Source organism: Budorcas taxicolor, chromosome 14, assembly GCF_023091745.1.
Source record: "Budorcas taxicolor isolate Tak-1 chromosome 14, Takin1.1, whole genome shotgun sequence".
NCBI lineage: Eukaryota > Metazoa > Chordata > Mammalia > Artiodactyla > Bovidae > Budorcas > Budorcas taxicolor.
In genome coordinates, this window is record NC_068923.1 from 47578342 (window position 1) to 47639289 (window position 60948).

The following is a 60948-nucleotide window of genomic DNA, read 5'->3' on the forward strand; positions in this document are numbered from 1 at the left end:
TGAAGTAAGTGAGGCAGAGAAAAACAAAGAATATGATCTCACTTACATGTGAAATCTAAAAAAAAATAAAAACATCTTGAACTCGTAGACACAGAAACAGATAGGTAGTTGCCAGAGACAGGGGGTGGTGAGTGGGCAAAATGGGTGAAGGTAGTTGAAAGCTACAAAGTTCCAGTTATAAAATAAATGTCACTGGGATAAAACATACAACCTAATGATCATGGTTAATAATACTGTGCTGTATATTTGAAAGTTGCTGAAAGAATAGATCTTAAAAATTCTCATCACAAGAAAAAAATGTGTGTCTATATATAGTGATGGATATTAACTAGATTTACTGTGATCATTTTGCAACATTTACGAATACTGAATCATTATGTTGTACCTCTGCCAGTAATACAGTGTTACATGTCAGTCTCACCTCAATTAAAGCTTTGATTTGTAAGAGCTCCTAACTCATGGTATGATCCTTTTATCTTTCAATTAAAAAAAAATCCTTTCCTAAAAACCTTCCCCAACTTGGACTATTTTTTAAAACTTAGGTTCTCGTTTTACCTTCACATCTTTGATCCAGCTGAAATTTGGTCCACTCAGTGTAAGGAATCTGGTAGTAACGCCACTGTATTTCCCATCCTGCCTTGCAGCTTTTTGCCCTCAAGGCTGGGAGCCAGGAGCCAGGCTCCACAGGTGAACCTGGAGCAGAGATGGGCTTCATCTCAAGTGATAGGAGTCTAAGAAAGCTGGGGTCATACGTATGGGCCGCAGCTGGGAGGAGGGTAGTCGTTCACTCTGGCAGGATGGAGATGAAAGCAACTCAGACCAAGGAGCTGAGAGCAACTCCAGAACCAAGTCTAAGCTGCCTGGTGCCTCTTCACCACATGCCCCCAGCCCCCCGACTCCATTTCTGTTGAATAAGAAAACCTGGTCTTTGATGCAGACAGCAATAAACCTGCTACAGGAGAGTGAGCTCACAGAGAGCCAACCACACACACACACACACACACACACACACACACACACACACGCACACATCCCTCAACAAAAGAAAATAAACAAAACAAAAATTCCAAAGCACAAGACGAAAATTAGCACTAAGGAAACCGACACAGGGAAAGGGGGAGAGATAAATTGGGAGACTGAGATTGACATATATGCACTGCTATATATAAAATAGATTACTATTAAAAACCTACTGTATAGCCCAGGGAACTCTACTCAACACCCTGTAATAATCTGCATAGGTAAAGAATCTTAAAAAAGAGTGAATCTCTGTATATGTATGATGGGTTCACTTTGCTATGCACCTGAAACCAACACAACATTGCAAATCAACTATACTCCAGTAAAAATTAATTAAAAATAAGAATTCAATAGGGTTTAGACAGGGAAATCAAAATACATTTTGAAAATCAGTAAGTCTATATTTCCAAAGCAAATGACATTTAAAATTTGTAAAACAGAAAAAAAAACCCCAAAAAACCCAGAAAGCTGACACACTAAACAAGGTAATTTAACTACTACTGAAAAAAAAAACAAAAAAAAAACAAAACACTGGCAGCCTTTCCACCAAAATCTCTTTTCAGTCTATGAGGACTTGTCTCATTGTAACTTCAGCTGTGCTCACTCACACCCCAGATAACTAAGCCACTTCTCTGCTCCTACCCTCCTCATCTCTGTATGGCTTTACCCTTCCAATATCCTGAGCATGTCTCCCACCCCTCCTCAACCCATCAAACCCTTGGCCATTTGAAAACCCCTACACCCTCTACCTCATTTGTGAATGCTCCCTTTGGCTTCTTGTTCTAAGCTTAACATGGACATCCACTCCCGCAGGTCACTGCTACCCAGTCATTCTCTTCCCAAGCCCCGCCTCTTGCACCCTGGCACTTCTGAGCCTGAAGCTGTCCTCCTCTTCCCTCATTGATGCTTCCAGGCCATTCCCCACATCCTGCCTAGATTCATTCAGCTTTAACCTCATATTGTATTATCACTTGGTTCAGTAATTGGAGCTCCCAGCTCACTGTCAGTCTCTTCAAGTTCATTCTTGTCTTGGTTCTCGGTGATTTTTAACATACACACTGATGGGCACGTCCATACCCAGGCCTCTCAGAATCTTGAGCCCCCCATATCATCTTTCCCTCCCCATCTGCACTCACCTCTGTGGTCATTCTCTAGACTTTCTCGATACCAGTCACCACGACCCCTCCAGGCCCTGCACTCTCTGAGACCTCCTGTCTCTCCAGCTTGCTTTTTAAAACACCGAAGTATGTGACATATAACATCATATTAGTCACAAGCGTACAACACAATGATTTGTACATTTGTACAATGATTTGTATAGCATGATAATATATACATAATCATTTGTATATATTACAAAATATCACCCCAATAAATCGAGTTAACATCTATTACCACACAGTTACAATTTTTCACCCTGTGATGAGAACTTTTAAGACTCATTCTTTTAGCAGCTTTCAAATATACAACACATTATTGTTAACTGTAGCCACGATGTGACACGTGACATCCCCAGGATGTATTTATTTTATAACTGGAAGTTTGTACCTTTTGACCCTTTTCATCTATTTCACCGATACCCCATTCCCCACCTCTGTCTGCTCTCTGTATCTAATGAACTTGTTTTTTTTCCCCCAAGATTCCACATGTAAGTGAGACATGTAAGTCTTTGTCTCTCTCTCTCTGACTTATTTCACTTAGTGTAATGCCTTCAAGTTCCGTCCATATTGTCCCAAATGGCAACATTTCTTCCTGTCTTATGACTGAATAATATTCCATTCATTATTTCTTTATCCATTCATCCACTGATGGTCACTTAGGTTTTTTCTATATCTTGGCTATTTTAAATAATACAGCTATACACGGAGGTTCCAGCTCACTTTTCCTAGAAACTCAATCCCCATCTTTTCACTGCCCCATTCTCCCCCATACCCTCTCTTCTTATGCAAGTTAAATTCCATAATCAAATAGTAAAATTACTCCTTTGCATGTACTGTAAATTACCAAGGCCCTTTCTCACTTATACTAGAAATTTAATCATATATTATATATACTTTTGTGTCTGGCTTCTTTGCTCAATATTGTATTTATGAAATACTTCTTTTTGTTTGAGCAGTTTATTTTCATTTTGTATAGCATCCTATAATACGAATACCCCATGACTTATTTCTTCATTATGCACTTGCTTTTGGCTAGTGCTCCTGTGAACATCCTACCACCTTCTGTGCATATGTTTCTATTTGGAGTGGAATTGCTGAGTCACTAGGAATGCACTTCTTCAGCTTTAATAGGTGATGCTAAACTGCTTCATGGTGGTGGTACTAATTAATTTATAATCCCATTTGCAGTGTATGAAAGTTCCAGTGGCAAACATTTTTTCTTACATTTGTATTGTCAATCCTTTTAACGTTAGCCATCCTGGTGAGATTGTAATTGTGTAACATTGGGATTTTAAATTTGCATTTCTTTGATTAAGGAGGTAAAGCACTGTCATACATATTTATTGGCCATTTGGAGAACACTCTTGTGAAGTATCTTGTGCATTTTACCAATGGGTTGTCTGTGTTTTCATGTTGATTTCTATGAGTTCTTCATAGGACTGTGAGTTAAATGTGTTGCAAATAACCTCTCCCACTCTGTTGCTTACCCTTTCATTCTCCTGCTTTTTTGATGAATAAGAAGTCTTAATTTTAGGGAACTCTCATTTATCAATCTTTTCCTCTGTGGTTAAGAGTCTGTGGTTTTAAGAACTATTTAAGAAATCTTTTTCTACCCTGAGGTTATGAAGTTAATCTATATTCTCTTCTAGATTTATTTTGTTGCCTTTCACATTTGAATCTACAAATATTCTGGAAATTTGGTGTGAGGTAGTATTCAGCGTTATTTAATTTTTTTCTATTTGGAAATTGTCTCAGAACTACTTGTTGAACTGTTACTCTCTGTGACGTATCATACCTTCGTTGGGCTTCCCAAGTGGTGCAGTTGTTAAGGAATCCACCTGCCAATGGAGGAGACCATTTGATCCCTGGGTCAGGAAGATCCCCTGAAGAAGGAAATGGCGATTCACTTCAATTATTGCCTGGGAAATCCCATGGACTGAGGAGCCTGGTGGGCTGCAGTCCATGGGGTGGCAAAGACTTGGACATGACTGAGTGGCTGAGCATGAACACACACACATAACTTTGCTGTGAATGGCAAGTATATAGATGTGAGGGTCTGTTTCTCTTTCATTTAATAAGGTTTGTTTTTAGAAGAATGTATCCATTTCATTCAAATTTTCAATTGTGCTGCTGTAAAATTGTTCATAACATACTTCTGTCTTTTCAGTGTCTGAAAGATCAATAATGATATTTCCCTTTTCAATTTTGACATTGATAATTTGCCTTTTTTCCTTTTAAAGTCAGTCTCACTAGAGATTTATCAATTTTGTAAGTATTTTCAAAGACCAATTTTTGGCTTTTCTATTCTTTTATTTTAAACTTTCTGTATCCTTATGTTATAAACAAAGTTGAGCATATATGTGTCTATCTACCCATATCTAATAGTCTAGGATCAAATTATATGAAGAAAAAAGTATGCTCATATATACAGTTTATAATATATTCATACAAATTAAATGCCTCAGTGGGGTAAAAAATTACAGTACTATACAATCTGTGGTTGATTGAAACTTGTGCTGTTTAAGGGTCAACTGTAAAGTAATATAAGAAAGGCACTTAGAATGGGACACCGACATGTAATAAGTGCTCAGGAAATGATAGCTGATCTTTTAAAATTCTCTTATTTTTAGTTTTTTGCTTATATTTTGTGCTAGGTGTTGTCTTATAAATAGCAAGTCAGTGAGTGTTGTTTTTAAAATGTGGTTTGGGAATTCCCTGGCAGTCCAGTGGTTAGAACTCAGCATTCCACTGCCAAGGGCCTGGGGTTTAATTCCTGGTAAGGGAACTAAGATCCCAAAAACTGAGTCACAGCCAAAAAGAAAAAACTGTTTTTATTAAAAATAAACATCCAGAAAGCACACAAACTGTAAATCGATGGATATTCATAAAGTGAACAGAGCTGTGGAAACAGTCTTTAGATCAAGCACACCCAGAAACTCTCAACTTGCCTCCTTCCAGGCACTGGCCTCACCAAGGACACCATTTCTAACAGCACAGATGGCTTCACATTGTTTTGAATTTTATCTGAATGGATTTATATAATGTGTGCAACTTCATGTCTCGGCTCTTTTGCTCAACATTACGTTTGTGAGATTTGTCCACATTTGTAGGTGCAGCTGCCCTTACTCACTCTTATTGCTGCATAATACTTTATCATGTGATGTATCACAGTATAGGTTTGCAAGACTCTGGAGAGTCCCCTGGACAGCAAGGCAATCAAGCTAGTCAATCATAAAGGAAATCAATCCTGAATACTCATTAGAAGGACTTATGCTGAGGCTGAAGCTCCAATATTTTGGTTGCCTGATATGAACAGCTGACTCTTGGAAAAGACCCTGATGCTGGGAAAGATTGAGGGCAGAAGGAGAAGAGGGCATCAGAGGATGAGATGGCTGGATGGCATCACCAATACAATGGACATGAACTTGGGCAAACTCCGGGAGATGGTGAGGGACAGGGAGACTTGACGTGCTGCCGTCCACAGGGTCATGAAGAGTCAGACATGACTGGGCAACTGAAGAACAACAAATATGGTTGATGGTCTTTTGGTCTTTCTTGGTTAGGATTATCTCAAATGTGCTGCTGTGAACACTCTTATGCACGTATTTTAGTGAACCTCATATGCATGGTGGTTGGGAATATGCCTTGAGATGGAATCACTGGCTCACAGGATATGCATTTTTTCAATTTTACAATGCACTGTTAAATTGTTCTACAGAGGGACTGTACCAGTTTACACTCCCACAAACCTTGCCTTTTAATAGGAGTTTGTAATTGTCATAACTGTTATGACCAATGTCATGTTATTTTGTGGTTTTGTTTTTGGTTTCCTTGCTGTTCTTATATATTTAGTTCTCCTTTCAGTATAAACAGAACTTTGTTTTGCTTGCCTTTTGAAATAACTTGGAGGATAAAGAATCTGTTTTTAATTTTACTAATGGTTGCTATACGGCAATTCACAATCATTGTCACAAGTCTAATTATCAAAATTACAATAAAAACAATTATGTTGACTCGCTTTTCACGAAAGGCAAAGATTGCAGTGCTTTTGCTCCCTTCCCTGAGTCCTGTCTTCAAGACATTAATGTTGTGTCATAAATTCTATCATCTAAAACTTAGCCCATCAGACAGGTGCTAATTTGTAGGGCTTGATATTGGCCCATATTAAATTGATCCAATGGCACAATGCCATTGACCTTGAATACTGTTGTAAGAAAAGCTATGAAACTCCTGATTGTAATTATGAGGATCTTGTTCATTGCATTACTGTGTTTTCCCAGCAAGGCATTGTTCCCAGATCTCAGAATCAGAAATTGTGCTTTTCATGAGCATGTGGCTTATTTTTACCTTACAAACCCAGATATTTTCCTTTTTATAACACTGACTTGTAGGAAATTCAGAATATATTGGGTTAGCCAAAAGTTTCTTTCAAGTTTTCCCGTAAGCCAGGAAAAACCCAAATGAACTTTTGCCCACCCAATATTTTATTTCTCTATCTTTATATTTTTGAAAACAATATTATACTCTTTTGGAAATGAGACAAAATATGAATCAGTGTGGCAGGGCAAAGATGGCTTCCATGTCAATGGTGGTTATCTCCAGGGAGAGAAGTGAGAATGAGAAAAATAAAAAGTGAAAATAGCTTATTCATTTGCATTATTTAAGTATAAATTTGTATGTCATTGGTATAACTTTAAAAAGAAGTATGTGTACATTGAAAAGAAAGAAACTAAAGGCAAATACATGTAGGAGCTGGGATAGAACTCCCTAAGACTTGAAACCATATAGAAATGATATAGTGATCTGACCCAATATTTCAAAACTTTTTCTCCAGAAGAAACACTAAAAACAAAGTCCCCAAATCAGTAGACTACTGACAGATGAGATTAAAAACAAATGTTATAGACAAAGATGAATAACCTCAAAATATAATGAGCTTCTATTAATCAAGAAGAAAATGAGAAAGAGCTAATAAAAATGAGCTAATAAAATAGGATATAAACAAGCAAATCAATAAGAAGAATGATAAAGGACCTATTAACATATATTAGTTAAACTAATAAGAAATGAAGAAACGCAAATCAAAAATAAATTTTCTATTTCAATTTAAGTTTTTCACTTATCAGATGGGGAAATATTCAAAAAATGCATATAACTGATGTAGGTGAGGGGGAAAAGAGCATGCTATGGATGGTTATAAAAATAGCACAGCCTATGGGAAGGATAATTGTGTACTATATGAACTAACAATCCCATTTTTTAGACTATTGTACAAATACACGAAGATGCATAAATATATATACATATATACATGCATATATGCAGGCCTTCACAGACTTGCACTGCAGTATTATTTGTAGGAATACAGATAGTAGAAATTATTTAAATGATCATTTTGGGATAAATTTATTAATGGAACACTAAGCATCTAATGTGGAAAATTCTGAAAGAGATGGGAATACCAGACCACCTGACCTGCCTGTTGAGAAACCTGTATGCAGGTCAGGAAGCAACAATTAGAACTGGACATGAAACAACAGACTGGTTCCAAATAGGAAAAGGAGTTTGGCAAGGTGTATATTGTCACCCTGCTTATTTAACTTCTATGCAGAGTACATCATAAGAAACGCTGGGCTGGAAGAAGCACAAGCTGGAATCAAGATTGCTGGGAGAAATATCAGTAACTTCAGATGTGCAGATGACACCACCCTTATGGCAGAAAGTGAAGAGGAACTAAAAAGCCTCTTGACGAAAGTGAAAGAGGAGAGTGAAAAAGTTGGCTTAAAGCTCAGCATTCAGAAAACTAAGATCATGGCATCTCATCCTATCACTTCATGGCAAATAGATGGGTAAACAGTGGAAACAATGACAGACTTTATTTTGGGGGGCTCCAACATCACTGCAGATGGTGACTGCAGCCCTGAAATTAAAAGACGCTAGCTCCTTGGAAGAAAAGCTATGACCAACCTGCTGCTGCTGCTAAGTCGCTTCAATCGTGTTCAACTCTGTGCAGCCCCATAGACGGCAGCCCACCAGGCTCCCCTGTCCCTGGGATTCTCCAGGCAAGAACACTGGAGTGGGTTGCCATTTCCTTCTCCAATGCATGAAAGTGAAAAGTGAAAGGGAAGTCACTCAGTCATGTCTGACTCTTAGCAATCCCATGGACTGCAGCCTACCAGGCTCCTCCATCCATAGGATTTTCCAAGCAAGAGTACTGGAGTGGGGTGCCATTGAACAGGGACATTACTTTGCCAATAAAGGTCCATCTAGTCAAAGCTATGGTTTTTCTAGTAGTCATGTATGGATGTGAGAGTTTGACTATAAATAAAGCTGAGCACCGAAGAATTGATGCTTTTGAACTGTGGTGTTGGAGAAGACTCTTGTGAGTCCCTTAGACAGCAAGGAGATCAAACCAGTCCATCTTAAAGGAAATCAGTCCTGAATATTCCTTGGAATAACTGATTCTGAAGTTGAAACTTCAATACTTTGGCCACCTGATGCAAAGAACTGACTCATTTGAAAAGACCCTGATGCTGGGAAAAATTGAAGGCGGGAGGAGAAGGGGACGACAGAGGACGAGATGGTTGAATAGCATCACTAACTTGACAGACATGAGTTTGAGTAAGCTCTGGGAGTTGGTGATGGACAGGGAAGCCTGGTGTGCTTTAGTCCATGGGTCACAAAGAGTCAGACACAATTGAACAACTGCTGAACTGAACTGAAGTATCTAATAACAAAAATACGGTAGTTTTATCTATCAGTTCAGTTCAGTCGCTCAGTCGTGTCCAACTCTTTGCAACCCCATGAATCACAGCACACCAAGCCTCCCTGTCCATCACCAACTCCCGGAGTTCACTCAAACTCACGTCCATCGAGTTGGTGATGTGATCCAGCCATTTCATCCTCTCTTGTCCCCTTCTCAATCCTGCCCCCAATCCCTCCCAGCATCAGAGTCTTTTCCAATGAGTCAACTCTTTGCATGAAGTGGCCAAAGTTTTGGAGTTTCAGCTTTAGCATCATTCCTTCCAAAGAACACTCAAGACTGATCTCCTTTAGAATGGACTGGTTGGATCTCCTTGCAGTCCAAGGGACTCTCAAGAGTCTTCTCCAACACCACAGTTCAAAAGCGTCAGTTCTTCGGCCCTCAGCTTTCTTCATAATCCAACTCTTACATCCATACATGACTACTGGAAAAACCGTAGCCTTGACTAGATGGACCTTTGTTGGCAAAGTAACGTCTCTGCTTTTGAATACTCTATCTAGGTTGGTCATAACTTTCCTTCCAAGGAGTAAGCGTCTTTTAATTTCATGGCTGCAGTCACCATCTGCAGTGATTTTGGAGCCCCCCCAAATAAAGTCTGACAGTGTTTAACATATTATGGCACGATTAACATATTGTGGGCTTTTTTAGGTCAGTATAGATAAAACTTTTCATACTGTAGAAGGGAATGAACAGTATGAAAAGTTTTGTCTATACTGACCTGAAAAAGCCCACGATATGTTAATCATGGTTGAATGAAAGAATGAGAAGATGGAAATACATAACCTGAATGAAAGCTCAAGTGGATCAAAACTAGATATTAAATAACCTCTGGGCTCAGAGGGCACCAGAGAGGGTTCTGGCTTCCTCCACCTTCCTTAGGGTTTGACAAGTAGGCAGTGTAGTCTTAAGTTTCCCAGGTGTTGCAGTGGTAAAGAACCCTTGTGTCAGTGCAGAAGATGCAAAAGGTGTGGGTTTGATCCCTGGGTGGGGAAGATCCTCTGGAGTGGGAATTGGCATTCTTCCACTCTGCTTCTTACCTGGAAAATTCCATGGACAGAGGAGCCTGGCAGATTACAGTCAGTTGGGTCTCAAAGAGTCGAACTACAGGACTATGCCTTTGTAGTCTTAAGGGGGCACTGGCCCTTCAAGATTAGCATGGGGCTAGTTTGCCTGAGAGGATTATAGTGTCCTAGGGGTGTTCGTGTGTGTGTGTGTGTGTGTGCACATGCACATGTGTAAGAGCTTTGTTGCCTGTACCTTTGTTTGAGATCGGGTTGTGAATTGGGTTCTGTTTTTACTCGCCCGCTCTTCCCCCTCTCTGCAACCACCCGTAAGGACCTAGCACCTAGCCAGGGAAGCCAAACAGGATCTTGAAGAAAAGCCAGAACTCCCCCAAACCAGTAAGGCTCCCTCTCCGCACAAAGACTGCCTCCACCTTTCCAAAACGTGTTCTCAAATTTTGCACCGTCCCTTCCATTCTGGATCTGCTTCCAAACCCTCACCTCTGATGAGAGGGGAGCCTGAGTTCTCAAGGTGCAAGGGCACCAAGAAAGGAGTCAGGTATCTGTTTCTATGCTTGGGCCTGATCTAAACTTCTCCTGGTCTGTGTGGTAGGACTGCTTTTCTCCACTTCTCATTGCCAATGATCCCATAGCTCATGAGGAGCCTGGCAGGCTACAGTCTGTGGGGTCACAAAGAGTCAGACACTGCTGAGCCATTAAGCACAGGACAGCACAGCACAGGAAGGTCCTAGGAAGTGAGTGGATGCGGTTGACAAAAGATGTAGGGCAGCACTACCTGTGTCTCCTGGCCCCTCTGCACCCTGCCCCCGACACACACCCTTTAACAAGATACACAAGTAACTGGGCCTCACGTTGGCAGGAAAAATAGTTTGTTCCCCTTCAGATTTGACTTACCATTTCTCTAGCTCCTTTTTTTCCTCTGTTCCTTCTACCCTTCCTGTTTCTTATTTTTTAAAAAGTCTTTTTTTTTTCCCCCCTGATATCCTAGAAAATAACCAAAATAGTCTCTGTAATTTCACCACAGGTAATGAAGTTCTGACCTCAAAATATATTGTTGAATGAAGTCCTGCACATGAAATAGCCTAAAGCTTTTGCCAACAGCATACATACCAAAATGAGGCTACAGAATGTATTTCTTGGAAAACCAAACAAAGGAAATAGGAAGAAATAGGCAAAGTCCATTTCTTTTCTCTGCCCGCCTCCTGTTGCCTAATTCTCAGTTTTCATGAGGTCTTTGGAAAAGGGCAAGATTCCAGAGTCGTGGGCCTGTGCTTATTTGATCCTGTTTTTCATGGCTCCCTTTCTTCTCTTTAGTTTCTGTCTCATGGATGGTGCTCACTTACTACATGAACCGTATTATTACCAAATGACATTCAGTGGACACACCACATGTGCCTTTTCTGGAACAAGCTGTAACAAGAGTCTAAAACATGACTTGTGGTTCTCAAAGCGTTTGGTCAGTGTCCATGCACTCTTCCTTGGGGAAGTTGAGACTTGCTGTGTTTGAAGAGTGTGGGGTCTTTCTCGAAAAAACTGTGGTTCCACTTGCTAGGTTTGCAGGATGATTACAGAGCAATGGGGTGACAAGTGAAAATGAAACCCTTTATTGAAAACACAATGCGGGCCACTCCCCACAACCCAGCCAAACAAGTTCCCTTGTCTGTCTATCAGAATGGAAGTGTGTTTGGCTAAGCAAAGATGGAGTGTGGTGGGCAAATGCAGGGGAGAAGGAGACAAGGGGATGGTGAGGGAAAATGGAACGAAGTTTCTGCGCCCTCGGGGCTCCTGATTGTCCGCAGCTTGGAGCTCTTGTCTACCACCGTGGCCTGTGGTTCCCCACTCCCCCGCCTCCTTCGACTGGGCTTGCCTCTCTAGACACTGCCACCCTGACTCCCTCCAGGACCCCTCATAGCTGGGCCCCTTCTCACTGATGTTGTGGCCAAGAAAGAACACACGGGGCCTTTCTGGATAATTTTCAGGAAATTCAAGAAGAGATGAGAAAATGGAATGTGAAAAATCAGTGTTTTAGTTTTTAATTTCCCTTCAAGAAATCTGATTGGTGGAGGCCTCCTCCAGTGGTTGGATGGCTTAGATATTCTCTGAGCTAATTAGGTCTTGACATATATTTGCCAAGTATTCTGTTATTCTGTACTATTTTTTTCTTTCATTTCCAAAATTTTAAATCTAATTCATGGAGCCGTGAATACAACAATATACCAGCATGGAAAATAAATGCACTTTGAAAGAGGAAAAAGGGAGCCTGCTGTTTGATGTACATCATTTTGTTAACGGGTTAGTCAACATTTACTCAGAACCCTCTGGATACAGAATGTAATAGGCGTGTGGGAAAATTACCAAAGATATTTTTTTCTGCCTGCAAAGATCCAACTAATTCACTTTAGTGGAAGACACCAACTAAAGACATATGAGAACAGCTAAGAATGCAAATAAAGGGAACTGGTTGTATCCACTAAGGACATGTTAATTTCAATTGCCCATGAGTGCTGAAGGCTCGCTCAGACTCACTGGCAATGAAATAGTATCCCAGCTGGGGACATTGTGGTATTTCCCTGGCAAAATCCATCCAATAGCAGGTTTCACCTTTCTTAGCAATCGAGGAGGAACCACACAGGTAAATGTGGCGAACTTGAAGAGCTGATTTCCTAACCATAATATTGTTTAACCATAATGATATTACAGTGGCCATCTTTGGATTTTATGTGAGAGGCTTTGTAACTATATCAGCTCAGGACTCTTCTATTTTCCTTAGATTCAGGAAAAGCAGACATGATACTTGGTTCTGAAGACATCAGTTGTTCGTTGTTGTTCAATTGCTAAGTTGTGTACGACTCTTTGCAACCCCATGAATTGCAACATGCCAGTCTTTCCTGTCCTTCATTATCTCCCGAAGTTTGCACAAACTCATGTCCATTGAGTCAGTGATGCTATCCAAACATCTCATCTCTGCTGCCCCATTTGTCCTCTTGACCTCAATCTTTCCCAGCATCAGGGTCTTTTCCAATGAGTCAGCTCTTCAAAACAGGTGGCCAAAGTATTGGAGCTTCAGCTTCAGCAGCAGTCCTTCCAATAAGTATTCAGGGTTGATTTTCTTTAGGATGGATTGGCTTGATCTCCTTGCTGTCCAAGGGCATCGGTGATACCACCCGATCTTTCTGTGCCTCCTTCTGGCCAGCTCTCTTTTTGTGGACTTCTTGTAAAGTGTCTGCTTTGGATAAATAAGACTTTCAAGAGGAGTGTGCTCTGCTTTTTCAAAGCTTCCTTATCTGTGTTTACTGCTGGCAGAAATCTGAAAAGTTGCCAAGAACCTGGCCAAAGCCTCTATTTTGAATCAGAAAGTCTACAGGGTAGGTCCAAGCTCCCTTCTGATTCGTCAAGATTGTTTCTGGGTCCTTTTGAGAACTATCAGGTTTAACTGCCTGTGCTTTTCAGTGAAGTGCCTTTGAGGCCCACTTATTTTCTTGGGCTACAAAATCACTGCAGATGGTGACCACAGCCATGAAATTAAAAAACGCTTGCTGCTTGGAGGAAAAGCTATGACAAAGCTAGACAGTATATAAAAGCAAAGACACTACTTTGCTGACAAAGGTCCACCTAGTCAAAGCTATGGTTTTTCTAGTAGTCATGTATGGATGTGAGAGTTGGACCATAAAGAAAGCTGAGCACCAAAGAACTGATGCTTTTGAACTGTGGTGTTGGAGAAGACTCTTGAGAGTCCTTTGGACTATAAGGAGATCCAACCAGGCAATCCTAAAGGAAATCAGTCCTGAATATTCATTGGAAGTACTGACGCTGAAGCTGAAGCTCCAACGCTTGGCCACCTAATGTGAAGAACTGACTCACTGGAAAAGACCCTGATGCTGGGAAAGATTGAAGGCGGGAGGAGAAGGGGACAACAGAGGATGAGATGGTTAGATGGCATCACCAACTCGATGGATATGAGTTTGAGCAAGGTCTGTGAGTTGAATGGACAGGGAAGCCTGGAGTGCCACAGTCCATGGATCGCAAAGAGTCGGACACAACTGAGCAACTGAACTGAACCAGTGGCTCAAAACAAAGCATGTCAGAGCACCTGTGTGGAAAGGCAGACTTTTTTTTTTAATCCATCACAGAACAATGTTTTGGAGAATAATAATAAACTACTAGGAAAATTCAACTTTAAAAAAAGCCCAAAGACTATTAAACACAAGTTTAGATCTCTCTCTCTTTTTAGATTCAATACACAAAAACTATTCTGTCAAACTTCCATAAAAGTTCTAAATGTTTACTCTGTTTCTAAACTTATCTCACTGAAGATTTGTTACCAACAATTTGCAGGATGGACTTGGGTTCAATCTCTGGTTCAGGAAGGTTCCCTGGAGAAGCGAATGTCAGTATTCTGTATCAGTATTCAGTATCCCACTGCAGTATTCTTGCCTGGAGAAGTCCATGGACAGAGGAGCCTGGCGGGCCACAGTCCATGGGGTTGCAAAGAGTTGGACACGACTGAGCAACTGAGCACAAGGTCCAATCTAACAGTGCTTGATAAATGCAGGCAGGAGGAATGAAATAAATAAAATAATACCAATTATACGTGCTAGAAAATGAGCACATGTCAGCAGGAACCTTACCAGTAAGATTGAACAATATTGCTGAGAATGTCCCAAGAAATATCACTTTCACCGGCATCTTCAAAGGAGAAAGACTTGCTGACAAAACAAGAGGGAAATGGATGAAGCTTCCTTCCCTAGAACCTGCCCACTATACACTTGCAGGCCACAGTTCTCCATGAAGATGGCAGGAACAGAAGTACCTTGGAGATACGTTGGTGCCAAGGAAAATGAGTGGACCTGGCAGCCCAAAGCCTGGCATCAACGTCCTAAAGACCCCACCATGCTGACTTCCCCATCCAACGGCACATTTATCCTGGGTGGGCTGCTCTAACGAATGCCCCCTTTGCTCTTGGCCCTAGTGGTACTCAGCCTGGTAAATACAATACTTCTCAGCTTACAGGTAATTTTCTCAAGAAATGCCTTTCCATCCTTTTCTCTCCCTCTCTCTCACATTTGGTGGACCCCTTTATAGTACTTAACTGGTGGCTCAGTGATAAAGTATCTGCCTGCCAATGAAGGAGACACAAGAGATGCAAGTTTGATCTATGGGTCAGGAAGATCCCCTGAAGTAGGAAATGACAACCCATGCCAGTGTTCTTGCCTGGAGAATCCCATGGACAGAGGAGCCACGGGGGTTATAGTCCATAGGGTTGCACAGAGTCAGATATGACTGAGCCCACACCTCTACCTTTCTAGCACTTACAGTGTATCATTGTATTTTTGTACATGGTTACTTTCTTCACCCTTTTAGGTCAGTGAGGGTTGGGAATCATACCTGTGATGTCTGTTCCTGTGGATTCTGAGCCTTGTCATGTTGTTTGGAACCAGGGCACTCATATCTGTGCGAGCGACTGCTGGGCCTCAGCAACCATGCTGCTTGTACAGGCTCACCTTGTTTTATTGAGATTTGCAGATACTATGCTTTTTACGACTTGAAAGTTTGGCACAACCCTGTGTTGAGCAAGTCTGTTGGGGCCATTTTCCCAACAGCATTTGCTTACTGCCTGTCTCTGTGTCACATTTTGTCAATTCTGGCAATATTTCAAGCTTTTAACAAAATTATTCTATTTGTTTAGGTGATCTACATTCAGCGATCTCTAATATTACTACTATGACTCACAGAAGGTTCAGGTGATGCTTAGCACTTTTTAGCAAAACAGTATTTTCTACCTAAAGTATGTACATTTTTTAGACATAATGCTATTGCACACATAGTAGGCTACAGTATGGTGAAAACATAACCTTTATACGCACTGGGAAAGCAAAAAATTCATGGGACTCTTTTAATTACCATGTTCTGTGTATTGCTGTGGTCTGGAGCCTAACCCTGCAATCTCTCTGAGGTCTGCCTGTAATGGATTTTTTCTCCATTTTCACTTGTAAACTTTTAATTCAATGAACTGACTTTGATAATGTGGAATCATGAAGTAACTTAATTTTGTGTCACTGTCCCTTCAAACCCACTCTGTGGACTCCTTCTCTTTCTGCTAGTGGGGATGCATTTGGAGAGGTCCTATAGCTTGTAATGTCTGTCATGGGTCATAAAAAGTCACTTGCATCTCAAGAAATGACTTATGTTACTAGACAGCCACTGCGAGGCCATGATGGAAGCTGTGAACCTTTGACCACCCCACCCCCAACCTGGGGTCTCTGGGCTTCGGGCCTCACCTGGGTCCTAGCAACTGGGGATCTGATCACTCCCATCAATCCCTGGGGTCAGGGTCTTTAGTGAGGATGGTGGCCTTGCTCTGGGAGCCCCGCACACAGCAGACTCAGGAAGGCCCTAGCAGGCTTCCAATGACAGGGGCTGAGGGGCAGTGTCCCTGGGCCCCCACCCTTTCCTGCACTTTTCCACTGTGGGTGTTCTGCATGCTGGCCTCGGGGTTGCGGGGCGTTGTGGTGGGGTTGTGGGGGTGGTCAATGTCTCTTCCCTCATGCTGGGAGGGGTCCAGCACCTGCCGTCCTGTGGGCTCCCACCAGATCCTTCAAGGCCCTAGATCCATAAATGAAGGGAGGCAATGTAATGGTACCTAGCCCAAGCTCATTCTGCTAACTGCAGGACAGGCAAATACATCGGGAGGCCCAGTTGCTGGGGGAAAGGAACACGACTTGAATCGGAAAGGGAGCAGATGGAGCAGATGGCAGACTAGTATCTAAAAAACCCATCTCCCCTCAGCCTAACTCAGGCTCCTTTTATACCGAGGAAGGGCAGGGGGAAGGACCTACTGAGATGTTGACCAATGGCTGAGCAGGACTGCTAACGGTCGCTTCTAAGGTTACTAACTTGGGGGAGGGGCCCACTGCTGATGCCGACCAATGACTGAGCCGGACGGCTAACAGCTGTGCACTACCCCGCCCCCATTACAGTCACATCTTTTGCTCTTAGGAGGACACGAAAGACTTCCTCAGAGATACATTTGAGGAAATTTTTTTTCAGTCTTTGCTTTTTCTCGCCACTTCTGACACCATTGACCGCTTCCCCCTTGAAGCCCTTTTGCTTGGTTTCCATGACCTCTAGCGTCTCTTCACCTCTTTCCCTTCCCTCTCAGGCTCTCTCAAAGGTTTGTGTTTTCCTTATTGCTCCTTACCTTCAGTGTCTCCAAGTTACCCGCCCAGTCTCTCTCCAGCCTTGTGTGCTAAGTCGCTTCAGTCGTGTCCGACCCTTTGTGACCCTATGGATTATAACCCTCCAGGCTTCTCTGTCCGTGGGATTCTCCAGACAAGAATACTGGAGGGGGTTGCCATGCCCTCCTTCAGAGGATCTTCCTGACCCAGGGATCGAACCCGCATCTCTTCCATCTCCTGCAGTGGCAGATGGGCTCTTCACCTGGGAAACCCACTCTAGCCTTAGCTGATTCCTTCTTTCACTGGTGGCTTGATTCATTCACTCCTTCATCACTGGGCCGTGGGCACCAAGCCCTGGAGCACATTCTTCAGATTCAAAACTCAGCTTCAGGACTTCCCTGGTGGTCCAGTGGTTAAGACTCCACACTGCTAATGCAGGGGATACTGGTTCAATCCCTGGTGGGTGAACTAATATTACACATGTGGCGCAGTGCAGCCAAAAAAGCAAAAATGAAACAAAACTCAGTTTCAGGTCATTCCTCCAGAAAGCCTCTCCTCAGCTTCCAGACAGAATTCAGCCTCATACCTGAGGCATCTTCTGCTTAAGGTGCCAGGTACTGATCCCCGCTCTAAGACTTTGCTCATTGTAATTATTGTCTGGGATGTCTGCCTCCCCCTTTAGACTGTGAGCCCTTAAAGGCAGGGACTCTGTTTAGTAAATTTTGTACCCCTGTCATATTCAGAAAAAGTCTATTAGTGATTATTGAATAAATTAAAATGCTGTGTCTGATTAATGCTGTGTCTACAATTACAAATAATTTTATCTTTGCAATATTCCCTGGAAGCAAGAACAGTGAACGCCAGATCTAAGGCTCCTCTTCTAAGGGCAGGCTGGGTGGAGGAGGGGGTGGGTGGAGGAGGGGTGGGTGGAGGAACAGATCAAACACACCTGTGTCCAAAGCCTGGCTTTGCATGCCTGTATGCTAAGTTGCTTCACTGGTGTCTGACTCTTTGCAACCCTCTGAACTGTAGCCCGCCAGGCTCCTCTGTCCATGGGATTTCCCTGGCAAGAATACTGGAGTGGGTTGCCATTTCTTCCTCCAGGGGACCTTCCTGACCTATGGATCGAACTGGGCTAAGAATGGTCCCTTTCTATTCATATGGCTCTTATGAAGAGTAAAAATGAGGGTTGGGGAAGCACTTACTATAATTACAACTTAGTAAGCCTTCAACAAATGCTAGCAGTTTTTTTTTTTTTTACTGCATTTCATAGAACCTAGAAATCACCGTAAAAAAAAGTCCTTATTTTATGTGCATTGAGAAAAAATGCTGCCAGTCATGACATGCCATTGATTGAAAAACCCCTTCTTATTTCAGAGAGGCTGAAGTATGGGGGTAGGAGAGTTCAGCCTAGAATCAATAGAGTATTATTTTGTCTTTTGGGGAAAAAAGAGTGTGGAGGATAAAGAATGGGCTGTGGGAAGGTATTTTGGGGATTGATGTGGGAGAGGCTAGTGCTTTTCTCTACCAGAATGTAAAAATGCAAATATCTTGTCCCCATTTCTTTCATTTCAAATGCAAGATGCTAGATATTGGGACCCTACTGCATGCAGGGAAAGATAAAGATGCTGTGGAATTAATGGAAACAAGATCATACATTGGCAAGGAGGAGGGATCGAGGGAAGGGATTGTTAGGGAGTTTGGGATGGACACTTACACGCTGCTATATTTAAAGTGGATAACCAACAAGGACCACTTGTATAGCACATTGTATCTGCTCAATGTATGTGGTAGCCTGCATGGCAGGGGAGTTTGGAGGAGAATGGATACATGTATATGTATGGCCAAGTTCAATTGCTGTCCACCTGAAACTATCACAACATTGTTTATTGGCTATACTCCAATATAAAATTTAAAAGTTAAACAACAACAACAAAAGACATTTGCAGAGCTCAAGGGAAGGCAGAGCCGAGTATGAATCCATTAAAACTCAGCATCTCTGAAATGAAAATCACCAAATATAAAAATACCCTACATAACTGGTAACTTCAGTTTTTTTTTTTTAATTTAGGCGATTAGAAATATCAGAAAGAAACTTCTACTTCTAAAGCCAGATTTCCAGATCAAAGAGTGGAGCTGTGGATCTGCATTCAGCTTGGTCCCTCCCATTGGCCATTCTATCACACCGGATCGTAATAATGTGTAGGGCTTCTATTTGGGATTTTGAAGCCCAGTGTGTGAAATGGAAGAGGATTCTTTCAGCTGGAAGTGTAGCTCCTATATAAAGAAACAGCTGAAGTAATCAATACCAAAAAAAAAAAAAAAAAAAAATCACAAGCCAAAAGTGTTTCCTTTAGAAGAGAATTTGTGACATTAGTTTTTTAAAATGGGAAAAAATGTCAAGGGCAGCTGGGTTAATGGGTACAGAAAGTACAGCTGCTCTTGCCGATAGAGACTGGAGCGCTGACGTGGATCGAGTGGGAGCGGAAAATGACGGTGGTGGCTGCAGCAGCCCTAACGGGGCACTTACTCCACGTCCATTCATAATGGAGGATGATTGGCACTGCCGGCTGAACGAGAGATGCTGGGCTGTAATTAGAACGTTGGCGCTCATCAAAATCCAGTAAAGCAAGGAGAGCCATGATTACTTAAACCTGGAGCTACATTCCGCAAAATGGCTTTGCTTTTCAAATTCTTTATTGTTTTAGTATTCATTGAAAAAAAAGAAAAAAAAAAACACCACAGACCGTGCAAAATTAAGATGCTATATCACAGAAGAATAAATGAGATGAGCCTGCTTTCTGTATAATGGCCAATATTTAGAGATGTGCTCTATAAATTTCAATGAAAATCACTGCAGAATATTTCACTTCAGAAAGACATTTCTTTTGGCTAAAGGGCTATTTCCCCATCCTCCTCTTGTTCCTCGGTACCATTATTTCTGGCCTGAGACAGAGCTGACCCACTATGTCATGGTATCAACTGAGAAATGACTTCTGGGTTAGAACTGGGCTTTCTATTCACGGAGAATGACTGATGTGTAGTTACCCAAGTTCTCTTTGAAGATAAGGTTGTACCAAGCCTTGAGTATTTTCTTTTGAACTCTTTAAAGGTTCATATGCGTGTTAGAATTTGGTTAATCACCAGTCTTCTAACGTAGTCCTGGTAGTCTTCTAGACCTTAATCCTACAGAATTGAATTCACTTTTTAAAAGTACTTAAGGCTGTGTATTGTCACCCTGCTTATTTAACTTCTATGCAGAGAACATCATGAGAAACACTGGGCTGGAAGAAACACAAGCTGGAATCAAGATTGCTGGGAGAAATATCAATAATATCAATAACTTCAGATATGCGGATGACACCACCCTTATGGCAGAAAGTGAAGAGGAACTAAAAAGCCTCTTGATGGACGTGAAAGAGGAGAGTGAAAAAGTGGGCTTAAAGCTCAACATTCAGAAAACGAAGATCATGGCATCTGGTCCCATCACTTCATGGGAAATAGATGGGGAAACAGTGGAAACAGTGTCAGACTTTATATTTTGGGGCTCCAAAATCACTGCAGATGGTGATTGTAGCCATGAAATTAAAAGATGCTTACTCCTTGGAAGGAAAGTTATGACCAACCTAGATAGCATATTGAAAAGCAGAGATATTACTTTGCCAACAAAGGTCCGTCTAGTCAAGGCTATGGTTTTTTTCCACTGGTCATGTATGGATGTGAGAGTTGGACTGTGAAGAAAGCTGAGTGCCGAAGAATTGATGCTTTTGAACTGTGGTGTTGGAGAAGACTCTTGAGAGTCCCTTGGACTGCAAGGAGATTCAACCAGTCCATCCTAAAGGGGACCAGTCCTGGGTGTTCATTGGAAAGACTGATGCTGAAGCTGAAACTCCAGTACTTTGGCCACCTCATGTGAAGAGTTGACTCATTGGAAAAGACTCTGATGCTGGGAGGGATTGGGGGCAGGATGGAGAAGGGGACGACAGAGGATGAGATGGCTGGACGGCATCACCGACTCGATGGACGTGAGTTTGAATGAACTCCGGGAGTTGGTGATGGACAGGGAGGCCTGGCATGCTGCGATTCATGGGGTCGCAAAGAGTCAGACATGACTGAGTGACTGAACTGAACTGAACTGAACTGAATCTTTTTTTAGCATAGATACAGTATAAGCATTTTCCCCTCTGATCTGAGTTGCAAATAACCTGTGTCTTACTGTTCCGGGTTTTTAAAATTGCTTGTCTGTGGCTGTGCCCTGTGGCATACAGGATCTTAGTTCCCCGATCAGGGATCGAACCCATGCCCCCTGCAGTGGAAATGCAGAGTCTTAAACACTGGCCTGGCAGGGAAGCCCCTACCTGTGTCTTACTGTTCTGTTTGTTTGTTGTGAATGAAATCAGCAAGAAATAGAAGAGGACCACTCTATTTGGTCAGATCACTAGTAACCTAAATTTGGTAAAGTTGCATTTTTGAAACAGTAATCTTAAATTGTTCTCACAAGGAGTATTACTATAGTTTCTCATATTTGAGGGAGGAAGAAACTATTAGTCCAGAAGTCAGTCAAGCAACATATAACAAGAGGAGCAACCTCAGTCTTCAGATTTTGGTCTGTTTCATGTATTATCCACACTTGGGTATCTGCCTAGGCCCTCCAGTCCAGTTGTAATTTCTAGGACATTTTATGAGATCAGCTCAAATTGCTTGATAAACACGATCTTGTAATATACCCGTTTCCTTTCCTAGGTAAATATGCTCATTTACCTGATGGAGTTTGAATCTTTCTGTTAGAAGGTAAGGCAATTCTAAGCAGCCAATAGCTCTCTGGAAGTGGTACACACCATCTAAATGAATGTATAGTTTCATAACCATAGGTATCTGACTTTTAAAAAAATCATTTTTTAGAGATTACACATACTATTTGCTTTTATGATTATTATATCACATAAATGTAAACCATTCAATACAGACTTGAAAGTTTGCTTTATGAACATTCATGTTGGGTAAAAGCAGGCGTGCAGTCTTCCAATGACTAAATGCTGTGATGGTGACTTGAACACCTCTTGCATCGCTGGCCCATGAGCTCAAGGGCAGCAGCCATGGAGCACGGGCCTTGCTCAGTGAGCAAGAACTCATCAGCCTCATCCAATGAGGTCTTACAGGGAAAAGTAGTTAACAACTAAAATTACCAAATAATACTATGAGCCATTCATTTCATGAACTGTTTGTCACAAACTTGTAAGCTAACAAATAACATTTGACTTTGATAGGCATCAGGCATGGAGCTATGCACAATCCATTCTTAGAATGACTTCATGGGGACAGTGCTATCACTCTCAGGAAACTGAGACAGACGTTAACTAGATCATACAGAGCGGATGGGTGGAGGAGTCGAGATTTGAAGTTTGGCCTTCTAGTTTTGCCACTATGTACTTATTAGTGTTCATGGAAACCAGCAAGTTATTTAACATCAAAGTTTGGATCTTCAAAATAAGAGCTTTCTTTCTTTGGCCAATGTAAATTCAAAGTTAATAATAATTATGTGATGGAACCTAAGCTTCTGAAATTTTTGATTCTTTTTTTTTAGAACACAAAATGTTTGATTTCAGTTTTAAGCAAATGTCGTAATAATCTTTTCACAGAAGTAGTTAAGCTAGGCAAATTGGCTTAGCCTTTCCTTGAATTTTGGATAAAGCTGGTTGATGTGTGACACATAGGTACCCAGTGCAGCTTTCTGTTAAGCAAATCATGCTTAGGTAAGTACAAGACTAGTTTCTCTTTTTAAAGACTTGGCTCTCTGCTGTCTTCAAAGGATAGAGCTGAGCCATAGGTGGGTGCTGCCTAATGTGAACGGCTAATGGCTCTACATAGTGTTCAGTAATCAGATGGACAAAGCCCTATTACTGAAGTACAGCTGATTTACAATGTTGTGTTAGTTTCTGTGGTGTACAGCAAAGTGACTAATTTATATCTATGTACATTCTTGTTCAATTAAAAATTTTTTTTGGCCACACCACATAGTATGTGGGATCTTAGTTCTCAGACAGGGTTGAACTTGTACCCCCTGCATTGGAAGCATGGTCTTAACCACTGGACCTCCAAGGAAGTCCTCATATTCTTTTTCAAATAACTGCCATTATGGTTTATTACAGGATATTGAATATAGTTCCCTATGCTGTAGATTTGCCTTCTTGTCTTCCATTCTAGTGGGTTGAGCTATATACCCAGGGCTTCTAAAACATGTACTCAGTCCAACTCCCTTTACTCTCTTCAGGCCCTTAGTTAATTCTTTCATTAACCAAGTCTTTTATTCTTTCAACACTAGCTAATTTCTACTCTGCATTATCTTTTGTGTTGAAGTTTTATACTAGATGATGCTTTGTAACTGAATCAAGTATCACACCTAACATCTCTTAGGGGAAAAACATGTGTTTAAGCACAAAGCTAGAATTTCCTCCAGGGTTACTTTGAAGGCCACTCTTTAAAAAATGCAAACAGGTGATCAATATCAACCGATTTTTATTGATTGTAGACAGGCCACAGAACTTGTTTTCTATGAAAACATCTGGCAACAGCGTGGAGATAAAGGTGTCATTAGGTATTGCCAACATGTGTGTGACAGGCTTCTCTCCCATCCCCTCACTTACACAAGCATTGCTCCAGGATTAGTTCTGAACTTCAAGACGACGCACAACTAATTTTAGAAGAATGTTAATCCATTTTTTCCAGAAGAGTCCACCTGGGCCACTCACAGCCATATCCTAAAATGCAGGCAAGAAGGCATCTTACGGAGGGAAAGACACCCCCCCCAGTGGCAAAACAACTAGCTCAAGGTCACTCCGTGATGCATCCCCCCAGGCTTCAGGGTGTGACAGAGGCTGGGTGACACGCAGCCTCTGGGGGCCTGTAGGGAAACTTTGCTTGGAGGGGATCTAGGGCTTACTCTTTACAAGTACACTGGGGCATATATATGTGTGTTTTGTAAGGCCAACGGCTTCCCATCAAAACCCACAGCATATGCTGTATGGGTTTGTAGCGCCTGTAGCAAGTGCTGTAATTTCACAAAAGTTTCCTCGATCGAGTGTGGAGTCACTGCATGTTGGGTCCCCACTGCTGTCATTCTAGGTGTGTCAGGAAGCACATATGCATGTAAAGGATGACCAGTCTGGCAGTAAAAAAGACACACCTTTAAGTTTGTTTAGCCCAACAGTCCCTGAATTTGGTTAAAAACCATTTTTTCTCAGACACGCTCTCATAAATAATACATGAAACTAATCATGCTTTTTGGTAGAACACGTGTTACTTTGGAGGAAAGGCTATTCTAAATGTTTATCAAAAGTATACTCTTTAAACATGTGTACAGGACTTCCCTGGTGGTCCAGTGGTTAAGAATCTGCCTGCAATAATGCAGGAGACACAGCTCTGATCCCTGGGGTCTGGGAAGATACCACATGCCTCAGGGCAATGAAGCTGGTGTGCTGCAATTACTGAAGCTGGCGCATCCTAGAGCCCATGTTCCAACAAGAGAAGCCACAGCAACGAGAAGCCTGCGAGAGAGTAGTCCCCTTTTGCTGCAACTACACAGTCTACACACAGCAGCAAAGACCCAGTGCAGCCAAAAATAAATATTAAAAAAAGTCACTTATAAATGTGTACCTTTTAATGAGATTAGACACTAAAAATAGTGTAAAACTTGCTAACAAAGAAAACGTTCAAGATGCAGCTTGTGAAAGTAAAAATTTTTATTCTGATTGATTTCTCAACGTATAGTTCAATATAAGGCCGGTTTTCAATGGCAGAGATTTGGTTCCACGGAAACTCCATGATGCTACAGAGAGCTACTACTTTTTCCAGGAAGTAGGTAAACAGCTGGAAACAGAAAGCACTTTCTAGCAGCATGGCAACTCATTAAACTGCAGAGTGACCAGGTCTGCAACTTTTATACTAAAAATGGCGCAAACATTAGCTGGTGACAGAAGTGAGAAGTGGGGAGCAAGATGTGAACATTGAAAGGAGTGATATGTGTCTTGTAAAGATGACAAAAACACAAGGACAGCTATAAAGATTTGAAAGGATAATTATAGAAAAGGGAACCAAATATTTTACTCAAATGTTTTTTAGAGCCTTTCTGTAGAGATACAAATATATATATATATTTATCCAAAAATATGTTTTTATACAGATAAATGGTTTCTCAAATAAGGATGGAACCAAAGCTACAGTTATAACATAAAGCACTGTCTTTTGTAAGACTATTTATCCACCTGAATTTTCAATCTGAGGTTAGTGCATTAAATATTTTCCAAATATTGACATCCTTTTCATGTATATAAATCAAGTAGGCATTATTTTTTAAAAGGGTTTTCAGGTTAAACAGTATTTTTCTAAGATCCTGTGCATATCAAACTTATGACAAGCCCCATTAAGAATCATTATTTAATAAACATATCAAAAAGGGCTATGGTCAAATTTTCTTTATAGGAAACATTTAATTTTCTGATTTCCAGTTTACAAGTGTTGAAAATGCACAAGAAAGATATTACTTCACAAGTACTTTTATGTTAAGATATTTTGATTCAATATACATGGCAATAATATCTCTACACATCGTAACCAAAAGTATGTTTTTTTTCCTTAAAAAATGGGGATGTAACATTAATAATTACTATAAAATAAAGCACACAGGTATTTTGGTGAATTTACAAATCTTTTTTCCCAAGTGTAAAGGCTACAAAAATTCCTAAAAATTAGAGAACACTGAAAACATATTAAAATTTGACATCCAACTTTATATTATTTCCATTTTGCCCTGAAAGATAACTTAAAAAATATGACCCTGCTGGAACAGGCCATCTTGCTTAATATAAAAAATTGGTGAGAGCAAGAAATTGTATCACTGATATGTATAATTTCTGTAAATAGTTATCTCTTCAAATCATTAGAAAAATGCTTAAAGATAAAAAACAAAATAAAATAAAATATAATATGATGGTGGTCCCTAAACTATTTTGAAGGCAGGTAGCTTAGTCTAAGCTAAAACATTTTTTTCACTCATAGGAATCATCCTCCCCTCAAATGCCCTTTAAAAAAATGCATGAAACAATACAATAGTAGCAAGAATCAAAGAGCAGAAAATGTATTTTCAGGAACAGAAAAAAATCTCTAGTGCTGAAAGATACAGTAAAAAGCAGATTTCTTTGGGGACATTAATCAATTAGATTATAATTCATTATGAAGATTTCTCTTTTCTATTACGGGGAGAGTCTGCTCCATTTGAAGTTACTGTTCCATTGACACCATTTTCTGAAAAGAGAAAAAAAAAATCAGGATTAATTTCTTTTATAAATAAGTGTAAACAACAATATCTTTTATACATAAAGGTACCTTCAGAAAAGAAAATTTAAAACCCAATATATGCTCTTATGCCCTTAGGTGAAACTTACTAGTGCTTAATCCATTCATGTATTTAACCAATCATAAAACCTGCTACCAAGTTAAACGCAATGAACTGAAAGCAGCAAATCAAAAGGAATTATGTCAATTATATCTAAAAAAATAGTTCAAAAAAAGGAAAGCAAGAAAACTGACAGAAACTCTGGGAAACAACTACAAGAACTATACAAAAAAGTCTGCAAAGCAACACTTTCATAGAAAAACAGGAATATTTTTTTACACTGGATAGCAGACAAGGGAGGTTCTTGGGGATATGTTTCTTTACAACGTATTTTAAAATTGGCATTTAGGATAACTCATGTTTAAGAGTGTTATAATGGCCATCTTCAAGCTAGGGTGGAATGACTGATGTCAGACCAATCCTCCCTCCTAAAATACCCATAAAAGGAGAACATAAAAATGGCTATTTGAAGGCACTGGGGAAAGAAACAAGTCAGCTAAGTGTATTTCTCCCCCAAGGGATTTACCAGCTACTAAATGAGCACATAGCACACATACACACACAAATGTGCACACATACCAACCAAGACTCAGAAATCCAGCAGAAAGTAACTGTGAACAAAAAGCTAAACAGAGAATTGGGATGTCTCACAATGACAGGGAGATAAAAATAAGTATTCAGTGTCTGCCAGAGAAGAAAGTCCTTAGAAATAGTTGATATCCTAGGAATGAGGGCAAATTGGAAATAGATCGGCTTCAGTGACACAGAATGATTCACTCATATTTAATCCAGAGTTTCTATTGATGCAGCCACAATATCTACAATCTTTTATACAAAACATTCAGTATTCAATTAAAAATTACCAGGTGTGTCAGAAAACAAGACCAAATGACTAAAAACTAAGAGAAAAAAAAAATATCAGAAATAGATCCTCAGATGAGCCAGATGTGGAGCTGTCAGACAGGGACATTAATAGAACAATGACTAATAAAAATGAAAGAAAAGACAAGTAGTTTCATCCAAGGACTCAAAGATCTTTAATCCTAGGACTGGAAAATACCACAACTAAAAATATAAATTTAATAAAAATTTAATAGCAGATTAGACACAACAGAAGAGATTAGTGAACTAGAAAAAAATACTCATACTGAAACTCAGAAAACAAAGGATGGAAAAAAACAGAAATGCATGAAAAGATGTAAAAGGACAGGATAAAGGGGTTTAAACACATGTACTGGAATTCTCAAAGGACAGGAGAAACAGAATGGGGCAGAAGTAATATCTGAAGAAATAACGGTGAAGAATTTCCCCCAAACAGTAAAAGAAACCAAGTCAAGATTCAAGAAGCTAGGTACAATGCAGAGCAGGATATACCAAAGATAATCAAACTTAGGCACATCATAGTATAACTGTCAAAAAGAGAACAATTTCGTCAGACTGGATGAAAAAACTAAAATCAAATTACACACTGCTTACAGGAGACACAATTTACATTTAGGGACAAGAAAAGGTTTAAGATAGAAAAGGTACACCATGATATAATATAACATTTTATTTCAAGAAAGTTGGTGAGTTAGAGTGAATTCAGACTAACTAGAGATGAAGATGGACATGTGACAATAACAAAGGACACATTCCATAGGGATTTGTAACAACCCTAAACTTTGATGCACCTGTACTATATCCTCACAATATTTAAAGCAAAAACTTAGAAGCTACAAGAAGTAGGTCAATACCTTTTTTAATAACTGACTGAACAAGCAGAACTCCTTCCACCAAGTCAGTAAAGACACAAAAGACTGGACCACACAAATGGACCTGATGCCTACCTATAGAACAACATACTCAACAAACACACAATACGCTTCCTTGAGAAGTCCAAAGGGAACATTCATCAGAACTGAACACAGGACAAGACATAATGAAAGTCCCAACAAATTTCAAAGAAGTGAAATCATTCAGAGTATGTTTTTTAACCACAGAGAAATTAAGATAGAAATCTCTAGTAAAAACTAGAGAACGCCCAAATACTACTATGCCCAAAAACGTACACTACTATGTTGTGTAGTTTACAAATATTTACAATCCATGAATCAAAGAAGAAATAACAACTGGAATCATAAAATATTTGAAACTGAATGATAACGAAAAAGATGTATCAAAACCTGTGAAATAAGGGTAAAGCACTGCTGAAAGGAAAGTCTGCCCTTAATTGCAAGTAATTCATGAGAAGGGATAAAAATCAATGATTCCTTTTAACAAAGCCACAAATAACAAAACAGCAAATTAAACCCAAAGAAAGGTAAATAAGAACAGAAATCAATGACAGAACTGAGACAATGAGCAAAAGAAGACAGATGTTGGTTCTTGGCTGATGGAAGTGAAAAAGAGAAAGGCATAAGTTACTAACATGGGAAGTGGAAAATGAGAATTATTGTTGTTTTATAGGCATTAATAAGTAGATACTATGAATAATTTTACATCAATACATTTCACAAATTTAGATGAAATGGATAAATCCTTGAAAAATACAATTTACCAAAAGAGAAATGATAAGAAATAAAAAATCTGAATAATCCTATTATCTATTAAAGAATGTAAATCTGTACTTTCTTATAAAGAAGTCTAGTTTGGATAGCTTCACTGGTGAATCCTTCCAACATTTAAATAAGAAATGATGCTGGCATTACATGAAGGATAAATCTGCCCAATATCTTTTATAAAGTCAGGAAAATTCATATCAAAACCTGACAAAAGGGCTAATTTTAGCTTAATCTTTTACATGAACACAGATGCAAAAATCCTAACAAAATATTGAAAAAACCATCCACCAAAAGAGATATTATGATCAACTTGGGTTTATGCCAGGAAATACATTACCAAAAATATATATCTATATTCTTTATGAATATAGATACAAAAAATCCTCAACAAAATACTAGCATGTCAAATCAAGTGACATTCAAAGGATTATGTACATTACCAGCCAGTGAGCTTTATCCCAGAATTGCACTGTTTGCTTAACATTAAAAAAATCAATTAATATAATCCATGATAATAATCTAGAAGAGGAAACGGCAACCCACTCCAACATTCTTGCCAAGATAATCTCATGGAAGAGGAACCTGGTGGGCTACAGTCCATGGAGTCACAGGAAGTCAGACACACTTGAAGTGACTGAGCACACATGCCTGATGATAATAAAGGGTGCAAACCATGTGATGATCTCAACAGCTGCAGAAAAAGCAAGTGATAAAACCTAACATCCTTTTACGATAAAAATTACAAACAAAGGAAAAGGAAACTTTCTCTACATGTTGAAGACCATTTGGGCAAAACTCACAGGTAACATTATACTCAAAGGTGAAATACTGGATGTTTTCCTGCTAAGATCAGGAATAAGGTGAGGATGTCTGTTTTTGCTTATTCAAAATTGTTCTGGAGGTTCTAGCCAGGGTAATTTGGCAAGAAAATGAAATAAAAGGCATCCAGACTGAAGAGGGAAAAGTAAAACTATCTCTTTGCTGGTGACATGAGCTTGTACGTTGAAAAGGCAAAGAAATCCACAAAAATGCAATTAAATAATGAAATAAAAATTTTAAAATACCCAAAAAGTACAGCAGTGTTGTAGGATACAAGATCAATATGCAAAAATTCCATTACATTTCTATACACTGGCAATGAAAAATCCAAAAATGGAATTAAGAAGACAATTTTATTTACAACAGCATCAAAAAGAATAAAATATTTAGGAATAAATTTAATGAAGAAGTACAAAACTTATATACTGATACCTACAAAATTTAATTGGAAAAATTAAAGAAGACCCCAAAAGACATAAAGACATCTACCACAGACCCAAGATACTCCAAATGAAGCCCAGCTGACTTTTTGCAGGAAAACAAGAAAATGATCCTAAAATTTGTATGGAAATGCAAGGCACCCAGAATACCCAAAACATGAAAAAAACAAAAATGGCAGACTCACATTTCATGATTTCAAAACTTACTACAAAGCTACGGTAATGAAGACAAGGGCGTAAGAACAGATATCCAGATGAACAGAATAGAACAGAGCCAGAAATAAATTATTACTTTTATGATCAATTGATTTTTAACAAGAATGTCAAGACAATTAGATGAAAACTAGTTTTTTCACAAACGGTGCAGAGACAACTGGATATCAACATGTGAAACGATGAATGTATTAATACAATGTTATACTTCAGAAAACAGTCTAGCAGTTCTCCAAAGTGCTAAATATACAGTTATGATATGACCCAGGAATTCCACTCCTAGGTATGTATCCCAAACAGCAAAAACCAGGTGTTCAAACAAAAATATGTACATTAATATTAACAGCATCAGTCATAGTAGCCCCAACATGGAAACAACCCAAATATTCATGAATTTACGGATAAACGTAACACTGTATCTTCATACACTCGTTTATTGTTTGGCCATGGAAAGGAATGAAGTATCGACACATGCATGTATGCTATATATAAATTTTAAACACATGCTATGTGAAAAAAAGAAATGTCCAAAAAAGGCTAATCTATAGAGACAGAGAACAGGTAAGAGGTTGCTAGGGGTAGAGGAAAGGAGGGAATGGAAAATGACTGCTAGTGGGCATGAGGTTTTTCTGGATGATACAAATTTTCTGGAATTAGGCAGTGGTATGATTCACAAAATTTTGTGAATATACTTAAGAACTACTGAAATGTACACTTTTGGAGATTCCCATGGACAAAGGAGTCTCGTGGGCTACAGTCCATAGGGTCACAAAGAGTCGGACACGACTGAAGTGACTTAGTGTGCACATGCACACATACACGCACACACACGTGTGCACACACATACACACACAGGTAACACCATACTTAAAGGGGAAAGACTGGATGTTCACACACACATGCTCATGGGCTGAAATACTCAATTCTCCCTCAGGTGACCTATGGAGTCAATGTACTATCAACCCAATACCCCAGTGAAGCTTTGTGTGTGTGTGTGGAAACTGACCAAGATGCACTAAAATGCATATGACACGCAAAGGGTCAAGAGTTGTCGATACAACCTGAATAAGGACAAGACTGGAGGACATAAACTGTCAGATATAAAGACACAAAAGCAGCAAACCACCACTGTTTATGACAAAGATTTTAAAACAATTTCTCGTCTTATAGTTCCAAATAGACTACTACAAGTTGAAAAATTATTCCACTGTCAATGCATTTTCAATCAAAAGCCAGAAGGAGAAAAGAGGTGAGATGCAAAGTCAAAGATTAAGGGCCAAACAATCAGGAGTTATAAAAGAGCTGTTCCTCTTGGGACTAAAGGGCAGATGGAAAGGAGCTGAAAGAGGTCTTGTTTTTTAAATATAAGTAAGATACTCAAAAGTACTATCACTCTTCAGGATACTCACTCATTAAAATTGCCCATGTACACATTAGTCTAGAGGGGCTCAAAATCACCAAGCCTGCAGAACCTGCGAGAGATCTTTAGTGGATGGCTTTAGAGGGGAATAACTGATTCGAGGGAACCACCAAACTTTAAGATGGGGCAAGTAATTTTCTAATTTTGCTAGTATGTAGAATTAACTCTTTTTAAGATTTTAAACCTTAAAAAGATTATAAATAAGACCCCAAAACATGAAAAAAAAAAAGTGTTTTCTACTTCAGGTTTTTCACTGTTTACTGAGTACAAACCTGTTCCTTTTCTAGAAGACCTGCCTTTAGTCACTGGTGGCTTCTTTTTCACAGCTGGTGCCTGAAAAGTAGAATGTTCTCTCCACCTTCGAAGCTGAAAATTAATGAACTTCCACATCATGAATGCTTGGGTAATGCAAATGGATGCCAGAACAGCAATTCTGAGAATACAAAGAAATAAAACAGAAAATTAACGTGTACCCAAGCAATGCCATTGAATAAAGTAGTCTCTCTTGCTTTGACAGTATTAACTTAGTGCTAAATTCCCACTATACTGACAAGGATTATATTAATGAATAATTACCCCACTAATAATTAACCCCAGGTGGCTTAGTGGTAAAGAATCCACCTGCCAACGAAGGAGATACAAGAGATCCAGGTTCGATCCCTGGGTTGGGAAGATCCCTTGGAGGAGGGCATGGCAACTCACTTCAGTATTCTTGCCTGGAGAATGCCATGGACAGAGGAGCCTGGCTAGCTACAGTCTACAGGGTCACAAAGAGTTGGACATGACTAAAGTGACTGAGCACAGTAATTAACCCCTGAAGTTAAATAAATGCTTTAGTAATTTTTTTTCAAACTTTTAACTGGGGTATAGCCAATTAAAACGTGGTAGTTTCAGGTGAACAGAAAAGGGACCCAGTCATACATATACATGTATCCATTCTCCCTCAAATTCTTCTCCCAATCCAGGCTGGCACAGAACGTTAAGCAGAGTTCCCTGTGCTATACAGTAGGCCCTTGTTGGTTATCCATTTAAAATACAGCAGAGTGTACATGTCCATCCCCAACTCCCTAATTATTCCCTCCCCGTGGTAACCATAAGTTCCTTTTCTAAGTCTGTGAGTCTCTATTTTGTAAGTTTATTTGTATCTAAATGCTTTAGTATTGATACTTTCATTTATACATGAAATTGAAATAGGTAAGAAATCAAATCAAATGAGTATTTTCCCCTACCTCTCATAATTATACTTTTATATTTTAGACAATTCATATTTTAAATTGGTAATACATACTACATTGTAGGGCAAGGTGAGAAAAGTGTTAAATCAACCCTACCTAACAGCTAACACATTGAAGTTTCCAGTACTGAAATCCAGCTTCTGGTTCTCTGCTCTTGCCAGGCCAAAGCCAACAGTGAGTACCGAGAGAATTAAAGTCAGAAGTCTTCCCAAAACAAACAGAACTGCCCACAGAGAAAATCTGTGAAAAAAATGTCAAAGTCAGATTCACAAAATTGCAAAGATAAGATTCTAGTAGAAATCAGATTCCTGTTAAGTAAATGCGTATTAAAACAGCATTTCTTACAGTTCTGCAAAAAGGATTCTGAAATAAAATGCTAGGGAAATGCTCCATATTATATCACATTCTTGGAAATTGTATAACATATGAGCATATTTCAGGTTCTAGAAGTTCAGTTAAAGAAATATTTGATTTTCTTTTCATTTAGCAGATTTTCTGTGTATGCGTATGACAACTATTAATGATTCTCAGAACTACTGGTATATAGAACAATTTTGGAAAAGGCTGAATAAAAACAAAGGCCATGTATTCAATTCTCATGAGAGTCCTCGCTTCACTTTTTCTCCCCCCAAGGCTCTTTACAATACATATTACTTCAATGCTGTCCAAGTTTAATTTTCCCATCAAAATATTTTTGTATCTTTAAGGTTCTAAAATCTACTATTTCAATTTCTTCTGAAAGCTCACTTTTCCTCATTATTCCTTCTCCAAAAGAACAATGTGCACTAAACAAGATAGGAAAAGTTGTATGAGAAAAGTAAACCCTCAACCTTCAAAACCACAAGTTCCAATATACTATCTCTCAAGCTAAGAAAGACTATTTTAGAGAACAAACTACCAACTTCAATTGTTAGAAAGTGTCATTTTATTTAAAGTAGCTTATAAAGCAACATAATTGCCCACAGCATGGACCTTGGCAATAGCATGGTCCTTTGCAACACAGGCACTGACTTTAATTACACAAGAAACAGAATGGTTGAAAGACTCACCCTTTCTGATACTTTTCATCACTAAAGTAAAATAGGCGGGAAATGTGGAAAAGAAACTCAACAAAATAGTGTAGCACCAAAAGCACAAGTCCTAGATGATTCAAGCTGTTAAAAGAACACATTTAAAATGAAAAGATTAATTACGAATTAAGACAGAGTACCCACTCCAGTGTTCTTGCCTGGAGAATCCCAGGGACGGGGGAGCCTGGTGGGCTGCCATCTATGGGGTCGCACAGAGTCGGACACAACTAAAGTGACTTAGCAGCAGCAGCAGCATATTATCTGCCCAGTCCACAAGCACACCCAAGAAAAATCCCAACTCACTTTAAAAGATAAGCTCCAGCAATGTGAAAGAGGTAAAGGCCGATGTAGACGAGCTGACGAGGAATATCTTCCTGTAAACAGAAAATTGCACAACAGGTTAAAACTGGGGGAAGTAGTTGTTTGGAGAAGTAGGGTGAAAATGTACTGTCACAGAAGACCTGAAGGCCACTCTGCCCGGCACCCACTCCAACTGGCCACAGTCCTTTACCCTCTCTTGGCTTCATCTACTCATCTGGAAATGTGAATAACACCTGGGTTTCCTTGAATCAGATGAATTCTAAATCCCCTTTAGTACTGAGTGGTCCTTTTTATAATAAATAATATTAGATGACACAATCTTAATAACCATTATGTCCTTCTAATATTAAAACTACTATGTTTATACCAGCAGAGATTCTTTTGTTTACCCAAATAGTATTTACGTTTTTTAGTCCCTTTCATTTCACTGTCAGTCAAGTCATTAAAACCTAAGGTTAAAATTTATCTTCTCACTTAGGATACCACCTACTTGTATATTCTTTCTCCTCTTAATAACCCTGTAAGTCAGGTATTCAGACTTCACTTTCGCTTTCCCCTCACCACCAGCCCCCCATAGTTCTTAGTGACTTGGTTATCTTAGAAATAGTGGTTTTCAAAGATGTTTAAGTCAAGTGACTCATAAAATTAATTTGGGGGTCACCCTAACATCTTTTGAAATATGAAATATAATGTTTAAAAAGGCTAGAATGTACAGCATATTATATTGTTTCATGAAAGCTTTATTCCAGATTTTACACACATGGAGAAGGCAATGGCACCCCACTCTAGCACTCTTGCCTGGAAAATCCCATGGATGGAGAAGCCTGGTGGGCTACAGTCCATGGGGTCGCTAAGAGTCGGACACGACTGAGAGACTTCACTTTCACTTTTCACTTTCATGCATTGCAGAAGGAAATGGCAACCCACTCCAGTGTTCTTGCCTTGAGAATCCCAGGCACGGGGGGAGCCTGGTGGGCTGTCGTCTATGGGGTGGCACAAAGTCGGACATGACTGAAGCGACTTAGCAGCAGCAGCAGTACACACACATGCAGAATTATAATGTAAATTCTATAGTTTTTCACCTTAGGTTACAGTCAAAAATGTTTGCAAAAAATGAACAGCAGGCCCTATAAACACTTGTTAATTTAGGAAATGCCTGTACCACTCATTTCTACTGTTTTTTGGCAGTTTACCACATATATGGTTCTACTAGCCTGGCTAGTACTATTCATGTACTGCAGCTCTAATTAAAATGATTACAATATGGCTGATGTCAGCAAACTGAGCACCATTTGCCTGGAACCTCACTAGACTTGTCTCTGCCATATAGGAGAGCTGAACACAGATCACTTCTCTTTCAGCCCCTACAATTCAAGTACAGTTATTTCACCAAATCCTCCAAGAAAGAGCAGAGAGTTTTTAAGTGTAGTTTTGAAACTGGAAAGTCTTTTCCAGTAAGAATGGTACAAAGATCAAGTATTACAGAACGTACGACAGTTGAACAAAACAATATAGAGTCCTACACTGTGGAACTCTCGGGGAAAATTCCCAAGATACAATACTAAGTGTATAGTGGGGCTTTCAACTGGAGAGAGAACTAAGGCTGGCTGACTTTTTTCTCCACATAATTTTCACACTTCCAATGAAATATTTCTCCTTACTAAAGGAGTGAGAGAGAAAGGTGTTGTGATAACATGGCGAAGTTCAACCACAAGGCAGTCTCTTTACTCTCTTAAAATCATTTCAGATGAGCTCAGCTGTAGTGTTATAATTGCAATTTGACATCCTATGGAAATAGAGGTGTCACTAAATACATGGTAGTTGTATTTCTGAAAGTGTGGTGTATATATCATTGGCACTGTACAAAATGATTTTAGATGGTATACAACAAAACATTTTAACTTTCCTGTTAATTTTATTTTTATTTTATTGTTTCTAAAGATTTTTTTTTATGTAGACCATTTTAAAAGTCTTTATTGAATTTGTTACAATATTGCTTCTGTTTTATGTTTTGGTTTTTCAGCTGCAAGGCACGTGGCTTCCCAACCAGGGATCAAACCTGCACACTCTCCATTGGAAGTCTTAATAACCACTGGACTGCCAGGGAAGTTCCTCGCTACAATTTTAAATACGTTTTAAGTTGCAGTGAGGTGGCATGTAAGTGACTGTGTATATGAAACAATACCATATTCCTTCAGATGTATGGTAAACAATGTTCCAAATTTCTGAGGGGAAAACAACACCAAGAGGACCCTTGATACTAAAGCTTTTTAAAAAGTTTTAAAATTGCTGATTGGACACTAAACTCATTTTATTACATAACAATTTGTGTAAATCAATGTAAAAAACTAATTTGCTGGAATAACTGATGGAAAAACTATAGCAGTGTAACTCCTTGGAAAGATTAAAGAAAAAAAAAGATTTTTTTTTTTTAAAGAAGAAACACAAATAGGTTTTAAAAATACACCATTTAGCAGAGAACATAAGCTGCTTCTCTTTTTTCTTGTTAGACAAATCTAAAAATACTACTATAAATTACAAACATACTATATTTCAAAAAGTCATTCCATCTCTTTTTTCTCCTTAAATCTCAACCTAATTATGTGAAGCAAGGTTTCGCTTGCTCTTAGGTAAAGAAAAAGTCCAGAGCTTCTTCCCTAAATTCAAGTTCAACTTTGCATCTCAGCCCTGCCTTTCTGATAGCAACCAACTGAGTCAATCATGGTGAGTAAAATACCACCACATGTCCCATATCTCCACAACTGTCAAATCCTTAGCAAGAGCTTTTCCAAAAGGACAGAGTACCAAGAAATCTTTTTCTAAGTAATGGAAACTTGAGCCTTCTATAAACTGGCCAGTGTCTCTAAAGCAATGTTTGCACATTCAAAGCTGAACCAGAGACAAGTGTCAAAATAAATGAGTGACAGGGAGGGGTCTACTGCAAGGAGTGGTGGAGAGCGCAGGTTAAAGGCGTTCCCCTATCAACAATAATGTGACAGGTGTGACGTAGCATGATTTTTAAAATGAGACTGGACTTCCTCTGACATTCTGCAATCCTCATAGGGTTATGGCCCTTCTGGGGCTTACATGCCTGTGGCCAACAATAAAGACCTTACCCAGCACCATGTGTCCCTGGGGTGTGGGGATCAGTGAGAAAAGAGAAGACTGGGTGAAAGATCAGTGAGAAAAGATGTCGGCACTCTTAGAGGCAGTTCACGGTATCAGTTAACTGGCCACATCACAGATTTCAATTAGGGAGTTAGCACGCCATCCAAGGGCGGCTCGTAACTGTTCTAGAATCTAGAGTCTAGATGAATGCAAATGTGGATGAGAAAAAGCTATTTTGGTTTTTCAAGACTCACCACCCTATGATTTTGTTATGTAAATAAACTCTTCTTTACCAGAAGTCAGAAACAAAGTTTTGTTTATTTACAAACTTTCTTATACCTGAATGGAAAAAATATGTAATGAAACTGAGCAGTTGCCAAGTCCCTATATATCCTTAATGCTAATATTCCAGTAGTTTATATAAGAACAAAGTCATAGAATAATGACTTAAAATTCTGATAAGTCTCCTTTTTCATAGAATACCTAATAAACACAGTACACTTAAATCAAAACAAATGCTAAAATTATAAATAACTTTAGGTGACATTTTTGGTTGTTATTCCAACATCTTTTATTAAAAAGGTCAGCCGTATACTTTAGTAAATTTCTATTTTATAAGGAAATGTTTTTAACTACACAGTACTAAAATATGAACTTTACTTTAAACTGAATATTGCATATATGCCCAAATATAAGGCAAAGATTTTCCCCTAAACCAAAAATGTAGTCATCTCATATGTAAATTTTTTCAAAGCTCTCATACTACAGAGATCTGTATTGATTATTTTAAACAACAAATAAATGGGTTAAGATACATAACCTGAGAAAACTCAACCAATGTCATTTCTAAATGCTTACACAAGGTTAGTGGAGGAATCAATAAGACAGAGTAACGACGTACTCTGGAAAAACTGATTTAAATGAGTCAAGGAAGCTCCAGTGATGAAGGACAGATATTAACAAGTCGCACATGAAAAGTGTGAATGTAACCCTTAGGAAGGAGTGGGCAAAAAGCTTTTTAAGAATTTAGTATACTTTATATCATATACAACTATATGTATGGATAATTAAACCAAATAATCTGAATATCAGAAACAAAACATTTGGATATTCCATCCACACTTTCCTGAAACTTCTTATATTCAAGTTGGCTAAGAAACTACATTTTGAATCCTCTCATGGACAAAAGAGAGGACTGTTTATATTGAAACATACGTATTACATGGAATTAAAATAACCTTCTGAAAAGAAACTGAGTTATTTGTGACTAACACACCTCTTGAATTGCTACTGTGTTCCTTTTTCCACTTCTCTGTAAGACTGGGTCAAAACAACCACTGTACTAATTTTTTTCCAGTGAAGAGTTCTTCCAAAAATAATTCTTATAGAGTAAATTTTAAGAAACCGTTGAACACATATGCAGCTGTTACTTTCAAATTATGTTAATTACTTGAAAGTTACTTTCGACTGTCATATGTAGGTGTTAAAAATAGTTTCAGTTAAGTTCTAAGTTATGCAAATTATTCCATAAAAATTAGATTGCATTTTTGGAGAAATGCCATCTGGCAGGAACTGATAAGGAAAGAGCTTTGAGAACTAAAATGAACAATTACTTTGAAATGTCCCTCTCTACTTACATGGTCAATGAACAATATATAGACATATGAACTCATAATGAAACCCAGAGGTAAAACATCCACAGGTACAAAAGTACATGAAGAAAGACCTAAACATCTGAACCATGGTACTAAGATATCACGGACTATGCTGGTCTCAGCAGTGCTCCACAGAACTTTCTGCAAGGAGGGCTAGGTTCTCTGTCTCTGATTCAAAATGGCAGACTGTGAAACCATGTGTGGCCAATGAGCATTTGTGACATGGCTAGTGTGACCAAGAAAGCGAACTTTGTTTTTGCTTAATTAAGTTAAATGTGCTTTGTGGCTACTGTGTTGGACAGTGCAGCTATGGGACACCTATGGTTCACATTAGGTAATCACTAAATATGGAAGGGTTATTGAAAGTGGTGTGGCTAAAAATTTTATCTTAAGACAGTTCTAAGTCAAAGGTTTTATGGATCTTCATCCTAATCCTTATAACCAACTTAACTAGAAAACCATTCTACTTTACATGGACTCTAATTCTGTCCTATTCTCTAATCATGGCAGACATCAATGATGACTGACACACAGGACACAAAAACCACAGACACAATACAGCAATAAAATCAAGCACTTATATTCATGAATTAACTACCCAGAGTACAAGTGTTTCTGGCTTTTAAGAAGGCAGAGATAAAATGGTCACTGGATGGGTGGTTACATTTCTGTTTTGGAAAAGCTTCTTAAAGTAAGGGGATTTTAAAACCAATGTTTTAAATGTGGAAAAATGTAAAATACACACAACCCATAGAAAGCATAATGAATCCCCATGTACCTGTCTCCCAACTATGGCTGTTAACTCATGACTTTCTTTTTATCCACCCCCCCCACCACATGTCAGTTCATATATAGGGATTTTAAAAACAATCTCTCCCCAAAGGAGAATAAAAGTGCTTGATTAATTTATTAGAAAAGGTATCCCAGAGAAAAGAACTACGTGCTGGGATTATAAAATTAGAGAATGTTAAAACTGAATGAGGTACAAAAAGGGAAGAAAAAGGGACCAGGGGACAGGGGCACAGATGGGAAGAGCTCTGGGAACAGGTGAGCAGCTTGATTTTGATTTAGAGTGAAAAGGACCTAGGACAGTTTTTAGAAGAGAAAGAGTTAAATAAAGGAAACAAAGTTTATTCTGTGACATCAGGTAAGACTGACTTCAGAGGTGCCGAGGGTAAAACTTTACAGGAGGCTACTGCAGTGCTCCAGTGGCTGAGTTACTGTTCAAACAAGACAAATGAACATTTTTCCCACCTGTTTCACTAGGGAAAGACTCAAGGTGAATATTTAACTCTGGTTTACTTTTCTCAATATTGAATTTTTCTCTGGGACTTATACACAGTACCATTAATTGCCGAATAATCTAATTAATCTGTCTGGTCTCACTTGTGAAACTGCTAAGCGTATCCATAACACAAACTGAATATCACACTGCAAGATTTGTTTAAATTTTATTTTAAATTACCACTAATACAATTTTAAAATGAGAAATTAGCATGTCAAATGTAAGATCCCCACCTCTGAAGCTGAACCAAATAAAAGTTTCTGCAATAAATACTTAAAGACATTTAGTCTGTGTGGAAAAAAGGGAGGTGAGAGAATAGTGGGGGGATGGGAGAGGGGAAAGGGAGGCTAGAGATGTGAGGAAATATTTAATTTTAAAACAACTTTTCAAAAAAAGGCAAAAATGACAAGACAAATCTAAAAATCACAAAACCACTGCTTACTTTTTTGGTTTTCTGGAAGTAGAGTTCAGGAAAAGCATGAAACCAGTATGCCAATTGTGATATGTAGAAAAACTTCATCTGAAATCTGTGTAACACAAAAAAAGCAGAACATATCGTTTAAAGCACAACATCTTTAAAGATAAAGTAAAAACAAACACTGGAAATCAGGACATGCTAAGTAGCTATCTTTGTGTTGCCATTTCAGGTCCCCTTACTTCCCTTTATTTACTCTGCAGTAGCCCCCTTCCCCAGCCCCCCAGGGTCTCCCCACCATCAGTCAGTTCCTCTGGGCTAAAGAGCAGAAGCAAAAACATGATCCACAGAACCCTGGGAGCAACCAAGCAAGCTATGAGGAAACAGAGCCCCTTGCCTATGAGTGAGTTAGTACTGATGAGTGTGCCTGTTAGCTACTGAAAATATGCGGAACGTGTCTCTGAGGGCATCAAATCACACATCTGTAAGGGTTCCTCAAAAGGGAAGAAGGAAGCGCAAAAAGATGGTGAAGAAGTGAAGGTGCACAGATTCACCAACACTGGAAACTGAGACAGTCCCAATTACAGACAACCTCTGGATTTTTCCTTAGGGAAACATGGTATCTCTACCTGGTTGAGACACTTGAGAACCCCCAATAAATGGAAGCAAACTCAGATTCAAGAGAGGAATAAGGCACTGAAGGGCTCCCAGGAGACATAGTCTCATCAGTCTAGAGTCCACAGTCTCTTCACGCCACACCCCTCTAGACCTCCTCTTTCTCCACCCCCCCGGCCCCCTTCTCCTCCAGAGGTCTAAAGTGGAAAACACAAAGCCTATCTGAATAATGCTGTAGGGAGAGAGGGGGAGGAGGACAGGGAAGGGGAGAAAATACAGTCCCACATAAATATGATGTTTATATCCCCATTCTACAAAAGTTCATTGAATTAATACACTTTTTAAAAGTTAGAATGGCTCAGCAGAATGTGGTAATACTGTAGGTCATGTTACTCTCTTCATATCTTTTTCTCCAACTCTCCCATCACAATGCATCCACTGACTACTGCCTAGATGATAAGCCCCTACAGCGGGCACAGCAAAGGATATGAAAAGAAACAGTTCCTTCTGCTATCAATTACATACAGTCTTGGTGGGCATGGGCACAACATAACACTGACTTACATAAATGAGACAATTAAAGAGCAGCCAAGACAATGTATAAACATAAAATACTGCACAACAAAAGGAAAAATCCAGGAAAGCAGAAGCCCACATAGGCTAAAGGAGCAAGTAACATATGGAACAGACGTTTCAGAACTGGGCTTGAAGAATGAATAACTTAGCTAGCTGACTTGGCGACCCCTGAGCTTCTTATAGCACTGTACAGAAACCTTGGGGGCCAAAAAAGAGAAACAGTCTCTATCCTCAAGCTTATAGTGTAAGAGAGAAGAAATGGAAGAAAAGAGACTAGGGTAAAGAAAAGGAGCAAAAGTATGTAGAAGATGGAGCAGGAATGAGGAGAAAAGATGAGGGAAAAGAAGAAGACAGAGGACTAAATTAGGATTACCATTAAAATCAGTTTTCTTAAGGTAACAGACATACTGAAACGACTACATACATAATAAAAGCACAAAGCAATTTTTTGTTTTTATGGCAGTGTGAGTGCCAAAGACATACCTATTGTATGAATTTGCCTCATGTCTTAAAAGAGAGTAACAACAAATCCTGCTTAAAAGTGACATGACCATGGATGGCCCTTAATTGAGAAAAGCCTAGTAAAAATGACTTACGTCATCAGGGTATGGGGATAAGCCCTCCACAAGATAGTCGGGTCTGAGATGTAGTTTTCCTAAGAGAGAAGATACAAAAATTAGCCTAATGAGCATGTAAATTCCTTAGAAAATAAGACAGTATTTTCATTTCTTGCACATTTACAACTCTCCATCTCAAGTTCCAAAGGGTCCATGGAAGTCAAACATTTTAGATGTTTTAGTTATTTTTCATTCAATCAAACTGCTTAGTGATGTGAAAATCAATGAGTGATGTGAAGTCCAAAAAGACGTAATTCCTGGGCTTTTGAAATTCTTTCAATCCAGGGGAGTGAAAAAGACACAAATGCAAACACAACCAAAAAACAGTAATGGCTCATAACTGTCATCCAAGGAATGATTTTTTTCTCGGGTCATCAAAGAAAGGGTTCCAAAAGAGGGGGCACCTGACAGGAGACAGGAGCAAGGTGCTGCCAAGTTTTATAAGATTATGTCCACGTAAGGAGAAGGAAACAGCAGCCCACTCCAGTATTCTTGCCTGGAGAATCTCATGGACGGAGGTGCCTGGAGGGCTGCAGTCCATGGGGTCACAAGAGTCAGACATGACTGAAGTGACTTAGCATGCATGCATGCATGCATGTCCACATAATAACCATGTCTTTTTCTTAGATAACCAGATCTGTTTAGTGAGAATTATCACATACGTATATATAGAAAAAACTGAAGCAACTTATCCTTAATACCCATTGAGGTTTTAACACATTTATTTTTTTAAAACTGTGTAAGACAGAATTTGTGTACATCAATAATTTAAAAAAATTCTGAGTATATAAGATAGATTTTAAGCTGAATTTTTATGTTCATCTATAAAGTATCACTAAAGCAGCAGTTTACAATGGAACAAGCACTGGACTTGAAAAGCTGAGTTCTGGTCTGTCTCCAACTGTGTCATACCCTGGAATATTCACCTGGCCTATTTATTCATCTCTAGTATATATGCAACCTTGTGAAAGTATCACTGATAACTTACCCTTTCTGCTAACACAGAGCCACTTGCAAATGACTACAAGATATGAAGACAACATTCAGATCGACTAAAACTGAGTAAGGCTTTCTGGAACACTGAACATAGTTAGCAATTTTTACTGTATAAAAACTTAAGAGGCTTACTGATGAAACCTGATTTATACTAGTTCAATAGCAGAACTCCTAATCTTAGATAAGAACAACAACAGAAGAGAAATTTTTCTAAGGTTCAGGGTTTGCTTATGAGTGCTAAAAATAGGACATCATTTCCTGTTCTGAGTACATAATTAAATACTCTGAGAGATGAGAACTTAAGCATAGTACATACTTACAGATACGAGAATGAATGTGCCCCAAATACAAGAAAACAGGTAGAATGCACTAAGCTGACCAGATTCATTAAACTTGCTGTGTTTCGTTTTGGAGAAATGCATTCGCCTGTTAATTTTCTAAAAATAAAAACAATTGTTAATTTAAGATTATAAAAATGTATTTAACATAACTATCATGGTATGGAGAGCTAGTATTTTACAAAGCATAGATTTCTAAGATTGTATACTTACATCCAACACATATTCTTGAATTATGGCATGAATAATTATCGCCACCAGCATGTAGAAGAAAACTGTAGCCAAATCTTTGATACCATAGTAATAAAGGAATGCTGAATCAGTAGCTTGTTCTTCTGAAGGCCAAAAGAACAGGACACACACACACACACAAAAATATACATAAGATTATAAAAACAGCACTAAGTACAACACAGTTATGGAAACAAACAAAAGAAGACTAATCTAATAAATAAATTTATAGAAACATCACGGTAATATGCTTTTGGACACTTTGAGTCTTAGCAGCAATGAAAACTGAGATTACCCAGAAGTCTAAAGTTTCAGAAATTACTTACAAAGACTTGACACAGGTTAGTTACAGCCATTAAAGATCAGAGCACAGGGGAGGGGAGGGCACACTCAGACCCCTGGATGTCCCAGGGGTAGAGCAGGTTATGTTTCAGTTATATTAAAGTAAGTTATACTTAGCCCATTTGCCTGTGTTTTCAAGGAACTTTTGAAACTTTCAACTTTCTAGCTCTATTTTTCAAACTCGATACCATATTTATAATTCTGATGGAAAAGCTGACTTTGATTTGATTTAGTTTTGAACTCTAAGCAGGGGAGACAGAAGCAACTGCTGCAATTGTTTTCAGTCTTTAAAACTGCTCATTTTCCAGAACAAGACTTAAGCAAATACTTGTGAGTTGATAAAAGAGCTTTGTTCTTCTCTGGCATACTCAAATTTCTAAACAACTTTGTGGTTTTCAGTAATCTGATATCTAAATTACTAAACCAAATATTTACAAAATGATAAAACTGAACAAAAACCCAACTCCATGTTGTGTAATTTATCTTACATCTAAATAGAGAGACTGGGAACAAATTTACTGCCTGAATATGTTATCTTGTTAAGTGAATACCCCACCCCTCATCCATGCTAATTAATTATATTACTATATTCAACGGTAATCAACTTTCAATAACAACCTGATTCTCACCTAGCATAATCTAGAAAAAATTTTTGAAATAAAACCTAAAAATGTAGTCTGTATTCTATTCCCAAGATACTTCTTAGAGCTTACTGTCATTCTCTCATCAAAATAACTGACAGAATGGTAGAGCACAACCAAAAAGCAACAATAAAATGGGCTTAAGAGGGTTGTTATTACAGTTCCCAAACAGAACTCATAGGTCAAAAAAACTGAACCTGAACACTGGGGCTTTAGAAACCTTGACTGAACAATGACACTTCAGACAAATGCAAAATATCCATTCTTAGGATTTTCTTATGAAAAGATCAGAGTGAGGAGAAGGACAAAAAAAAAAACCTCACAAAAACCCTATTCTTCCATGGAATTTCAAGCCTACTTACAAAAGTACACAGTAAACATTAAACACATAAAAACGGATTTTCATACAGGATTTTCAACCCAAAACATCAGATCTTGCATTATTACAAAATCATCAAGAAAAATATTCATTCTCATCATGAATGAGATCTGTGAAGATAATGAAGAACCTAGTGTTCACAGAAATTTCCATGTCTGCCCAGCTGAACTCTTCTACTTAACCAGAAAATTCCAAAAGAAAAGCACCTACCTGTGGCAGGGAGGGTAACATTGTACTGAAGAGTAACAAAAATGATAGAAACTTTTGCTGTTATCTGGAAAGAAAAAAAAGATCAAGTCAATTTGTGACTCTCTCCCAAACAGCAACTCCCGGGGGAAAAAACATTCCAAGTTCTGTCCCTACATCTAAGAACCAAGGAGGGCCCCCCAGTTCCTGTGTCACCCGGACAGGCACAACTGGGATTCCCCCTTGCCAAGGAGCTTGAAGTTAACTTAATTCACCAAAGCGGTCTGCAATTTAGATGGGATTGTGCAATCCACTCCTAACTTTAAGATTTCAAAAAAGAGATACTGCAGTTCCAGTAAACAGTGTTTTTGATAAATAATGTTTCTCTCTCTACCTGTACAATGAACACAAAATTGCTTTCAAGAAAAATTTTCAATGTAAATTAATGAAAGAAAAGGGAGCACCATTACCAGGATGAAAATGGACCGAAGGTAGGGTCTGCAGTGTGTGTCTTAATCTCCTGCACACCTGGCATTAGATACATGGCCAATGAATATTTAACTGACCTGACAACTGGTACAAGCAAAGTGGTCACAACAGAACAATGAAACACTTACTCAATATTTATAGGCACCAAGCACTATACTAGACGAGAGGATAACAGAGATGGATGCTATGATCCAGACGACTAGAAACTTATTTTGAGTTTTTAGAAGAAACGGTTATAATACCAAAGAATCAGAGCCAACAGGAACCGAGGAAAAACAATGCGTTTTTTTTTTGTTTTTCATTTCTTCCTGGGGTGAGGAAAGGCTCTGCAGAAGATGTGGTGCCTGAGCAGCTCCTGCTAGCAAAGAAAAGTTCCCTCGCAGGGGATGGAGAGGACAGCCCAGGTAGGGAAAAGGGAAGTGCAAAGGTCAAGAAGCTGGAACCAGGAGGTCAGGTGTAACAGGTGGACATGAGGAAGGGCCTAGTGTGCTGATCTAAGTAGTGTAGACTTTATTTTAGCCTGACCAGACAAATTGAGGAGAGGGAGTTACTGGTGTTTAGAGAGACGGCTGACTGTGGCCAGCGCTGGGCCCCCAAGTCACCCTCAGATCCACACTCCAGCTGGCAACCGGAATCTTGCCCTCCCTCCATCAGGTGAACACACTCCCCAGGCCCGCCCACCCCCGAAGGTCCTCCAGTTGAGTCCCATTCTTTCCAGGATGAGAACAAACTCCAGGGTCTGGCCCTGCCTCCTGCACTCCTCCCACCCAGGGCTCTGTGCGCTTGCGGTTTAATCTGAAACACTGCTGGAAAACCTCTCCACTCGGGATCTCAGGTCAACTACACCCTTTCAGGGACGCCTTCCCTGCCTTTTAGGATAGGTCATTTCCTTTGTTAGACGACCTCAGAGACCTGGGCTTCATTCTTACAAAATGCACACTCCCGGCGTGGTGATATTCATATGCTGTTACCCATCACAGTAACCTCCGTAAAAGCCAGGACTACGCTGGTTTCTGTTCATCACTAGAAGCTCAAAGTCCAGTAGGGCGTGTGGCATTTATTCAGTGACTGATCAACATTACTAAATAAATATCAGACAAAAATAAATTGGAGTAAGGAGGCAAGTCAAGTATGACAGAAACCCATAAAAGCTAATAAGGCCTGAACTGAGGCAGTGGTGGTAGAAGAGAAGTGGAAGTTTTGAGGCAGAATAAGGTAAGTGGAGGTGATGGAATTCCATTTGAGCTATTTCAAATCCTAAAAGATTTGATGATGCTGTGAAAGTACTGCACTCAATATGCCAGCAAATCTGGAAAACTCAGTAGTGGCCACAGGACTGGAAAAGGTGTTTCCATTCCAATCCCAAAGAAAGGCAATGCCAAAGAATTGCACTCATCTCACACGCTAGTAAAGTAATGCTCAAAATTCTCCAAGCCAGGCTTCAGCAATACATGAACCGTGAACTTCCAGATGTTCAAGCTGATTTTAGAATAGGCAGAGGAACCAGAGATCAAATTGCCAACATCTGCTGGATCATCGAAAAAGCAAGAGAGTTCCAGAAAAACATCTATTTCTGCTTTACTGACCATGCCAAAGCCTTTGTGTGGATCACAATAAACTGCAGAAAATTCTGAGAGAGATGGGAATACCAGAGCACCTGACCTGCCTCTTGAGAAATCTGTATGCAGGTCAGGAAGCAACAGTTAGAACTGGACATGGAACAACAGACTGGTTCCAAATAGGAAAAGGAGTACATCAAGGCTGCATATTGTCACGCTGCTTATATAACTTATATGCAGAGGACATCATGAGAAACACTGGGCTGGATGAAGCACAAGCTGGAATCAAGATTGCTGGGAGATGGTTTGGGAGAATGGCATTGAAACATGTATATTATTGTATGTGAAACAAATCGCCAGTTCAGGTTCGATGCATGATACAGGGTGCTCGGGGCTGGTGCACTGGGATGACCCAGAGGGATGGGATGGGGAGGGAGGTAGGAGGGGGGTTCAGGATGGGGAACACATGTACAGTGTGGCAGATTCATGTCAATGTATGGCAAAACCAATACAATATTGTAAAGTAATTAGCCTCCAAAAAAAAAAAAAGATTGCCGGGAGAAATATCAGTAACCTCAGATATGCAGATGACACCACCCTTATGGCAGAAAGCGAAGAAGAACTAAACAGCCTCTTTGATGAAAGTGAAAGAGGAGAGTGAAAAAGTTGGCTTAAAGCTCATCATGCAGAAAACTAAGATCACAGCATCCGGTCCCATCACTTCATGGCAAATAGATGGGGAAACAGTGGAAACAGTGGCTGACTTTATTTTTTTGGGCTCCAAAATCACTGCACATGGTGACTCCAGCCATGAAATTAAAAGACGCTTACTCCTTGGAAGGAAAGTTAAGACCAACCTAGACAGCATATTAAAAAACAGAGACATTAATTTGCCAACAAAAGTCTGTCTAGTCAAGACTATGGTTTTTCCAGTAGTCATGTATGGACGTGAGAGTTGGACTATAAAAAAAGCTGAGTGCCCAAGAATTGATACTTTTGAACCGTGGTGTTGGAGAAGACTCTTAAGAGTCCCTTGGACTGCAAGCAGATCCAACCAGTCTATTCTAAAGGAGATCGGTCCTGGGTGTTCATTGGAAGGACTGATGTTGAAGCTGAAACTCCAAATATTTTGGCCACCTGATGTGAACAGCTGACTCATTTGAAAAGACTCTGATGCTGGCAAAGATTGAGGGCAGGAGGAGAAGGGGACGAGAAAGGATGAGATGGTTGGATGGCATCACCGACTCAATCCACATGAGTTTGGGTAAGCTCTGGGAGTTGGTGATGGACAGGGAGGCCTGGCGTGCTGCAGTTCATGGGGACGCAGAGAGTCGGAGAAGACTGAGTGACTGAACTGACTGACTGACTGAAAGCTTGGTAAGCAGGAGGGAAGAATCAGAGATCATGTACTGATGCTTCAACAAGTAGGTGAAAAACAATACTATTAACAAAAATGGGGAATATAGGAGGAACAACAGGTTTTAGGGAAAGAGGAGTTTTCAGTAAACTTAGATTTCTTTGAGATGTGCAGGTGGAAAGACCAACAGGCAGGTGAGGCCCACTCCTGGAGCTCCGCAGGGAGGGCCAGGCTCAAGGATTTTTGGAAGTCTCTCTTTACAGAGACTACACAGTACACAGTGGAGGCTGTGGAAATATGTAAGTCCTCTGTAGAGAGTATACAGGATTTGATGAGAAGCAGGACAAATCAGAACCATGGAGAGGGCAGAGAAAAGCTGGTGGGGAAATAACAAGACATGATCAAAGAGAAACAGCAGAGAATGAAGAGAGCTGGATACCCCAAAAGCCAGAGGGGAAACATTTCAGGATGGTGTGGACAATAAAGCCAAAGCTTCAACAGAGATGTGTCAGGAAAAGACGACAGTGGACTGGACGATTTAAGAAGTCATCAGTGGTCACAGCTTTTGAGTGATTCCAACAGAGAGCGCGAAAGGCACATGACAGTGGTGTGGAGAGCCCAAAAGGAATGAACACAGGGGTTCCCAGTGAGAGATACCAGGCCAAGGCTTACGTTGTTTTATGATGGGAGGGGCTAAGCTGGTGTGAGGGTGGTCAGGAAAGGGGCTAGGGAGAATTTACCATGTTAGGGCATAATGGACAGAAAGATCTGGCAGGGAATGAAACACAAGGATAGCTGCTGTTTAGTCATTAAGTCATGAGCGACTCTACAACCCCATGGACTGCAGCACGCCAGGCTTCCCTGTCCTTCACTATCTCCTGGAGCTTGCTCAGACTCTTGTCCATTGAGTCAGTGATCCCATCCAACCCTCTCATCCTCTATTGTCCCCTTCTTTCCCTCAATATTTCCCAGCATCAGGGTCTTTTCCAATGAGTGGGCTCTTCACATCAGGTGGCCAAAGTACTTCAGCTAAAGGTTAATCTTGAACTGTTTTCCTCTTACACTAAGCAGAAGGTAAAAACGATGGGACAGATAAATTCAAAAGACAAGAAACTGAGGAAATTCTCTATGGTGTGGAGCGGAAGCAATGTTATCTGTTAAGCACAGCTGGGGAATCCAATGAGTATTTTTATAGTTCCTTTAGGGAAAGGAGCTGGCCAGGGAGAAGTAAAAAGATCCCTGAGTATTACTTTTGTCTGAGGTCAGAAACGTTTGACTTGTAATATTATCTAGCAGCCCGAGTCCATGACTTTCTCTGACAACCCTGAGCGATCCACAAATGGGGAGGGAGGGAAAACGCAGGTGCCAGGCTGGAACCATGGCTGGATATGTATAGGTCAAACAGGGAGAAAGACCAAGAGGGAAAGGGAGCTAAGGGCCTGGGGAGAGTGTGAACCGTGAAGTCTGCAGGGAGAAAAGCAAAGCAACGAGAGGCCACTATACTGGAGAAAAGGAAAGGGGATCAGGCCCCACTGAAGTCTGGACTAGACAGAGAGCCAGCAGGTGAGCAGCAGAGTTGGGGAGATGTACAACATACAGGTTGTAGCTGGGCTCTGCTGTCCTGGAGTATTACAGGCCTGTGAGAGGAAGTCAGGGAAAGGCCCCTCCAGCAAGCTGCTGTGCTAGGTAGATACAGAAAGCCACTTGGCTAGAAGAGGCCAGTAAGGCTTTTTTGTATTGCATTCTAGGTCATTCACACGAATACATTACAGCAGAGCGATGACATGTATTTCCAGGGTAACACTGCTTTTCTGCAATTCTTTTAAATAAAGTTGATGACTAAATTTTATGCTTTAATATCTTGTTTAGATTTCATATACAAACACACAAACACTTTGCATCCCTGTTTCTAGTTTAAAATATGAGGGCACCACTATCGTAGCTGAAAAAACTTCTAAGTTTTTTTAAACAAATGACAAGGGAAATTCTTCAAAGATAAATTTAATATCAAATTCCCAAAGCAACAAAAATTATATTATCCTTTCATGCTAGGCTTCCAAATAAAATTAAAATCTGGCTTCCAGCTAGCTTAGCATGTGACAGTATGTAGAATAATAAGAAAAATACAAACCACACACACTACAAAAGTTTATAGGAAATTTTTTTTAAGAAGAAGAAAAATTAAACCAATAATCATGCTCTTAGCCATTTCCAGGCCTCCTAAGTGTCATATCCCAGCCAACACTGTTTTAGTTAAACTAATATTACAGTTAATCAATAATAAGACAAATTAGTTTGGAATAAAATATGCTACAGAAATACATGGGCTGCCCAGGTGGTGCAGTGGTGAAGAACCCTCATGTCAATGCATAAGATCCACGAGAGAAGGGTTCAGTCCTTGGGTTGGGAAGATCCCTTGGAGAAGGAAATGGCAACTGGCTCCAGTATTCTTGTCTGGAAAATCCCATGAACAGAGGAGCCTGGAGCACTACAATCCATGGGGTCACGAAGAGTTGGACACACTGACCATGCACACACAAGAAATATATAATGCATTCAGAAGTAAAAATAACCAAGTTTATGACAATTTTGAACATCTGAAGCACTGCTCTCCATTTATAAGAAAAATATGAGACTTATTCAGATGTATCTTAAACAGGTTACCATGACGCTTAATGAATTATTTAACTCAGCACTGATTACAATTATCATGAATATCATAATATTTCTTTCACGGTCACCAGCTGGGGCTTGGTAGCTTGTCATACAGAAACGTTAACTACGCTGTACTTGCTAGAGGAAGGAGTACTACTACACGGACTGGATGCCGTGGATGCCGTAGAGATAAAGGCAGTTTCTGAATATCTAATCCCACTTCCTTACTGACATATAAAACTAAATTCTTAAAAAAAAGAAGGAAAGAAAATGGTGGCATTAAGACAAGCCACACTTAAAAAAATAAAACAAACCTCCAAGTCTGTTCCACGATACTTGGAATTGTAAAGGTCCCCTTAACCTGGCATGGCAAGAACAACTTGGACTCCTGAGAATGTGTAAAGTAACTCCCTTTCAGTAGATCTTCCTCATGGAGACTCTTAACTTCTCTTCTGCATCCTTGCTTTCGGAAAGGTTCTCAAGTATCCTTACATCTTCTAACTATTAAATTTTCCTCACTCCAATATGAAGTCATGAATTATACACCACGATTTGCAGTATGTGGACAGAAACTGACTATACTAAAAAATACATAATTTCAAAATTCACAGCAATTTCTGAGAACACAAAGTTCCTTGTAAATTAAAATCTTCCATTTCCCACAAACAAACTATTGCTTTATCAAGAATGAATGTGTGTGCTCAGTCGTGTCTGACTCTTTGCGACCCCATGGACTGTAGCTCGCTAGGCTCCTATGTAATTTTCCAGGCAAGAATACTGGAGTGGCTTGCCATTTCCTAATCCAGGGGAATCTTCCCAAACCAGGGATTGAACCTGAGTCTCCTGCGTATTCTGCATTGGCAGGTTGGTATATACAACTCTTTAGGTGCTGTTAGAACCTTCTCTTGGAGAAGGCAATGGCACCCCGCTCCAGTACTCTTGCTTGGAAAATCCCATGGACAGAGGGGCCTGGTAGGCTGCAGTCCATGGGGTCACTGAGTTGGACACGACTGAGCAACTTCACTTTCACTTTTCACTTTCATGCATTGGAGAAGGAAATGGCAACCCACTCCAGTGTTCTTGCCTGGAGAATCCCAGGGATGGGGGAGCCTGGTGGGCTGCCATCTGTGGGGTCGCACAGAGTCGGACACAACTGAAGCAACTTAGCAGCAGCAGCAGCAGCACCTTCTCTCACATAAAAAATCCGTCTTCTATTTTTTGACCTTGATAAATACCTAAGGAATAATGAACTATCATTTATGGCATATCTCCTGTAAGCTAAACTTTCAACTATGAATTATACAAATTAATTTAATTCTCAGAGTAATCCAATGAGCCCTATCTTACAGAAAAGGAAACAAGTTCGAGAAGTTAAATGACATGCCCTAGGTTACCAAGTTAGCAAGCAGTGGAGCCCTACCTAACTCCCGTTAGCTTCAGCATTTACACTGAGTCTTCATTTTGGCTAGTAATACAGTTATCTATTATTGCTTTGTCAATTTCACCATAAATCCTCTGACATTTTCTCAATATATTTACACAAAAGGCTAACAGTTCTGTTGCAAAAATATCAACTTCTCTATTATTCTAGCACAGATACCATCATTCAATAACTACGTTAATGGTGAGATTCATCAGCAATTATTTTGAAAGCAGCAAAACGAACCAGTAAATTTTTTTCCCATGTGTAGATAACACGCTTTTAAATCCTAAAACTTTAACATGTGGCAAGAAAAAAGTCATGGGACATGCATGAACTTTCTTCTGTATGTTTCTTCAACGTTCTTCTTTGAACTGACTTTAAAAACTTCTATTTAGATCTTTGTTGAGTCTATTTAAATTGAGAAATTTTACAGATGTAAAGGTGAAAATCCCTTCACTGTTAAAAAAAAAAAATCATTGACGTGAGGAAGTTAACAGGTGGTGAACTTCCCTAGAAATGTGGTAAGAGAACAAAAAAAGCTTACATAAAAACAAAGTCAAAACATTTCTTAGTGTCAGCATTTCTGATTTATATTCCATTTCATTCAAAACATTTTGCAGATACTATTACTCCTAAATTATATCTTCAAAGTCAGGAATTTTTACCATGTGGAGATGGGTTATGGCAAGTCTTATAAAACTGTTCAATATGACCAAAGCAGAAAGTATATATATGTAAGTATAACATTCAGAACATTTTTAATACTGCACATATTCATACAGTACTTTATAAACCGTAAGATGCCTTCATACCAGGCTATCTGATCCTTGCAAACAATGGTGGTGAGAAGAGCACATGTGGTATTTCCTTATACACAGCAGAAAAACTGAGGCTTACCCTTAGGTCATTCAGGTGTTAAGTAGCACAGGCCCAGCCTAAAATAAACTATATGACCTATGTTAGTTCCCTTCTACCTTCCCATTTAGGAATACTCACTGCTTCCTTAACTGTGGACTAAGTGGGCAAAAATGACGCTATCAGGATTAAAAAAGAAAAAAAAAACTATATCTAGATCCAGAAAAAGCCCATTTGAAGATGAGCAGAAAGTTTGAAAATATTTTAAGTATTAAAATATTCAATTTCTAATAATAACATTTAAAAGAGCCACACAGGCTCTATTTTAACAATTTAGTCATCTTTTGGTCACTGGCAGTCTCATTCCACTAGTTTTTCTTAAGACTTTCTTTTTAAATTTAACTACTGTTTATTTAATTATTTGTGAGTTGGAAGCAGGATTTCTTGTCTTTTACTGGAATCGTTCACACTGAACTGCATATGAAACTCTTTACTGCTCTGTCTATATTTTGCTAACATTTTTATTGGAGCATAGCTGTCTAACAATGTTGTGTTACTTTCTACTGTACTGGTAAAGTGAGTCAACTATACATATACATACATCGCCTTTTTTTGGATTTCCTGCTCATTTAGGTAACCACAGAGCACTGGATAGGGTTCCCTGAGCTACCCAGTAGTCAAGAATTCTTAATGTCACTCCTTAAACAAATATTTTGTAAGCACTTCCTAAATGCCGGGATATAGTCTAGGCGCTGGAAATTAAAAAAAGCAAAAAACCCCCTGTCCTTTCACTGAGGTTACATTCCAAGAAGGAGACAATAAATAAGTAAAATAATGAGTGTATTTGGTGGGGGCTCAGGAGCTACAGAGAAAAGTTAAAAAGGGAAAGAGGATAAGGAACGGGCGTGTGTTTTGGGGAACGAGGGGAAGGAAGCCGTAGGATGTTACCCGTTCACCTGGCAAAGTTTATTACCCACATTCAACAGCTGTTAAGTAAGTCATCACGATACGCGCTACGTGGGAAGAGAATTTACACACTCCTGACATTTCCATCCTCTCCTACTTGAAGAAACAAAAAGAAAATTATTCGACTCCTCGGCACTGCTGCTCTGTACCCCGATTTCTGTATCAGACCTTGTTTCTTTAAGGAGAGAGCAAGCGCGGGACGGAAAAAAAAAAAAGAAAGTTCGATCACTGCTAACAATACCAGTTTGGGAGACCGAAGTTCTTAACAATTGGGTGGGTAATCCTGCGGCGATCGCTCGCCGCCCCGTGTGGCCACCGCCCTTCCAGCGGGCAGCCGGCGCCCGGCTCCGTCGGTTTGCCCCCCAAACCCCGCGCCGCCGCGGCCGCGGCCCCCGGCTCTCCCCGGCCCCCTGCGGCCTGGCCGGCCGGCCATTCCCCAGCCCGCCCACTGCCCGCAGCCAGCTAGGCGCGCAGGGGCCGCCCCCGCAGCCCGCCGGCCCCTCGCCGGCTGCCACGTAACCCTTCGCGGGAACCAGGAACTGCGCGGCCGGCGGGAGGGGGCGGCGTGAGCGGTGGCCGAGGGGGCGACGCGGCGGCCCCGGCCCCTGCGGGCGGGCGGCGGCCAGGCCCCCGGGACTCCGCAGCCCCAGGCCAGCGCCGGGCCGGGCGGGCCCGCTCTTTGGGGGGCGAGGGGCCGGCACCTCCCCCCGGCCCCGGCCAGGGTCCCCCCGCGGTCCCGGACCGAGGGGCTGAGCTGGAAGCCCGGGCCGGCGGCGGGGCGGGCGGTTGGGCTCACCTCGAACATGAGCCCCAGCAGGAAGACCATCGCCACACAGGAGACGATGTCCGCGTGATTCTGCAGGACGAATTCGTGGCTCAGGACCGGGGGGTTCTTGCTGCTCTTCTTGCGAATCGCCATGGTGAAGCCACCGCCCGTGCCTGCAGGTGCTCCGCCCCGGCTCCGCTTTCCCAGCTGCTCACCGACTCTCCGCCGCCGCCGCCTCCCTCTGGCTGCTCCTCACAGCCCCGCCGCTGCCGCTCGCTGGGGCTTCACTTCCCATCCCACAGCCAGTACGCAGCCGCCTGGGCCACCCGAAAAAAAAAAAAAAAAAAAAAAAAAAAGCGAGCCCACGGCGAAGCGAGCATGCGCACTGGGAGGGACGGCGCTCTCTAGTGCCGCGGCCGCTCTTGCGAGCCCACAGCGCCGCCTAGGGACTGGAGGCTGTCCGCCCGCGGCCGGGCTGGTGGAAGGAACCTGAGCGGTGCCCCGCCGGCTCCGCGCCGGGGCGGGGGTTGGGAGTCGTTTGAGGCGCGAGTTCCCTGCGCTCCTTTAACAGGCTGAGTCCGCACCGAGGTCCGAGGGCGACCACGTGCTACGGCGTGCTCTGCTGTAAGCGTTTCCCTCTGCCCTCCTGGCCACACTAGGCTTGGGTGTCAGTGCCTGCTTCCAGGTTGATCGTCTCTTCTTGAAAGCCAGTGCCACCAGCAAGATAATCTTGCTGACTACATGACTACAACTTAACTACATCAGGATAGGGCCATTCTTTGCTGTTCGCATTTGCCTTAAAAGTTGACTTCAGAATTATTATTAACACACCTGAGGACTTTTTCTTGTTCTTTGTAGCCCTGAGCTAGTTTTTTAAAAAGAACAACTATTTGGTCTCAGCTGTCCATTCCCATACCCCAACGATGTCTGAAGAGATCAGCTTGGGTTTACTGGCTTCTTACTTCTTAACAACACTTCTTGGTAATCAATGAGATGGTTTTTTAAAAGTTTATGGATTAAACATGTCCTCCTTTCTCATACTTCTACCCAATATAAGACTTCTGGTACACTTTCTCCCGATGGACTGTGTCACTGTCTACGCATTTGCCAAATCTAGAAATCAAGTCATCCTGGAGTGATCTCTTTCAGCGTCCTTCCATATACAGCCTATTGCCACACCCAGGCCATTCAGTCCCTCTCCCCATCTATCACTGCTGCAGCCTCAGGAGGGGACTCATCTCTAGCCTGCAATATTACAACTCTGGTGAATCCCTTAATGGTTTAAGAACATGGGTTTTAAAATCAGAATTCTGATCACCTGTATGATCATGGACAAGTTACTTCATCTCCATGAAACTCAATTCCTCATTTATTTAGGTATTCAAAAATTTTATTGGTTATCTACTCTATGCTAAGCACTGAGGATAAAGAACAGAAGGAAAAATACAGTTGAACCTATTCTTACAGGCTTTCATTCTAGTATGTGAAGAGGGTCTTTACACAAGATTTAAAAAGTGAAACATATCTTAAATTGAGATGAGAGTTCTGGAGAAAAAGAAAGAAAGGGGACTAGGGAAAATGGGAAATTACATTTGCCTGATGAAGAGGTGAGGGAGCAAACCATGTGGATATCATCAATAAAAAAGAATTGTATCTATTTTGGCAATTAAATGAGATGATTCAAAGAAAGTGCTTAGTAGAGAGTTAGGTATGAATGTTAACTATTATTATTTTCCTACTTTCTGATCAAACAATTACTAGTTTCCAGTTCAGTTCAGTTCTGTCTCTCAGTCATGTCCGACTCTGCGACCCCATGAACCACAGCACACCAGGCCTCCCTGTCCATCACCAACTCCCGGAGTTCACTCAAACTCACATCCGTCGAGTCGGTGATGCCATCCAGCCATCTCATCCTCTGTCATCCCCTTTTCCTCCTGCCCCCAATCCCTCCCAGCATCCGAGACTTTTCCAATGAGTCAACTCTTTGCATGAGGTGGCCAAAGTACTGGAGTTTCAGCTTTAGCATCATTCCTTCCAAAGAATACCCAGGGCTGATCTCCTTTAGAATGGACTGGTTGGATCTCTTTGCAGTCCAAGGGACTCTCAAGAGTCTTCTCCAACACCACAGTTCAAAAGCATCAATTCTTCAGCGCTCAACTTTCTTCACAGTCCAACTCTTGCATCCATACATGACCACTGGAAAAACCATAGCCTTGACTAGATGGACTTTTGTTGGAAAAGTAATGTTTCTGCCTTTCAATATGCTATCTAGGTTTTACTTACCTGCAAATCCCCTTTCAATTTCATATTAAAATGATGCTTCTAACAATTTTTCAAAAATTTTTCATGATTTCCCTTCTCCTTCATGGAAAGCTGTGTGTGCATGCTGTCACATCCCACTCTTTGCCAGACTGTAGCCCTCCAGGCTCCTCTGTCCATGGAATTTCCCAGGCAAGAATACTAGAGTAGGTTGCCATTTCCTCCTCCAGGGGATCTTCCTGACCTAGGGATTGACCTTGAGTCTCTTGTGTCTCCTGCATTGGAGAGAGGCTGAAGGGTCTAGGGAAAGCTTGTTTTTTTATGATCTATTTCTTAAAAATTAATTTTCTGAAGTGTAGTTGATTTACAATGTCATGTAATTTCTGCTGTATGGCAAAGTGATTCAGTTACACATATATTCTTTTTCATATTCTTTTCCATTATGGTTTACCTCAGGATACATTTCCCTGTACTATACAGTAGGACCTCGCTACTTATCCATTCTATATGTAATAGTTTATATCTGCTAATCCCAAACTCCCACTTCATTCGTGAATATGAGCTGTTGTATGTTTGCACACAGCGAGAATGACCCATTAGAGACATTTCTTCTGTAGGAGATTCCTACAGATCTGTAAGAGGTGATGGTGTTTAGTGTACAAGCAGAGGACCCATGGTAACAGGGATGGTGTTTCCATAGTAACCAGAGGAGAGCAGAGTCTGTGGATAGGTTAGGAATGGCCAGATGAAGTTGTCTTCTGGTTGCTTCTATTGTCTCAGTAAACTATGACATGAAATCATCAGGAGTGGGTATAGCATACCCACTAAAGAGGAAAGGGGGTAAAATTGTGGGAGGGCAAATGGATTAGAGGAATGTAATCAGACAGCAGTGCCTCCTTGAGACTTGGGGACCTTGGGCCCTATATTTAAAGTGAGACTCTGGACTTCATGGTGATCCAATGGTTAAGAATCTGCCTGCCAATGCAGGGGACAACGGTTCCATCCCTGGTCTAGGAAGATCCCACATGCCGCGGAGCAACTAAGCCCACAACTACTGAGCCCATGCTCTGGAGTTGGTGCTCCACATCAAGAGAAGCCACTGAGAAGCCAGAGCACAGCAACTAGAGGGTAGTCCCGCCGTTCCCCAACTAGAAAATCCCGCACTCAGCAACAAAGACCCAGCACAGCCAAAAAATAGAGTAATAAAAAAATCTTCTTAAAAAGTGAGGCTAGTAAGCAGAGTCCCACAATTGTTTCCAGTCCTCTCACCTTGCTTGGAGGAGGAAATGGCCACCCACTCCAGTATTCTTGCCTGGAGAATCCCATAGACAGAGGAGGCTGGCAGGCTACAGTCCATGGGGTTGCAAGAGTCGGACACGACTTGGTGCACTGTCTCTCACCTTGCTTGGATATAGCTCTGGAGAAGGCAAGGAGCTGAGGGTTGCCAGGCCAGGATGATGGAGGGGCAGGGGGAAAGGAATTGCAGATGAGGCCTGGGTTGCGAGGAGGTAGCTGTGCTCCTTCCACCCTCCACCCTCCACTCCATCCTTTTTTGCTGTGAAAGGCAAACCTCTCCAGACCGCCTCACTGAGACTCCCTGGTGCTCTGACTTCTAGTTGACTTTAGCCAGTGGAAGGCTCTGGCCCCAAACCAGAAGGGAGTTGGGGGTTTATTCTCCCTTGGTTCCCTCTTTGTCTTGAGGTGGTTCTCGCTGGGAACATGTTCTCCTGAGGCCACAGCCCCTGTCAGCCTTTCCCTCACATTCCAGCTCTCGCTGGGCTCAGAACCTCCTCTCCACTGCCTCTTTAGGTTGTTCCTAGTGCCCAGGAGCCACCCTGTCTCCGGTTGGTTCCCTCAGTCAGCCTGCTCCTCTGTCCAAAGGCCTTTCATGACACTCCCTCCATCTTGGCCTCTCCTGAGTGAGCCATCTACGCCTTGCTGGTTCCATATTCCCAGATCCAGTGCTGGGCTCTCAGACTTGGGGTTGCCCGTGGGGTGGAAGATGATTGGAGCAGGGCTAGTTGGCCGAGCAGCACATGGTCACAGAGTGGGGTGCAGGGGATGATGAATCCAGAGGGCCTGTGGTCATTGGCAATGAGACAGGAAAGGCATGATGAAGGACATGGGTGGCCGGAGGGGATGGAGGGGCGCACGTTGGAAGCGATGAGTGAGGCAGTGGGAGGGGAGGATGCCCTCCACACACTTCATGAATGTTCTGTCACCAAGAGGGAGTTGAGGAGCAGAACAGAAGGGAGCCAGTGAAGGAGCCAGGTGCTGACATCTGGCACGAATGAAGAGGATGAAGAAGAGTTGGGAGCTCGGTGAGTGGGTAATGGCGGTGGGGTGGAGGACAGTGGGTGGTGTAGTTGGAGGGTATGGGCTTCCAGAGAGGTGGGGGTTTTGAGCAGATGAGAGAGGGAGCTGTCTGTGAGCAGTAGCGAGGGCCGTGGGAACACCCACTCCTCCCCTCTGCTCTGTGGCGGGCAAGGCGTGGGAGGGAGAGCAGGTTTGTTTCCAGTTAAGCAGCACCAGGTTTCCATGCAAGAGGGTGAAGAAAATATGCAAAAGGGCGGGGGAGTTGTAAAGGATCTGGCACAGCTGGGGTGCTAGGGGGCGCAGTGGAAGGGTGAGGAGTGGGGAGGT

The 60948-nt window shown here is 40.6% G+C and overlaps 1 protein-coding gene across 1 annotated transcript; it reads right to left on the bottom strand.

Annotated features, from left to right (window-relative positions):
- Window positions 1–24870: 24870 nt before the first annotated feature.
- TRAM1 (translocation associated membrane protein 1) lies at window positions 24871–56378 on the bottom strand. The gene is made up of 11 exons (XM_052651629.1): window positions 56077–56378; window positions 46001–46064; window positions 44411–44532; window positions 44180–44296; window positions 42843–42901; window positions 41083–41167; window positions 34575–34645; window positions 34251–34355; window positions 33298–33441; window positions 32239–32399; window positions 24871–26440 (listed from the first exon to the last, which is right to left on the bottom strand). Exons 1-11 carry the CDS (start codon window positions 56197–56199, stop codon window positions 26367–26369), a joined length of 1125 nt encoding a protein of 374 aa, XP_052507589.1. The 5' UTR covers window positions 56200–56378; the 3' UTR covers window positions 24871–26366.
- Between the last annotated feature and the right edge of the window lie 4570 nt (window positions 56379–60948).

Bases quoted from the DNA above. Each gene is read 5' to 3' on its own strand.
- TRAM1 (XM_052651629.1), bottom strand. From the start codon at position 56,199: ATGGCGATTCGCAAGAAGAGCAGCAAGAACCCCCCGGTCCTGAGCCAC. The intron at 44,297-44,410 runs GTAAGTATACAA...TTTTATTTTTAG, and splicing joins TTCAAGAATATGTGTTGGAT to AAAATTAACAGGCGAATGCA. The intron at 34,356-34,574 runs GTGAGTTGGGAT...TTCTTTTAACAG, and splicing joins GCTGGAGCTTATCTTTTAAA to CTTGAATCATCTAGGACTTG.